This window comes from Ptychodera flava, unplaced genomic scaffold, assembly GCF_041260155.1.
Source record: "Ptychodera flava strain L36383 unplaced genomic scaffold, AS_Pfla_20210202 Scaffold_114__1_contigs__length_228029_pilon, whole genome shotgun sequence".
In the NCBI taxonomy this organism is placed as follows: Eukaryota; Metazoa; Hemichordata; class Enteropneusta; family Ptychoderidae; genus Ptychodera; species Ptychodera flava.
Window position 1 is genome coordinate 139,096 of NW_027248296.1, and position 70,905 is coordinate 210,000.

Here is a 70,905-nt window from a genome sequence, read left to right on the forward strand (position 1 = left end):
AAGAAAAAAGAAAAAAAAAGAAAAAAAACGAGCACTCGCCACAGAAAAAAAACAACAAGCCCGAAATTACAATTATTTTATTCAAAAAACTCATGGTTCACGTTTCCTTCGATCGATGAATCCCCAACAGCGGGGAATCCGATCACCACATACTCCAATGTTTGACGAAATATTAATTGAGCATTTCAGTGATAACGTGACATCTTGAAACCTAGCTCTGTTTGGCTGGGCCCTGCTCTACTTGAAACCATACTTGATGAAATGAAGTGGGCAATATCACCTAAAGAACGTCCAAGTGTATATAGTTCCAGAGAGTCAAGTTAACTGAGCCAATTTCAGGCAGTCCACAGGTCAGATCACGAGCGAGACATACAACCCATGACCCTTCATAGCAACACTGCGAACATATCGATGCCTTAGGCGCGGTATGGCAGGGAGCCCACTGCAGGCCTTCCACCGAGCCGCACTGTCATCGCCGTTTGGCCTACATGATTTCTACACAGTTTTATACGTATGGTTCGATACATCGGGTTCAAATACCATGATAATAAACCACCTCGTTGTTTGCTAATTCCTCGTCTATCCTCAAAGATCACCGAAATCATGATAAAATGAATGGTTTTGAAGAAATCTGCCGCGTGTTGAGAGAACGTCCATCGCTTTCCGTGTTCGACAAGACGAGCGACGCAACTGTAGAAGCCTTACGACTACGAGTATGGCGAGAGTGTCCGGCCTTCGCAACACCAGACACTCTCACTATACTCGCAGGGCTAGACCGGCACATACACGACATGTCGATCCCCATTGCAGAAATCTTTATATCCACACAGTCCAATATATGGAGCTACGATATTTGTGCAGTAGCCTATACATAGCTCTGGGTGGCAGGGCAGGGCTGTGAGTTACCGGCGTTATACGGCCTGGCCGTATAACGCCAGTGTTATACGGCCTGGCCGTATCCGGTAACTCACTGCCCGGCCTTGCTGCGGCTCCCTTTGCTGGTTGTTTTGAGCTACAGTGTACAGAGAAATAGCGGCTGCTTGATCAGTGTTTGTCAAGTCGGGCGCGTTCGCGTTCTACAGTACTAGTGAAAACGTTGCCTCGAATTTAAACGGAGTGTTTCAGCCCGAGTATTTTTGCCTTTGCCACACTCCGTTTAGAGGCTAAACCCACGGGATACGTGTGTGGTTCGATACATAGCGGCCGCTGCTAGCTTTGCATGGCAGGGCTGTGTATGTGTTACCGGCGTTATACGGGAGGCCGTGTCACGCCGGTAACACACAGCCCTGCCGTGCAGAACTAGGCCGCAGCGTGCTGCGTGGTATGCAATTTTACTATGCATACCCACACGGCGGCCGCTGTGTATCGAACCACACGTAACCGTGGGCTAGCGGCAAGCCATCGTTTTGTTGGGGTTTGGGCACAGACTGTCTATGATTTGGGAGAGGCGACCCTACACTTTACAGCGCAGCGAGGGGATCGCTGGTTGCCGGCGTGTAGGCCTACTGTACTAGCGACGGGACCGCCGGCCGCTGGCTTACCACCTCGAGTGTACATTGGAGCGAGGGGACTGCTGGCAGCCGACGAACCACCACGAGTGTTTTGTCCACTTTTAACCAAAACTGGTAACTGTTTAATATAGAATGGGACGTGTCGGTAACTTGGACGTCCATGAGATGATATTGAAGACTAGAAGCCGAGAGTTATCGCTGAAATACCCCAAATATCATGTCCAACATCCGAGTGTGATGATCCAAAACCCTCTGGCATTAAACTGTAACAATCATGACGTTGACAATTATTCAATTTTCATGTTGGGCTTTTTCTGCGGGGTGTCCCACTCTGTTTTCTTTTCTCGAACGGGCCTCTTTTTTTTCTATTGAGTTTTTTTTTTTTGGGTAACCTCGGGGTTTTTTTTTGTAACCTCGCTTTGGTTTTTTTCCCAAGCTGACCTCGTTTTGGTTTCTTTACAGCCTCAACGCCGGCGCGATCTCGGTCGACTTTTCAATTGTGATTCTCTTTCTTTTTTTAGTCAGACCTGATGGTGGTTCGTTTTGTTTTTTGGTAGTAGTGCAAGTACTATTTGTGGTTTTGTTTTTAATCATTTCAATATTTTTTGTGTGTGTGCTTGATTTTTTTTTCTTTTTTCCCTTATAATCAGCATTCATTGCACCTTTATATCAAATACACGTGTATGTGTGCGTCAATAAGTATGGGAGTGTGGTATTCCAAATTTTTGAAAAGTTTATCTTCTCATTACGGTTTAAAGAATATCTTACAATTAAGCATTAAATAACATTCTGCCCTTTAAGTTTGCAATAATACTTTTCTCGTTTATTTTCTTCCGTAATTCCATCGAATTTTATTTCAATCAAGAAAGACGGTTGCACGTCATGTTTATCTGTACAGGCACATTCAAATATTTAATGACACGTATTTTCAAATGAATGCTATTTTTATGAAAAGGTACATTAATAAAATGCAGTGATATGGACAAAAGAACCTTTTTCTTTATTATTCATACACGTTTAAGACTTTTTTAGAAAAAAAATTTGACAGTTTATTTTCACTCTATGACGATAAATATTTTGAAACATTTGGCGCGCCGTACTATGTCTCAGCATAAATGTAATAACGGAAATGCCTTGTGATATGTATGTTGGACTGGCAGGGTTCTAAGGGCATTTTAATATTCTCCCCGAGGCAGTTTACGCCGAGATGATAGAAGCTTAATAAAGTCTCTTACTGCTTAGAAGTGGTCAAAAAAGTCATGATAGAATGGATGTAGTGCTCTGTTGTCTTGTATCAGGAATAAAGTGACCAATATGCTCGGTAGTGTTTGGCAATGCCGACCACTAAAAGCAGCGAGGACTAGAAAGTCGGCCGTTAAATTTAGTGACTCTTAGCGGGCTGCTCGTGACAAGTACCCAATAAAGAGCTGACTATGTTAACTACCTAAAGTACGGCAATTTCAATAGTTATACACAGGCAGAAGACTCCGAGTTTGCCAGTAGAGTACTACCAATCCCTGTCAGAAAAGTAATAAAGACAAAAATGTACAAATTTATTCTGCGTCTACATTTACCGCAGATGGAACAATCTATTTCTTGCAAACATGAATTTAGATTGATTTTCTTTTTTATACAAAATTTACCATTCAATGACTCAGCATGATTGTAATAACGGAAATGTCTTGTGATATGTACGTTGGACTGGCAGGGTTCTAAGGGCATTTTAATATTGTCCCCGAGTCAGTTTACGGCCGAGATGGTAGAAGCTTAATAAAGTCTCTTACTGCTTAGAAGTGGTCAAAAAAAGTCATGATAGAACGGATGTAGTGCTATGTTGTCTTGTATCAGGAATAAAGTGACCAATATGCTCGGTTGTGTTTGGCAATTCCGACCACTAAAAGTGACGAGGACTAGAAAGTCGGCCGTTAAATTTAGTGATTCTTAGCGGGCAGCTCGTGACAAGTGCCCAATAAAGAGCTGATAACATTCCCTAAATAAAGTACGGCAATTTCAATGGTTATACATAGGCAGAAGACTTCGAGTTTGCCAGTAGAGTACTACCCATCGCCTGTGAGAAAGTAAATAGAGACAAAAATGTACAAATTTTATTCTGCGTCTACATTTACCGCAGATGGAACAATCTATTTCTGGCAAACATGAATTTAGATTGATTTTGTTTTTTATACAAAATTTACAATTCAATGACTCAGCATAAATGTAATAACGGAAATGGCTTGTGATATGTACGTTGGACTGGCAGGGTTCTAAGGGCATTTTAATATTCTCCCCGAGGCAGTTTACGGCCGAGATGATAGAAGCTTAATAAAGTCTCTTACTGCTTAGAAGTGGTCAAAAAAGTCATGATAGAACGGATGTAGTCTTGTATCAGGTATAAAGAGACCAATATGCTCGGTTGTGTTTGGCAATTCTGACCACTAAAAGTGGCGAGGACTAGAAAGTCGGCCGTTAAATTTAGTGACTCTTAGCGGGCAGCTTGTGACAGGTGCCCAATTAAGAGCTGACTATATTCCCTACCTAAAGTACGGCAATTTCAATGGTTATAAACATGCAAAAGACTTCGAGTTTGCCAGTAGAGTACTATCCATCGCCTGTCAGACAAGTAAATAAAGACACAAATGTAGAATTTTATTCTGCGTCTACATTTATCATAGATGGAACAATCTATTTCTGGCAAACTTGAATTTAGATTGATTTTCTTTTTTATACAAAATTTACCATTCAATGGCTCAGCGTAAATGTAATAACGGAAATGCCTTGTGATATGTACGTTGGACTGGCAGGGTTCTAAGGGCATTTTAATATTCTCCCCGAGGCAGTTTACGGCCGAGATGATAGATGCTTAATAAAGTCTCTTACTGCTTAGAAGTGGTCAAAAAAGTCATGATAGAACGGATGTAGTGCTATGTTGTCTTGTATCAGGAATAAAGTGACCAATATGCTCGGTTGTGTTGGCAATTCCGACCACTAAAAGTGGCGAGGACTAGAAAGTCGGCCTATAAATTTAGTGACTCTTAGCGGGCAGCTTTTGACAAGTGCCCAATAAAGATATTATATTCCCGACCTAAAGTACGGCAATTTCAATTGTTATACACAGGCAGAAGACCTCAAGTTTGCCAGTAGGGTACTACCGATCGCCTGTCAGAAAAGTAAATAAAAATGTACAAATTTTATTCTGCGTCTACATTCACTGCAGATGGAACAATCTATTTTTTGCACTGCATGAAAACCCAATAATTCAGATAAATTCACATTAATGAGTTGCCTGTATTATAGTTTAATACATGTGAATTCAAATGAATCCACATGAATACAGGCTTGCTGAATACAAAAGAATTGATTCTTGACTGTATTCATCTGTATATGCACTCTTCAGCTAAAATACAGGCAATAATCCATGTTAATACAGTAAGTATTATAGGGTTTTTATGCAGTGTTGCAAACATGAATTTAGATTGATTTTCTTTTTATACAAAATGTACCATTCAATGTCTCAGCATAAATGTAATAACGGAAATGTCTTGTGATATGTACGTTGGACTGGCAGGGTTCTAAGGGCATTTAAATATTGTCCCCGAGTCAGTTTACGGCCGAGATGATAGAAGCTTAATAAAGTCTCTTACTGCTTAGAAGTGGTCAAAAAAAAGTCATGATAGCACGGATGTAGTGCTATGTTGTCTTGTATCAGGAATAAGTGACCAATATGCTCGGTTGTGTTTGGCAATTCCGACCACTAAAAGTGGCGAGGACTAGAAAGTCGGCCGTTAAATTTAGTGACTCTTAGCGGGCAGCTCGTGACAAGTGCCCAATAAAGAGCTGAGTATATTCCCTACCTAAAGTACGGCAATTTAAATGGTTATACACAGGCAGAAGACTTCGAGTTTGCCAGTAGAGTACTACCCATCGCCTGTCAGAAAAGTAAATAAAGACAAAAATGTACAAATTTTATTCTGCGTCTACATTTACAGCAGATGGAACAATCTATTTCTTGCAAACATGAATTTAGATTGATTTTCTTTTTTATACAAAATTTACCATTCAATGTCTCAGCATAAATGTAATAACGGAAATGCCTTGTGATATGTACGTTGGACTGGCAGGGTTCTAAGGGCATTTTAATATTCTCCCCGAGGCAGTTTACGGCCGAGATGATAGAAGCTTAATAAAGTCTCTTACTGCTTAGAAGTGGTCAAAAAAGTCATGATAGAACGGATGTAGTCTTGTATCAGGTATAAAGAGACCAATATGCTCGGTAGTGTTTGGCAATGCCGACCACTAAAAGTGGCGAGGACTAGAAAGTCGGCCGTTAAATTTAGTGACTCTTAGCGGGCAGCTTGTGACAAGTGCCCAATAAAGAGCTGACTATATTCCCTACCTAAAGTACGGCAATTTCAATGGTTATACACAGGCAGAAGACTTCGAGTTTGCCAGTAGAGTACTACCCATCGCCTGACAGAAAAGTAAATAAAGACAAAAATGTACAAATTTTATTCTGCGTCTACATTTACCGCAGATGGAACAATCTAATTCTGGCAAACATGAATTTAGATTGATTTTGTTTTTTATACAAAATTTACAATTCAATGACTCAGCATAAATGTAATAACGGAAATGGCTTGTGATATGTACGTCGGACTTGCAGGGTTCTAAGAGCATTTTAGTATTCTCCCCGAGGCAGTTTACGGCCGAGATGATAGAAGCTTAATAAAGTGTCTTACTGCTTAGAAGTGGTCAAAAAAAGTCATGATAGAACGGATGTAGTGCTATGTTGTCTTGTATCAGGAATAAAGTGACCAATATGCTCGGTAGTGTTTGGCAATGCCGACCACTAAAAGTGGCGAGGACTAGAAAGTCGGCCGTTAAATTTAGTGACTCTTAGCGGGCAGCTTGTGACAAGTGCCCAATTAAGAGCTGACTATATTCCTTACCTAAAGTACGGCAATTTCAATGGTTATAAACATGCAAAGACTTCGAGTTTGCCAGTAGAGTACTATCCATCGCCTGTCAGACAAGTAAATAAGACACAAATGTACAAATTTTATTCTGCGTCTACATTTATCATAGATGGAACAATCTATTTCTGGCAAACTTGAATTTAGATTGATTTTCTTTTTTATACAAAATTTACCATTCAATGGCTCAGCATAAATGTAATAACGGAAATGCCTTGTGATATGTACGTTGGACTGGCAGGGTTCTAAGGGCATTTTAATATTCTCCCCGAGGCAGTTTACGGCCGAGATGATAGAAGCTTAATAAAGTCTCTTACTGCTTAGAAGTGGTCAAAAAAGTCATGATAGAACGGATGTAGTGCTATGTTGTCTTGTATCAGGAATAAAGTGACCAATATGCTCGGTTGTGTTTGGCAATTCCGACCACTAAAAGCGGCGAGGACTAGAAAGTCGGCTATTAAATTTAGTGACTCTCAGCGGGCAGCTTGTGACAAGTGCCCAATAAAGATATTATATTCCCTACCTAAAGTACGGCAATTTCAATGGTTATACACAGGCAGAAGACTTCGAGTTTGCCAGTAGGGTACTACCCATCGCCTGTCAGAAAAGTAAATAAACACAAAAATGTACAAATTTTATTCTGCGTCTACATTTACTACAGATGGAACAATCTATTTTTGCACTGCATGAAAACCCAATAATTCAGATAAATTCACATTAATGAGTTGCCTGTATTATAGTTTAATACATGTGAATTCAAATGAATCCACATGAATACAGGCTTGCTGAATACAAAAGAATTGATTCTTGACTGTATTCATCTGTATATGCACTCTTCAGCTAAAATACAGGCAATAATCCATGTTAATACAGTAAGTATTATAGGGTTTTTATGCAGTGTTGCAAACATGAATTTAGATTGATTTTCTTTTTTATACAAAATGTACCATTCAATGTCTCAGCATAAATGTAATAACGGAAATGTCTTGTGATATGTACGTTGGACTGGCAGGGTTCTAAGGGCATTTAAATATTGTCCCCGAGTCGGTTTACGGCCGAGATGATAGAAGCTTAATAAAGTCTCTTACTGCTTAGAAGTGGTCAAAAAAAAGTCATGATAGCACGGATGTAGTGCTATGTTGTCTTGTATCAGGAATAAAGTGACCAATATGCTCGGTTGTGTTTGGCAATTCCGACCACTAAAAGTGGCGAGGACTAGAAAGTCGGCCGTTAAATTTAGTGACTCTTAGCGGGCAGCTCGTGACAAGTGCCCAATAAAGAGCTGAGTATATTCCCTACCTAAAGTACGGCAATTTAAATGGTTATACACAGGCAGAAGACTTCGATTTTGCCAGTTAAGTACTACCCATCGCCTGTCAGAAAAGTAAATAAAGACAAAATGTACAAATTTTATTCTGCGTCTACATTTACAGCAGATTGAACAATCTATTTCTTGCAAACATGAATTTAGATTGATTTTCTTTTTTATACAAATTTACCATTCAATGTCTCAGCATAAATGTAATCATGGAAATGCCTTGTGATATGTACGTTGGACTGGCAGGGTTCTAAGGGCATTTTAATATTCTCCCCGAGGCAGTTTACGGCCGAGATGATAGAAGCTTAATAAAGTCTCTTACTGCTTAGAAGTGGTCAAAAAAGTCATGATAGAACGGATGTAGTGCTCTGTTGTCTTGTATCAGGAATAAAGTGACCAATATGCTCGGTAGTGTTTGGCAATGCCGACCACTAAATGTGGCGAGGACTAGAAATCGGCCGTAACTTTAGTGACTCTTAGCAGGCAGCTTGTGACAAGTGCCCAATAAAGATATTATATTCCCTACCTAAAGTACGACAATTTAAATGGTTATACACAGGCAGAAGACTTCGATTTTGCCAGTTAAGTACTACCCATCGCCTGTCAGAAAAGTAAATAAAGACAAAAATGTACAAATTTTATTCGGCGTCTACATTTACCCCAGAGGGAACAATCTATTTCTGGCAAACATGAATTTAGATTGATTTTCTTTTTTATACAAAATTTACCATTCAATGACTCAGCATAAATGTAATAACGGAAATGCCATGTGATATGTACGTTGGACTGGCAGGGTTCTAAGGGCATTTTAATATTCTCCCCGAGGCAGTTTACGGCCGAGATGATAGAAGCTTAATAAAGTCTCTTACTGCTTAGAAGTGGTCAAAAAAAGTCATGATAGAATGGATGTAGTGCTATGTTGTCTTGTATCAGGAATAAAGTGACCAATATGCTCGGTAGTGTTTTGCAATGCCGACCACTAAAAGTGGCGAGGACAAGAAAGTCGGCCGTAAAGTTAGTGATTCTTAGCGGGCAGCTCGTGACAAGTGCCCAATTAAGAGCTGATAATATTCACTACATAAAGTACGGCAATTTCAATGGTTATACATAGGCAGAAGACTTCGAGTTTGCCAGTAGAGTACTACCCATCGCCTGTGAGAAAAGTAAATAAAGACAAAAATGTACAAATTTTATTTTGCGTCTACATTTACCGCAGATGGAACAATCTATTTCTGGCAAACATGAATTTAGATTGATTTTGTTTTTTATACAAAATTTACAATTCAATGACTCAGCATAAATGTAATAATGGAAATGGCGTGTGATATGTACGTTGGACTGGCAGGGTTCTAAGGGCATTTTAATAGTCTCCCCGAGGCAGTTTACGGCCGAGATGATAGAAGCTTAATAAAGTCTCTTACTGCTTAGAAGTGGTCAAAAAAGTCATGATAGAACGGATGTAGTGCTATGTTGTCTTGTATCAGGAATAAAGTGACCAATATGCTCGGTAGTGTTTGGCAATTCCGACCACTAAAAGTGGCGAGGACTAGAAAGTCGGCTATTAAATTTAGTGACTCTCAGCGGGCAGCTTGTGACAAGTGCCCAATAAAGATATTATATTCCCTACCTAAAGTACGGCAATTTCAATGGTTATACACAGGCAGAAGACTTCGAGTTTGCCAGTAGGGTACTACCCATCGCCTGTCAGAAAAGTAAATAAAGACAAAAATGTACAAATTTTATTCTGCGTCTACATTTACCGCAGATGGAACAATCTATTTCTGGCAAACATGAATTTAGATTGATTTTCTTTTTAATACAAATTTACAATTCAATGACTCAGCATAAATGTAATAACGGAAATGCCTTGTGATATGTACGTTGGACTGGCAGGGTTCTAAGGGCATTTTAATATTCTCCCCGAGGCAGTTTACAGCCGAGATGACAGAAGCTTAATAAAGTCTCTTACTGCTAAGAAGTGGTCAAAAAAGTTATAATAGAACGGATGTAGTCTGGTATCAGGTATAAAGAGACCAATATGCTCGGTAGTGTTTGGCAATGCCGACCACTAAAAGTGGCGAGGACTAGAAAGTCGGCCGTTAAATTTAGTGACTCTTAGCGGGCAGCTTGTGACAAGTGCCCAATAAAGAGCTGATAATATTCCCTACCTAAAGTACGGCAATTTCAATGGTTATACATAGGCAGAAGACTTCGAGTTTGCCAGTAGAGTACTACCCATTGCCTGTCAGAAAAGTAAATAAAGACAAAAATGTACAAATTTTATTCTGCGTCTACATTTACCGCAGATTGAACAATCTATTTCTGGCAAACATGAATTTAGATTGATTTTCTTTTTAATACAAATTTACAATTCAATGACTCAGCATAAATGTAATAACGGAAATGGCTTGTGATATGTACGTTGGACTGGCAGGGTTCTAAGGGCATTTTAATATTCTCCCCGAGGCAGTTTACGGCCGAGATGATAGAAGCTTAATAAAGTCTCTTACTGCTAAGAAGTGGTCAAAAAAGTCATAATAGAACGGATGTAGTCTGGTATCAGGTATAAAGAGACCAATTTGCTCGGTAGTGTTTGGCAATGCCGACCACTAAAAGTGGCGAGGACTAGAAAGTCGGCCTATAAATTCAGTGACTCTTAGCGGGCAGCTTGTGACAAGTGCCCAATAAAGATATTATATTCCCTACCTAAAGTACGGCAATTTCAATTGTTATACACAGGCAGAAGACTTCGAGTTTGCCAGTAGAGTACTACCCATCGCCTGTCAGAAAAATAAATAAGACAAAAATGTACAAATTTTTTTCTGCGTCTACATTTACCGCAGATGGAACAATCTATTTCTGGCAAACATGAATTTAGATTGATTTTCTTTTTTATACAAAATTTACCATTCAATGACTCAGCATAAATGTAATAACGGAAATGCCTTGTGATATGTACGTTGGACTGGCAGGGTTCTAAGGGCATTTTAATATTCTCCCCGAGGCAGTTTACGGCCGAGATGATAGAAGCTTAATAAAGTCTCTTACTGCTTAGAAGTGGTCAAAAAAGTCATGATAGAACGGATGTAGTGCTATGTTGTCTTGTATCAGGAATAAAGTGACCAATATGCTCGCTTGTGTTTGGCAATTCCGACCACTAAAAGCGGCGAGGACTAGAAAGTCGGCTATTAAATTTAGTGACTCTCAGCGGGCAGCTTGTGACAAGTGCCCAATAAAGATATTATATTCCCTACCTAAAGTACGGCAATTTCAATGGTTATACACAGGCAGAAGACTTCGAGTTTGCCAGTAGAGTACTACCCATCGCCTGTCAGAAAACTAAATAAACACAAAAATGTACAAATTTTATTCTGCGTCTACATTTACTACAGATGGAACAATCTATTTCTTGCAAACATGAATTTAGATTGATTTTCTTTTTTATACAAAATTTACCATTCAATGACTCAGCATAAATGTAATAACGGAAATGCCTTGTGATATGTACGTTGGACTGGCAGGGTTCTAAGGGCATTTTAATATTCTCCCCGAGGCAGTTTACGGCCGAGATGATAGAAGCTTAATAAAGTCTCTTAAAGCTAAGAAGTGGTCAAAATTGTCATGATAGAACGTATGTAGACTTGTATCAGGTATAAAGAGACCAATATGCTCGGTAGTGTTTGGCAATGCCGACCACTAAAAGTGGCGAGGACTAGAAAGTCGGCCGTTAATTTAGTGACTCTTAGCGGCAGCTCGTGACAAGTGCCCAATAAAGAGCTGACGATATTCCCTACCTAAAGTACTTCAATTTGAATGGTTATACACAGGCAGAAGACTTCGAGTTTGCCAGTAAAGTACTACCCATCGCCTGTCAGAAAAGTAAATAAAGACAAAAATGTGCAAATTTTATTCTGCGTCTACATTTACCGCAGATGGAACAATCTATTTCTGGCAAACATGAATTTAGATTGATTTTCTTTTTTATACAAAATTTACCATTCAATGACTCAGCATAAATGTAATAACGGAAATGCCTTGTGATATGTACGTTGGACTGGCAGGGTTCTAAGGGCATTTAATTATTGTCCCCGAGTCAGTTTACGGCCGAGATGATAGAAGCTTAATAAAGTCTCTTACTGCTTAGAAGTGGTCAAAAAAGTCATGATAGAACGGATGTAGTGCTCTGTTGTCTTGTATCAGGAATAAAGTGACCAATATGCTCGGTAGTGTTTGGCAATGCCGACGACTAAAAGTGGCGAGGACTAGAAAGTCGGCCGTTAAAATTTAGTGACTCTTAGCAGGCAGCTTGTGACAAGTGCCCAATAAAGAGCTGATAATATTCTTTACCTAAAGTATGGCAATTTTATTGGTTATACACAGGCAGAAGACTTCGAGTTTGCCAGTAGAGTACTATCCATCGCCTGTAAGAAAAGTAAATAAAGACAAAAATGTACAAATTTTATTCTGCGTCTACATTTACCGCAAATGGAACAATCTATTTCTGGCAAACATGAATTTAGATTGATTTTCTTTTTTATACAAAATTTACCATTCAATGACTCAGCATAAATGTAATAACGGAAATGTCTTGTGATATGTACGTTGGACTGGCAGGGTTCTAAGGGCATTTTAATATTCTCCCCGAGGCAGTTTACGGCCGAGATGATAGAAGCTTAATAAAGTCTCTTACTGCTTAGAAGTGGTCAAAAAAGTCATGATAGAACGGATGTAGTCTTGTATCAGGTATAAAGAGACCAATATGCTCGGTAGTGTTTGGCAATGCCGACCACTAAAAGTGGCGAGGACTAGAAAGTCGGCCGTTAAATTAGTGACTCTTAGCGGGCAGCTTGTGACAAGTGCCCAATAAAGAGCTGACTATATTCCCTACCTAAAGTACGGCAATTTCAATGGTTATAAACATGCAGAAGACTTCGAGTTTGCCAGTAGAGTAGTTCCCGTCGCCTGTCAGAAAAGTAAATAAAGACAAAAATGTACAAATTTTATTCTGCGTCTACATTTATCGCAGATGGAACAATCTATTTCTGGCAAACATGAATTTAGATTGATTTTCTTTTTTATACAAAATTTACCATTCAATGACTCAGCATAAATGTAATAACGGAAATGCCTTGTGATATGTACGTTGGACTGGCAGGGTTCTAAGGGCATTTTAATATTCTTCCCGAGGCAGTTTATGGCCGAGATGATAGAAGCTTAATAAAGTCTCTTACTGCTTAGAAGTGGTCAAAAAAAGTAATGATAGAACGGATGTAGTGCTATGTTGTCTTGTATCAGGAATAAAGTGACCAATATGCTCGGTAGTGTTTGGTAATGCCGACCACTAAAAGTGGCGAGGACTAGAAAGTCGGCCATTAAATTTAGTGACTCTTAGCGGGCAGCTCGTGACAAAGTGCCCAAAAAAGAGGTGACTATATTCCCTTCCTAAAGTACGGCAATTTCAATGGTTATACACAGGCAGAAGACTTCGAGTTTGCCAGTAAGTACTACCCATCGCCTGTCAGAAAAGTAAATAAAGAAAAAAATGTACAAATTTTAATCTGCATCTACATTTACCGCATATTGAACAATCTATTTCTGGCAAACATGAATTTAGATTGATTTTCTGTTTTATACAAAAATTAACATTCAATGACTCAGCATAAATGTAATAACGGAAATGCCTTGAGATATGTACGTTGGACTGGCAGGGTTCTAAGGCATTCTAATATTCTCCCCGAGGCAGTTTACGGCCGAGATGATAGAAGCTTAATAAAGTCTCTGACTGCTTAGAAGTGGTCAAAAAAAGTCATGATAGAACGGATGTAGTGCTATGTAGTCGTGTATCAGGCATAAAGTGACTAATATGCTCGGTAGTGTTTGGCAATGCCGACCACTAAAAGTGGCGAGGACTAGAAAGTGGGCCATTAAATTTAGTGACTCTTAGCGGGCAGCTTGTGACAAGTGCCTAAAAAAGAGCTGACTATATTCCCTACCTAAAGTACGGTAATTTCAATGGTTATACACAGGCAGAAGACTTCGAGTTTGCCAGTAGAGTACTACCCATCGCCTGTCAGAAAAGTAAATAAAGAAAAAAATGTACAAATTTTATTCAGCATCTACATTTACCGCAGATGGAACAATCTATTTCTGGCAAACATGAATATAGATTGATTTTCTTTTTTATAAAAAATTTACCTCTGTACGAAAAGCCAAATTTGTCATATACTTTACCTGGATGGTAACAGTTGATGAAGTACCACCTTTGTAACATATTTGCTGTTTTACCCAGACAAACATGGTAAAATGTGGTACTTCGTCAACTGTTGCCAACCAGGAAATCGTATGACAAATTTGACTTTTTGTACAGTGTACCATTCAATGACTCAGCATAAATCTAATAACGGAAATGCCTTGTGATATGTACGTTGGACTGGCAGGTTCTAAGGGCATTTTAATAGTCTCCCCGAGGCAGTTTACGGCCGAGATGATAGAAGCTTAATAAAGTCTCTTACTGCTTAGAAGTGGTCAAAAAAGTCATGATAGAACGGATGTAGTGCTATGTTGTCTTGTATCAGGAATAAGTGACCAATATGCTCTGTAGTGCTTGGCAATGCCGACCACTAAAAGCGGCGAGGACTAGAAAGTCGGCCGTTAAATTAGGAACTCTTAGCGGGCAGCTTGTGACAAGTGCCCAATAAAGAGCTGACTATATTCCCTACCTAAAGTACGGCAATTTCAATGGTTATACACAGGCAGAAGACTTTGAGTTTGCCAGTAGAGTACTACCCATCGCCTGTCAGAAAAGTAAATAAGACAAAAATGTACATATTTTATTCTGCGTCTACATTTACCGCAGATGGAACAATCTATTTCTGGCAAACATGAATTTAGATAGATTTCTTTTTATACAAAATTTACCATTCAATGAATCAGCATAAATGTAATAAAGTAATGCCTTGTGATATGTACGTTGGACTGGGTGGGTTCTAAGGACATTTTAATATTCTCTCCGAGGCAGTTTACGGCCGAGATGATAGAAGCTTAATAAAGTCTCTTACTGCTTAGAAGTGGTCAATAAAAGTCATGATAGAACGGATGTACTGCTATGTTGTCTTGTATTAGGAATAAATTGACCAATATGCTCGGTAGTGTTAGGCAATGCCGACCATTAAAAGGGGCGTGGACTAGAAAGTCGGCCGTTAAATTTAGTGACTCTTAGCGGGAAGCTTGTGACAAGTGCCCTATTAACAGCTGACTATATTCCCTACCTAAAGTACGGCAATTTTAATGGTTGTACACAAGCAGAAGACTTCGAGTTTGCCAGTAGAGTACTACCCATCGCTTGTCAGAAAAGTAAAAAATAACAAAAATGTACAAATTTTATGCTGCGTCTAAAATTACCGCAGATGGAACAATCTATTTCTGGCAAACACGAATTTAGATTGATTTTCTTTTTTATACAAAATTTACCATTCAATGACTCAGCATAAATGTAATAACGCAAATGCCTTGTGATATGTACGTTGGACTGGCAGGGTTCTAAGGGCATTTTAATATTCTCCCCGAGGCAGTTTACGGCCGAGATGAAAGAAGCTTAATAAAGTCTCTTACTGCTTAGAAGTGGTCAAAAAAAGTCATGATACGACAGATGTAGTGCTATGAAACTTACTATATTCCCTACCTAAAGTACGGCAATTTCAATGGTTATACACAGGCAGAAGACTTCGAGTTTGCCAGTAGAGTACTACCCATTGCCTGTCAGAAAAGTAAATAAAGACAAAAATGTACAAATTTTATTCTGCATCTACATTTACCGCAGATGGAACAATCTATTTCTGGCAAACATGAATTTAGATTGATTTTCTCTTTTACATAAAATTTACCATTCAATGACTCAGCATAAATGTAATAACGGAAATGCCTTGTGATATGTACGTTGGACTAGCAGGGTTCTAAGGGCATTTTAATATTCTCCCCTTGGCAGTTTACGGCCGAGATGATAGAAGCTTAATAAAGTCTCTTACTGCTTAGAAGTGGTCAAAAAGTCATGATAGAACGGATGTAGTGCTATGTTGTCTTGTATCAGGAATAAAGTGACCAATATGCTCGGTAGTGCTTGGCAATGCCGACCACTAACAGCGGCGAGGACTAGAAAGTAGGCCGTTAAATTAGGAACTCTTAGCGGGCAGCTTGTGACAAGTGCCCAATAAAGAGCTGACTGTATTCCCTACCTAAAGTACGGCAATTTCAATGGTTATACACAGGCAGAAGACTTCGAGTTTGCCAGTAGAGTACTACCCATCGCCTGTCAGAAAAGTAAATAAAGACAAAAATGTACATATTTTATTCTGCGTCTACATTTACCGCAGATGGAACAATCTATTTCTGGCAAACATGAATTTAGATTGATTTTCTTTTTTATACAAAATTAACCATTCAATGACTCAGCATAAATGTAATAAAGTAATGCCTTGTGATATGTACGTTGGACTGGCAGGGTTCTAAGGACATTTTAATATTCTCTCCGAGGCAGTTTACGCCGAGATGATAGAAGCTTAATAAAGTCTCTTACTGCTTAGAAGTGGTCAAAAAAAGTCATGATAGAACGGATGTAGTGCTATGTTGTCTTGTATCAGGAATAAATTGACCAATATGCTCGGTAGTGTTAGGCAATGCCGACCATTAAAAGGGGCGAGGACTAGAAAGTCGGCCGTTAAATTTAGTGACTCTTAGCGGGCAGCTCGTGACAAGTGCCCAAAAAAGAGGTGACTATATTCCCTTCCTAAAGTACGGCAATTTCAATGGTTATACACAGGCAGAAGACTTCGAGTTTGCCAGTAGAGTACTACCCATCGCCTGTCAGAAAAGTAAATAAAGACAAAAATGTACAAATTTATGCTGCGTCTAAAATTACCGCAGATGGAACAATCTATTTCTGGCAAACACGAATTTAGATTGATTTTCTTTTTTATAAAAAATTTACCATTCAATGACTCAGCATAAATGTAATAACGCAAATGCCTTCTGATATATACGTTGGACTGGCAGGGTTCTAAGGGCATTTTAATATTCTCCCCGAGGCAGTTTACGGCCGAGATGATAGAAGCTTAATAAAGTCTCTTACTGCTTAGAAGAGGTCAAAAAAGTCATGATAGACCGGATGTAGTGCTATGTTATCTTGTATCAGGAATAAAGTGACCAATATAATCGGTAGAACTTGGCAATGCCGACCACTAAAAGTGGCGAGGACTAGAAAGTCGGCCGTTAAATTTAGTGACTTTTAGCGGGCAGCTTGTGACAAGTGCCCAATAAAGAGCTGACTATATTCCCTACCTAAAGTACGGCAATTTCAATGGTTATACACAGGCAGAAGACTTCGAGTTTGCTAGTAGAGTACTACCCATCGCCTGTCAGAAAAGTAAATAAAGACAAAAATGTACAAATTTTATTCTGCGTCTACATTTACCACAGATGGAACAATCTATTTCTGGCAAACATGAATTTAGATTGATTATCTTTTTTATACAAAATTTACCATTCAATGACTCAGCAAAAATGTAATAACGGAAATGCCTTGTGATATGTACGTTGGACTGGCAGGGTTCTAAGGGCATTTTAATATTCTCCCCGAGGCAGTTTACGGCCGAGATGATAGAAGCTTAATAAAGTCTCTTACTGCTCAGAAGTGGTCAAAAAAAGTCATGATAGAACGGATGTAGTGCTATGTTGTCTTGTATCAAGAATAAAGTGACCAATATGCTCGGTAGTGTTTGGCAATGCCGACCACTAAAAGTGTCGAGGACTAGAAAGTCAGCCGTTAAATTTAGTGACTCTTAGCGGGCAGCTTTTGACAAGTGTCCAATTAAGAGCTGACTGTATTCCCTACCTAAAGTACGGCAATTTCAATGGTTATACACAGGCAGAAGACTTCGAGTTTGCCGGTAGAGTACTACCCATCGCCAAGGTGGTGTGGGTCACGCGCAAAGCAGCATGGGAGTTCCAACATGAGTAACCGTTCATTTGACTTCCGGCTAGCCTTGAGAAAACACGTCTGATGCGCCAGACGATCACCTTCTTTGAAGCATTTACGTAAGACATTTTCGATTTTTTGGGACACCGGACATTTAGTTGTGTACAGGTTAGTACGAAGTTCGTTCTCTGTGATTCTTTTGGCTCGCTTGGTGTTTTTAACCGTCTATTTGAAAGCAATCGTAATTATCGATGTACTGGCAGCGGGCTATGCATACGCCGACGGCGCGTAAGTGCATGATGGCCGCCGAGCGTGAAAAGCCTTACTGTAGGCCAACATACCGTTGCAGCGTTTCGATTCGTCCTACTTACAGCTCAGTTTTCTTCTCAAATATGAACCATTATTTAAAAAAAAACATAACAAACCGCAAATAAACGAAAGCCGAAATATTTTTTATTTTACGTATGCAAAATCACGACTGCAGCGACTGTGACTACAAAGAGAACATTGCAATTTCTCTCATTTCTTTCAATGATTCAGAGCCATGTACTCCCTGTCGATATTTTGATAGTGTACTGCATGATATGTGCTTTATTATAGAAATTCCATTACGATGGGTATAAAAAACCTTTTCAGTCAAACGCATGGAGCTACACGACCAGTTTGGTTGCGAGACTTTGCTGGTGAAACGCTCGCAGTGGATGCTTCTGTCATTTTGCACAAAGGCTGCTGTGGATGTGCCAGGGAAATCGCCATGAATATACCAACGGACAGGTATGTTTACTGTGTTTTTTTGTCATTACTTCCAATCGTTCATTATGTATCAAGATAACATTTTTGGCACTATGCCAACTCACCTTAAATCCGTCTGAATTGAATACTCCGGTTACATACCTGAGATATAATAACTGATTGATCATGCATGTTTTCTTGTTCATAGTCTCACTTCTACCTCCATGTTCATTCCAAGAAATATATCCCCATCATCATTATAATCATTACCATGGTCATCACCATCTTTTTTTCTGCCTGGTTGTGTGAATGATTTTATTTATTGAATATGAACTGTGTATCACAGTTGCCGTATAGCAAGGTGAGTGTATTTGTTATTGGCTATAATTTATATTTTTTTCCTTCAGATATTTGAAGTATTTTATGAAGGTTGTCTTCAACTTGGAAAAATTTGGTGTGAAACCACTGATTGTCTTTGATGGTCAACTGTTTCCAGCCAAATGTGCCGAAAATAAAAAACGTGAACAGTAAGTGTTTTAATTTCAAAGTTGGTGGAGTACAATGCATCATAGCAAATAGGAAAACGTTTTCTTTATTACTCTTTAAAGGGCAATCTATTAATCCAGATTCACAGAATGACAGAATGTAGGACTGACAGTGTTTACATTGGTTTATTCTAGCATAATTGAGAATTGATGTTCTATGACAGTCATTTGTTTATAAAAGAAACATGACATTGTAATTTTGTTCTCTGTAAACTTACCTGTGAATAGTTGAAGACTGGGATCATGCCCAACATTAATTAACATAGCCACTTGTTGGAATAACACATTGGTCACATTTTTCAATCTTTCAACAAGGCAAGGCTAAGACTAACTCTTATCTGACAAAAGCTGGCCAGTGACTTCTTATTAATTTTGACTGAATATCAGAGGAGATACTTTGTGAACATAAACCCTTTTATGTTTTTTTTCTCTAGCCAGCGGTCATCATCAGTGAAGAAGGCTATTGCCTTGTGGAATGAAAAAAGTATATTGATGCGCAACGTCTTTTTTCTACTAGTGTCAGTATTTCAGAAGAGATGGTGCAAACAGTAATAAAGGTAAAAAGTCAATTCTATGTTCAGTTCTTTTATGTAATGTGCCTAAGGATACTGTTGTGACATCTTGCTAGTCCAGTGTGTGACATGGTCTGATCAGCAGAATGCCATGACCTTAAATCAGCCCTAGTTTTCTTGCCATGTTCAAGGAAAACTTCTTTACTTTCAAAGTAGGTTTCTATTGGTGTGGCATCTTCTTATTGTTTACTTTTGTGAATTACTGTGTCATTGTCTTGTTTCAGTCACTTCGTGCACACAATGTTAATTACATTGTTGCCCCATATGAAGCAGATGCTCAAATGGCATACCTGTCAAAATGTGGAGTAGTGCAAGGTGTTATCACTGAAGATTCAGATGTCCTTGTGTATGGTGCATCAAAGGTAGAGTTGCAAGCATTTCTTTTTGGCATAATATTTTAAATTTGCCCTGTAAAGGGTTTGATTTTTCGAAAGCAAATCTACAGCAATAGCAATAGTTTACTTGCTTTATTATAGTGAACTCATCAGCTGGCCTATATATCGATAAATACAATTTCTTGATGTTTAATTTTTAATCTGATTATAATGTTGTCAACAATGAGTGTTAGCTATACATGTGCATGTTTTGTTAACAAATAAATTAGAATGTCGAAGACTCTGTTTTACCACATGGCATGTCCTAATAGTGACTCCTTTATCCAATGTCATTTTCTAGGTGTTCACAAAGATTGATATTGATCATGGTACAGCACAGTTAGTAGAAGCCAATAGGTTAGATGAATGCTTTGATATTGAGAACTGGTCAATGGCAAAGTTTAGACACCTATGTGTCTTGGCAGGATGTGACTATTTGCCTTCAATACCTGGGATTGGAATTATTAGAGCTCGTGAATTTGTCGCAAAGATTAAAGATGCTGATATTTTCAAGGTAAAGTAACAAATAAATTGTGTATTATGAACTTTGAATGAAATTCTATCACTGTTGTTAATTTGTTCTGAAGTGCTGCATGAAGTAAATATGTACTGGCTGTCATAAGGTTGGCTGCCATTGTGTTTTGGAACCACAAACTATTAGGCAAACTGCATTTAACACTTGATATGTATTTGATGAAATGGACTGTAAGGACTTTATTTATTTATTTATTTATTTCAGGCTGTAAGTAGGATGGGACTTTATTTAGGACGATCAATTGAAATCCCACAGGAGTATGTATCAAACTTCAAGAAGGCAGTTGACACTTTTAAGTATCACCTTGTGTTTGATATAGAATCAAGGAAGACAGTGCCAATTAATGATTATGAAGATGGATCATCTCATGTCAACATGCCATTTGCAGGAAAGTATCCTTTATTAGAAGCACTGTAATGCATGAATTACCAGTTAATTATACTTCCCCGACAGAATGTACCTAGTTATGTTATTCTTCCTTAACAAGTAACAGTATGTTAGACAGTGATGTGGCTTTTGACCTGGCCATAGGCAATCGATCAACATCTACCTTGGAAGTGATTAATAACTACACACCACCAGCCCTCTATAACAAGGTATGATTTTTAAAAGGAGTACAAATATATGCCCAGAATAATGCAACATTCAAAACATTGACTTTTCATTGGAAAATACTAAATTTTGAAGTTGGCATCATTAATGTCAGCCTTCAACACTGGCAAACCATGTACTAAATGAATGGCAGCTACATGCCCAATCATGTTTAGGTGTGCGTGGACAGTTAAAACTACATGTACATTTTCAATTATAAAAGCTTTATCAGTGCCAACAAAATTTATCCAGGACAGTATACCCCTTGCTGTAATTTCCAGAAATTGCCATAGGAACTTCTGTGATTTTTGTTGCCTTTGCTGTATTTTGGGTTCTTTGTAACGATAATTTCGTCATTTCAGGTTGCAGCCCCAGAATTAGTGGCAACAATACAAGAAATTGGTGAAAGTTTAAAGTGGACCATTCCGTCATGCCCTGTCATTACACTGAACTTGACGCGGGTCAAGTTCTCAACAGCAAACAATGAGTTGTACCAAGGTTTGGGGAATGGCATGATTCAGACATCAGATCACAGACTTCTATTATCAAGTGATATGCAGATCACATGCAACAAACATTGTAAGATTCAGGTGGATAATAATGAGTATGTTTTACTTTGGAAATGGGACTTCACAGGAGACATTTATGACCTTGATTCTTTTGGAAGTCTCACAGTAAGTGATGAATCAAGCTATGATCCCTCAGAATCATTGTTCAGTGATTATTCACATGAAAATATCTCAGAGGATGAACAAGAGGAAATAATTCACACACTGCCCTTCAAAGTTATGGGATCAGGGTACTCTCAACAGGTGCAGCAGACACTAGAACAGGGTCATGTAAGGTTGAGTTCTGGGGAAACTGTGAATGTAAAGTTGAGACCAGATCCAGACAATGAATTTGACAAAGAGGCAATAGCAGTCGATTTTGATGTAGGCTTCGGTTTTGTGGAAGTTGGTTTTATTCAAAAAGAACTGACGAAGTATATTCACCCTCTTCTGCACTCAAACAAAATAAAGATGTAAAAGTGAACCACATTAAGTTCCGAACTACATTTATGGTGGTTGGGTTTTATGCCAAAATTAGTATCACAAGGGTGGGAAGTGTTTGGGAACCTGAAGTTATCCGGAAAAGTTTGACTGTGAGGTAGTTGCCTACTGTATGAATAAGTGAGTTTTCCTAATTCTGTTTTGCTTGATAGTGTAATAAAATACATAAAATACACAAATAGTGCATTCTGGAGTATTACATATTAGAAAATTCTATTCCAAAGGTATGTACATGTATGGTAGCAGGTACAAACATTATTTTCCAGTACTGTAATTTACTTTAAGAGGAATAACTGCACATCAGCATTCAACATAGTTGCTGCATGATTTTTTACTTATATCTGTAATACTGGTCAGTGAACAGACATATCTCTGGAATAGCTTTAAATATACCCACAAATATACAGACATGCAAATCAGATGCAAATGAACTGATTCAGCTTATACGATAACCTCACATTGGTACACCAAATGTGAGCTAAAAATGAAAATGTTCAAAATTGTCACAGCAATGTTGGAGGTGGTGGGAGGGGTTCTGGCAAATTATGGAATCTAGCTCTCACAGTCAATGAGCCACGCTGAGGTAAGGAGGCCCGATTCGCTTGGAAAACTCCAGGATCAGATCGCCGTTGAATCTTGATCTTATCAAGGCGCTCCACTCCACCTTTCGACGGTTGGTTGAAATTCTGTACAGGCCCAATAGTGTAGCGGTCCTCAGAACCAGTCCAGTAATAAAATGGTAGATCTGGATTAACTCGCTTGGCGAATTCATTGCATATTTTCCTAAATGAAGAAAATACACATGATGAAAATGTACCACTAAACTATGCATTACAAATAAAAGGCATTCCAATGGTAAATAAGCAGTGGAAGTAAATGGTCTTAACCAATTAAAAGTTTTCTATGGCACAGTTTGATTAGTTACAGGGAAATGGAGTGAAAGGGTTTTAAGTGATTGTACCTTTCCATCCCCTCTATTCTCTGCACAGCGTTTTTGCATGTGTTTTGATGGGCTTATTGGGGTCCTTCTAATAGCAACATAAGAAGTCCAAAACCAGTTACAAGTCAAAGAGGTCATCAGCCTTAGTGCCCCAAACTTCAAGAGAACATGTATGATGGTATGTAAAGTCCTACATTATATTTCTAAATTCAGAATTAAGCCAATTTATCTTGGCCTCTTCAAGACTGATTTTACAATTCATGATTTAAAAGGTACCTTTATACCTCCAGTAAGATGAATGCAGGTTCAAATGAACATAGGGTTTAATGTCATTGCCATAGAAAGATGAATACCTTACCTGTAGTTATCTCTGAAGGCTTTGTGATCAAATACTCTGCCCAGGAGGGAGTGCAAGATGGAGAAGAACCCTTCCACATCATCCGTTGTACCAGCCCTGGGATGTTCTGGAGGTAACCCATGTGTTTCACACTCCAACCTTCGTCTTTCAGCACTTTCGATGTTTGCCACAAGCCCTAACACATGCCTCTGATACCCTTAATTGACCTGTAAATATTCACATACACTGGTAAGAGTTCGTTAAGTACCACAGTGAACAAACCACCTATAACAATTATGTCTTGAAATACAGTAAAAATAAAAATTCATTAATTTGACACTGACATCAATATTTGATTCAATACCCGGTCTGTGGAAAAAGTACGTTGTTGCAAATAAACAGTGTGAATTGTGTCTGTTATAAAAACCCCCTTGGAATATAAAAACACCTATCTCAAAGGCGAGTACTTTGTTTAAGTGACCTTTGTTAAGAGTGAGGGCAAATGGAGTCTCAAATAATACAGGAAAGTGTCATTGTACATTTCAATGTCATGAACATCTAGTGCAAACAGAAAATACTGCAAAATGTACCCCAATCATTTAAGTGAAAAAACCTGTTCAAGCAAAGCGTTTTCAATGAGTTTGCATAATTACCTATTCGGATCCATTGTAGAATAATCTTTCAGGTACACATGCCATGGCATCCAATCATCTAGGATATAGTTCAACATATCAGTGTTGTATTTTGATCTTGTTTCTTCTGTCAGTCCTCGGCCATCTGTAGCTTTATGCCAGTTTGACACAAGCCTAACATAGTTGGCCTCTTCGGTGTACCCATTTGCTTGAAAGAAGTCGGCGACAAAAGGTGATAATAATCGTTCCACGTCACAGATACTCTGTTTTCGCTTTCCTGTCAATGCTGTATAAGTTAAGCCTACAAAAATGAAGAAAATCTGGTTGAGGTGAAGCAAACATTTGATCCAAATGGTGCTGATCATAGTGTTTTTTATATAAGTTTGATCTATAAGTTGTTATGCAATAATCATTTACATTTTGTTAAATATGGTGTGTCGTGAAAAAGACTGGAAGACGCCTAATCATTCATTGCGAAATAAATGAACAAAAACCCCTGAGTGCATGCTGTAATCCCTGTTTACACAAAATGCTCATGCTTGGTAAAAGGGTATTCCTCAAGTCAACTTGACTGAACTAAAGAAAATATGACAAAATGTCTCAGAGAGCTCCTTAAGTATTGATACCATTACTGATGCAATAATAATGGTGTCTATCATATTTAAAAAGAGAATGTAAAAGGCATGTGACCTGTGTTTGGATCTTGCAGAGCTTTCACAAAGTTAGCAAGGTTGATATCAGGTACTGATCCAGACCTCGTGCACTGACCAATTCTCTTCAACAAGTGCCCATGATCTTCACGATCTTGGTGGTACTCATGGATATCCTCATCATACTCCGGTACGTACAGATGACTGGTAAAATCCACACCGTGTTGTGTCCACTCTTTCACTTTCCAACGGTATATATAAATAGTCATAAGTGACTTGAGGCAATCATTCCGAGATTCAACTTTACCTGATGGCAATTACAAGAAATATTTCAATCTTTGAATGACATAAATTGTTTTCACATACAGCTTTTGAGAACAATTTTATCATGAATGTATTATCCACTATAAATAATAACATCTACCAGGATAGAAAAAAAAATCGCAGATTTTAGACCAAAAACAGATATTCATCATACCTGGGATCCATGGGTAGGGGTCATAGGCAAACGGAAACAGTTTTCTCTTCAATATGTGGATACTATTTTCAAAACTGACATTGTTTGAGTCCATGAACTCAGCAAGCCATACTACATCTGACAGAGGTATGGAAGGATGTTGTAGAATTGGTGTTGGAGTATCTGTTAACAAGTAGTGAAATAACATATGAGAAATGTTTCATTCCATTATTCTTTCCAAATTACAAAATAAAATTATTCTATCATTTTTTACTGAAGGGTGCAGATTATAATGCACCATGGCATTTAATTTACTCATGGATTTTGTGAGATGTCAGTCTTTTTTTGCTGAATATAACCTCTTTCTGTCCCAGAGACAGAGAACAAATTAATACCCGACAATCCTCTGTAATACTTACTGGTGTCATTTTGAAGTGTTACGTACTGCATAATAGTAGAAACTGGAATTGATCTTGCTTCCAATTTTGCCCCTTTCATTAGTTCGATGACCGACACTGGCCTATCAGATCCTTTTGTGCGCAGTGAGTTAAACTCCCCATCTGTTACAAAACCTGAAATATATCAGGGATTTGATAATTCTATTAACACTTTCAAGTACGGTATGTTTCAAGCAAGTATGATTCCATTACTGTGGAAAATGAAAATCTTCTCTGATCTGTATCAGCATTTTATGTTCATATTCATTCTTACATATATGGTCAAGACTACTTCACTCAACAGTAATAATAAAGAATTGTGTGCAACATACAATGGTTTATTGAATTGACATGGCCGGTGTGACTTTCTGGCCTGGAAACTCTGTGAAGTTCACGTAATGGAGTTGGCAGGATTAACAGAAAAAGTCATCTTACTGAAGTGAACAGACATTTCTTGTTTTCATTACAAAACAGTTCACTCAATGCATAATGACGCAGTTTTTACATACCTACCACTACCATTCCAAGTGTTTTCATGGTATCTCTAATCTGGTCCTTAAGTTCTCGGATGAAATTATCAGTAATGGTGCGGATCGGCAGTGCTCTAACAGGAACAGCATAAGGCTTCATGTTTCGCTGCTCATCTGAAACCATGAAGATAAGCAAATGCGATGCAGCATCTCGTTTTTTCATAAATAACCCTTTGGTGTAACTTCTCAACTTCTTTTTGATTGTTGACAGTTCCTGTGGAACATTCAGGTGAGAAGGCAACCCCTTTAGAGTTTGAATAACTTGCTGCACTGCACTGCATATCTCACGACATGATTGATGAGTTTGTCATAGCCTTCGATATCCCAGGCTAATGCAAACAAACTGTCTTCTGAAGCATTGTGCTGCTGCTGCTTCTTCCTGTACACCATCTTTGCTGACTGCAAACCTGTTGATAGAAATTGTTGATCCACACCAAGCTTTGCTTTCAGACACTCCAAATCTTGCAACGTGTTGCTTCTTCTGTTCCCAACACCGATGCCCTTGGAAAACAGCAATCTACTGTCATAGTCTGCCCTTAAATGTTGTAGATCTCCATTTCCAAGGTCTACATCACCTAAGCAGATAGACAGACAAAACAAAGATAGCAATATTCAGTGCAGACAATTTTCTGTTGTGCAGTTTTATTTTTCTTGGCAAATGAAAAAAATGTATAAACAGAAGACCAGACAAATATGATGACAGGGCTTTTTGGGTTTTGAAATACAGGAGGGGTTTTCAAAGCATACTGGTTTGCTGCACACATAAATGAACTCACCTGTCCATTCACTTCTGACAGATTCCCGTAAACCTGCTCTCATGTCTGTAGCATCCGCCTTGATCCACCATCTCCCATCAGGTATTTTATGTCGCAAATGTCTCAAAACTTCAATCTACAATTAAAATGAAATTTGCAAATGAAAGGACAAATAATAAATTGCACTGATGTACATTTAAATGTAACAATCATTGGTAAATAAAAATTACAGGACTGAGGTTTTATAGCTCAAAACATCAACATGTGATTTGCAGAGAGAACATTCTAGAACAACAAGCTATATGTACTACCAGTACGTAATTTCATTCGGTAGGTTCAATATCCAAATCTTGGGCTGATTTCTTGTAAGACGGGAACACACTCACATAGTAACACAAGCAGTTAGGTTTGGGGTAATAATCACTTTTGCCAGATGTGTGCTTGGAGTAAGGTAAAGGCAATCACTACTCCAATTAGACTATGTTTTTAGCATGGTGTGTAGGTACATGTATACAGAAGCATGCCATTCTTAAGTCATACATTTGTTTTTCAATTTACATAATATTTGTCTTCTTGGTTCCATGGAGAACAACCCACCAAGCAGTTCAGCAATTATGTGAATAGTTTAGATATTTTACTAATAGACCTAGTGAACACGTCACAATATATATGCACTGACCTGGATGCTTGAATCTTTACTGAAACCACTTTTTTCAATTCGACGAGTAATACTTCTCTTTGAAATTCCTGCTATATTTACTTTTGCCTGTAAGAGGTAATGTGAAAGGGAGACAAAAATATTACAATGTATGGCATGCATGTTATTTCATACTTAACATTAGACTTGGTTCAAGTCGGTGAATTTAAAAAAAAATCATTTATAATAGTTTCTCTTGTGTCTCTCCTATTTCGTACAAACCTATCCGGAATTTGGCAGCTCACGCCAGGTTTTCCCAGCGATTGAATGTGTCACGTTTGAGTCTGCGCAGAAGTGAGTTAGTTTCTGCCGGATTCACCGACTTGGACTTCTTGCAAAGTACAGGCGGTGAGACGGACTGTATACACAGTGACGTAGAGCAAATACAAAATGATTGACAGCCCCCGCCGTTATTCTGGCCAATAAGAAGAACGCATTGCTAATAAACCTCTGTATGCATTAAAAAGTTTGTTGTCATCTCCGTACAAAGCTAGACATCGAGTTCGAGTACGTTTTATATCTGGGCGAATAATGGCATCAAGTTCGTACATCAACCGCGTTTTACTACTGATCGATCGACCATCGCTAATCATGCAAGATTTCCATAGAAAGCTTGTTGTTGAGCGTTACACCATGGATTTAAAAAATAGATTTTTTACATCCATGGTTACACTGAGGGAAAAGATGTGTTCGTCTGCGCACCAACCGGCAGCGGAAAATCAGTGACATACGAAGTCGCCCACATTGTTTTGATTTACATCGCTTTGGGCACGCAGGCTACAACTGTAAGGAAGGTGTCTTTTTCCATCCTTGAATAACCGGCGACGATTTTCGCATTTTGCATCATGGGCCCCACAAACAACATAGATATTTTCACGCGTTTTCGGTGATACAACAGAGGTCGTGCTGACTTTTGTGGGAGTGATCTCACTCGACATTTTGTCAACAACGCCATGTGAGTTTTATGCACGTCTCGTTTGGGTCAATTGGTAACTCCTCCTCCCAATGTGTAAAATTTAGTGATGTCATCTTATGAATAATATATGAGTACAGAAAACGTCATCTCATGAATAATTTATAGCAACGCAAACCCTGCAAGAAAACCAAGTCTGTGATTCCGGGTGAAACTCCGCTGTTTTAGCGTTCACCCCACTCATCGCGTTCACCCTACTCATCGCGGCCACTCACGCGCGCGCGTTTCAAATGAAAGCAAAATACAAATCATTGCGTTCTCTCCACTCAAACATTCACAAATCACAGACTTGAACCAAGTCTAACTTAACATTGAATTTCATATTTCAGTAGCAACTTACCTTTAGAGGATCTCTCACACTGCGTTGACCTCTTGATGTCTGAGGGACAATTCCATGAGTTGCAGCCATATCACATACATTCACATTCTCTAACTCTCTTTCTTCAGCTGCTGAAAGTATGCCAAAGAGTGTGTTTAAAGGTGGCTGAAAGTGAGAAACATAATGGAGAAAGTTTAGTTAAAGTAGGAATTAAACACCTATGTAGTGTCAACTTACAGTGTACCATAGATACTTATATTTCAAAGCTGAATCATGCAAATTTCACTTACTGCATGTGCATTGTCTTGCTGTAGTGCACTTGTCTCCTGTACTGTACACTCATGTTCTGTTCTTAAGTTTTCTTCCATAGATTCCCATTCAGGGTTAATTTCCTTGGACTCCTGAATTTCACATTCTCTCAGCACAGTTGCTAGAATATCATTTTCTTCATCCTCTGCATGGTTTTGGGTGTCTGACTGGGTAGAACTATCTTTGACAACATTATAATTCCACATTGGACCACAATGCAGTGATAACCACTTGTTACCGAAATATGTGTACATGGTTTCCATATATTGTTGATAGGCTTCAGGACAGCTGCATTCCTCAGCTTTATCAACTGAGAAAAACTTTAAATTGTATGCCAGCATAGGCCATGGCATTCTGTCTAGTGGCAATCTGTGGCAGTCTTCATTGTCTCTAAGCTGTAAACATTTTGCTAAATGCAAAAATGTGTTTTCTTGTTCATGTATAGACAGCTCTGAAATCCCATTCATTATGAGTGGGATAAAGTTAATGGGCACAAAGCGCTCTGGAATTTCTGGAAAATCAGCCATCAAGCTCACCCGGAAAAGCTGAGACAGCAGGCTGATTCTCTGACGTTGTGTTAATATGTGCAAGTTCTCCAGTACAGTTCCATAAAACTCACCCGGTGTTGATGGCAATGAGGCAGTTTTAGCTGATGGACTGAAATTGGCCATTGGTGAACTTAGTTTAAGTGGGTGATGACTGGCTGATGGCGTGGAAGAAACTGAAGCATTGCTATCGGATACATTGAAGCTGTCATTATAGTTAATATTGTAATGATCTTCAGCTTCTGTGACAGTTGTAAATCTCTGTTTTAGATTTTTTTGTGCATCGAGTTCTGCATGCCTGCCCTGTTAAATAAAACAGATTGAATGTATATCAATACAATCCCCTTGCTTACATTTCAAAATCACATGACACTGAATTATACTAGCATAGATGTCATGATTATCACTTTAATTCGGTTAAAATGGTGGCTATTATAAATATTACAATACACATGTAGTACTATACATATTACAGTATAAAAATGATTTTAAACATCATAAGTAGTTATGCTTGTCTGTGATGTTCAAGTTTGATTAAGTTTGATAATGTAATTGTCCTACATGACAGTGAATAACATGAAAATAAGTTGTACGAAAATGAAACTTACACTCCCTTTTTTCATATTTGTTGTACAGGCTACTGCATCTGCACATTTCATCCAGAAATGCTGATCTTTTGTAGCAGGCCAATTGTTTCTGTCCTCATCTACAGCATGGTATAAAGCAATGAATTGTACCAATGCTGCCTCTTCTACAGAAGTCCATTCTGTAGATTTACCATTGCTTTTCTGCATTGGAAGATAAAGTAGAAAAAAGATGTTTCAACCAGACAAACTCAATGAATTCAAACAAACAGAACCTTTTCATTTTAAGTACAGATTAACTCAGTACTCACAGTTTGTTTTCCGTCGCCAAATAAAACCTTTCGGGAACTATCACCAAGTTTGCCCTCACTATCTTCATCATAGCGGCTGCAACGCCTCTTCTTCAGTTGTCTGGGGGGTCGGCGTATTACTCGCTCTCTGTCTCAACATCCTACATGTACACATGATTAAAAGAAACACATGTATGTTTGTAAATATGCGGTAGTTACGCAAGTCAAACGGCGTGCGTCAGTAAAACCTTAACTACGACTAAATGTGCATGAAAACTGCCACTGGAATGGTTCCGAAACGAGCGGAATGTCGTTTGTCTTTCTCAGAAACGTGTTGACTGTAATATGGTTACTCTAAAATTCAGTATAACAGACGATCGGTAAGTTGCAATCACCATGGCCTTCACATAGGGATAGTGATGTGTTAGGCACCTATGAAATACAGTATAGTGTCTAAATACATTGAAATCGATAAATTAAAAACGGGCGCTGTTGGGCTCCCATGTAATTTCACGCACACAACATACCAGTTTTCTTAAATATACACATAACAAAGCTGTACACTCACTGTTTAGTCTGCCTGCTAACTTCAAACGACGTCGCCCGAGTACGATCGTTGGCAACAGTACGCCATGATGCACGCTGACATACGGAGTTGAAAAAGCAAAAAAAATTCACGATTCGTAGAAAAATTGATGGTACTTACCTCATAGAACGATGTTAACACATGCGAACTTGCAAAATTTGGACGGGTTCTTCGTTCAGACGGATTTTCCTTTCTCTAATCTAAGAAAACGTAAGTCGATCGCGCACAGAAAACTACACATGTGACACGGTGAGATCGGCCATGTTTTTCTCATGAACCGAGGGTTGAACCGGAAGTGACGTCGTGACCCACACCACCTTCCCATCGCCTGTCAGAAAAGTAAATAAAGACAAAAATGTGCAAATTTTATTCTGCGCCTACATTTACCGCATATGGAACAAAGTATTTCTGGCAAACATGAATTTAGATTGATTATCTTTTTTATACAAAATTTACCATTCAATACTCAGCATAAATGTAATAACTGAAATGACTTGTGATATGTGCGTTGGACTGCCAGGGTTCTAAGGGCATTTTAATATTCTCCCCGAGGCAATTTACGGCCGAGATGATATAGGCTTAATAAAGTCTCTTACTGCTTGGAAGTGGTCAAAAAATGTCATGATAGAACGGATGTAGTGCTATGTTTTCTTGTATCAGGAATAAAGTGAGCAATATGCTCGGTAGTGTTGGCAATGCCGACCACTAAAAGTGGCGAGGACTAGAAAGTCGGCCGTTAAATTTAGTGACTCTTAGCGGGCAGCTTGGACAAGTGCCCAATAAAGAGCTGATTATATTCCCTACCTAAAGTACAGCAATTTCAATGGTTATACACAGGCAGAAGACTTCGAGTTACCAGTAGAGTACTACCCATCGCCTGTCAGAAAAGTAAATAAAGTCGAAATGTACAAATTTTATTCTGCGTCTACATTTACCGCAGATGAAACAATCTATTTCTGCAAACATGAATTTAGATTGATTTCTTTTTTTATACAAAATTTACCATTTATTGACTCAGCATAAATGTAATAACTGAAATGCCTTGTGATATGTGCACTGGACTGGCAGGGTTCTAAGGGCATTTTAATATTCTCCCTGAGGCAGTTTACGGCCGAGATGATAGAAGCTTAATAAAGTCTCTTACTGCTTAGAAGTGGTCAAAAAAAGTCATGATAGAACGGATGTAGTGCTATGTTGTCTTGTATCAGGAATAAAGTGACCAATATGCTCGGTAGTGTTTGGCAATGCCGACCACTAAAAGTGGCGAGGACTAGAAAGTCGGCCTTTAAATTTAGTGACTCTTAGCGGGCAGCTTGTGACAAGTGCCCAATAAAGAGCTGACTATATTCCCTACCTAAAGTACAGCAATTTCAATGGTTATACACAGGCAGAAGACTTCGAGTTGCCAGTAGAGTACTACCCATCGCCTGTCAGAAAAGTAAATAAAGTCGAAATGTACAAATTTTATTCTGCGTCTACATTTACTGCAGATGGAACAATCTACTTCTGCCAAACATGCATTTAGATTGATTTTCTTTTTTATACAAATTTACCATTCAATGACTCAGCATAAATGTAATAACGGAAATGACTTGTGATATGTACGTTGGACTGGCAGAGTTATAAGGGCATTTTAATATTCTCCCCGAGGCAGTTTACGGCCGAGATGATAGAAGCTTATAAGTCTCTTACTGCTTAGAAGTGGTCAAAAAAAGTGATGATAGAACGGATGTAGTGGTATGTTGTCTTGTATCAGGAATAAAGTGACAAATATGCTCGGTAGTGTTTGGCAATGCCAAACACTAAAAGTTGCGCTCACTAGAAAGTCAGCCATTATATTCAGTGACTCTTAGCGGGCAGCTTGTGACAAGTGCCCCCCAAAAAACTGAGTATATTCCCTACCTAAAGGACGGCAATTTCAATGGTTATACACAGGCAGAAGACTTCGAGTTTGCCAGTAGAGTACTACCCATCGCCTGTCAGAAAAGTAAATAAAGAAAAAAATGTAAAAATTTTATTCAGCGTCTACATTTACTGCAGATGGAACCATCTATGTCTGGCAAACATGAATTTAGATTGATTATCTTTTTTATACAAAATTTACCATTCAATGACTCAGCATAAATGTAATATCTGAAATGATTTGTGATATGTGCGTTGGAATTGCAGGGTTCTAAGGGCATTTTAATATTCTCCCCGAGGCAGTTTACTGCCGAGATGATAGAAGCTTAATTAAGTCTCTTACTGCTTAGAAGTGGTCAAAATAAGTCATGATAGAACGGATGTAGTGCTATGTTGTCTTGTATCAGGAATAAAGTGACCAATATGCTCGGTAGTGTTTGGCAATACCGACCACTAAAAGTGGGAGGACTAAAAAGTCGGCCGTTAAATTTAGTGACTCTTAGCGGGCAGCTGGTGACAAGTGCCTAATAAAGAGCTGACTATATTCCCAACCTAAAGTACGGCAATTTCAATGGTTATACACAGGCAGAAGACTTCGAGTTTGCAAGTAGAGTACTATCCATGGCCTGTCAGAAAAGTAAATATTGACAAAAATGTACAAATTTTAATCTGCATCTACATTTACCGCACATTGAACAATCTAGTTCTGTCAAACATGAATTTAGATTGATTTTCTTTTTTATACAAAATTTACCATTCAATGACTCAGCATAAATGTTATAACGGAAATGCCTTGTGATATGTACGTTGGACTGGCAGGGTTCTAAGGCCATTTTAATATTCTCCCCGAGGCAGTTTACGGCCGAGATGATAGAAGCTTAATAAAGTCTCTTACTGCTTAGAAGTGGTCAAAATAAGTCATGATAGAACGGATGTAGTGCTATGTTGTCTTGTATCAGGAATAAAGTGACCAATATGCTCGGTAGTGTTTGGCAATACCGACCACTAAAAGTGGCGAGGACTAGAAAGTCGGCCGTTAAATTTAGTGACTCTTAGCGGGCAGCTTGTGACAAGTGCCCAATAAAGAGTTGACTATATTCCCTACCTAAAGTACGGCAATTTCAATGGTTATACACAGGCAGAAGACTTGGAGTTTGCCAGTAGAGTACTACCCATCGCCTGTCAGAAAAGTAAATAAAGACAAAAATGTACAAATTTTATTCTGCGTCTACATTTACCGCAGATGGAACAATCTATTTCTGGCAAACATGAATTTAGATTGATTTTCTTTTTCATACAAAATTTACCATTCAATGACTCAGCATAAATGTAATAAGGAAATGCCTTGTGATACGTACGTTAGACTTGCAGGGTTCTAAGAGCATTTTAATATTCTCCCCGAGGCATTTATGGCCGAGACGATAGAAGCTTATAAAGTCTCTTACTGCTTAGAAGTGGTCAAAAAATGTCATGATAGAACGGATGTAGTGCTATGTTGTCTTGAATCAGGAATAAAGTGACCAATATGCTCGGTTGTGTTTGGTAATGCCAAACAATAATATTGGCGAGGACTAGAAGGTCGGCCATTAAATTTAGTTACTCTTAGCGGGCAGCTTGTGACAAGTGCCCAATAAAGAGCTGACTATATTCGCTACATACAGTACGGCAATTTCAATGGTTATACACAATCAAAAGACTTTGGGTTTGCCAGTAGTGTACTACCCATCGCCTGTCAGAAAAGTAAATAAGACAAAAATGTACACATTTTATCTTCGTCTACATTTACTGCAGATGGAACAATATATTTCTGGCAAACATGAATTTAGATTGATTATCTTTTTTATACAAAATTTACCATTCAATGACTCAGCATAAATGTAATAACTGAAATGCCTTGTGATATGTGCGTTGGACTGGCAGGGTTCTAAGGGCATTTTAATATTCTCCCCGAGGCAGTTTACGGCCGAGATGATAGAAGCTTAATAAAGTCTCTTACTGCTTAGAAGTGGTCAAAACAAGTCATGATAGAACGGATGTAGTGCTATGTTGTCTGGTATCAGGAATAAATTGACCAATATGCTCGGTAGTGTTTGGCAATGCCGACCACTAAAAGTGGCGAGGACTAGAAAGTCGGCCATTAAATTTAGTGACTCTTAGCGGGCAGCTTGTGACAAGTGCCTAATAAAGAGCTGACTATATTCCCAACCAAAGTACGGCAATTTCAATGGTTATACACAGGCAGAAGACTTCGAGTTTGCAAGTAGAGTACTATCCATGGCCTGTCAGAAAAGTAAATATTGACAAAAATGTACAAATTTTATCTGCGTCTACATTTACCGCACATTGAACAATCTAGTTCTGTCAAACATGAATTTAGATTGATTTTCTTTTTTATACAAAATTTACCATTCAATGATCAGCATAATGTTATAACGGAAATGCCTTGTGATATGTACGTTGGACTGGCAGGGTTCTAAGGGCATTTTAATATTCTCCCCGAGGCAGTTTACTGCCGAGATGATAGAAGCTTAATAAAGTCTCTTACTGATTAGAAGTGGTCAAAAAAAGTCATGATAGAACGGATGTAGTGCTATGTTGTCTTGTATCAGGAATAAAGTGACCAATATGCTCGGTAGTGTTTGGCAATGCCGACCACTAAAAGTGGCGAGGACTAGAAAGTCGGCCGTTAAATTTAGTGACTCTTAGCGGGCAGCTTGTGACAAGTGCCCAATAAAGAGCTGACTATATTCCCCAACTAATTTATGGCAATTTCAAAAGTTATACACAGGCAGAAGACTTTGAGTTTGCCAGTAGAGTACTAGTCCAGTCAAAATAGGGTTAGACCCACCACAAATTGCAACAGAATTTTTCTCTTCGGAATGCATTTCAGAGAGGTACCCAGAACAACATATTAAAAGTTTACTCGAATCCACCTTGGGGAAATATGTCTAATTTGCATAAATCAAATATGGCGGCCAACCATCCAACAAAATAACATAATTTGCTATATATCACATGTTAAACAAGTTATTTCAGTGATTTCAAAGTCTGACACTAGTAGTATTCGGCCCAGGGAATTATTTTGGAGGTATAATGTTCCTTATAGGTACTTTATTAATTTGCATAATTCCAATATGGCGGCCAACATTCCTACAAAAGACATTTTCGGTCATATACCATATATTAAACAAACTCATTCAGTGATTTTAAAGTTAAAAGTATATTTTTTTGGCATGGACAAACGATTTTCGAGATGCTATGATTTACATAGGTAATTTGTTAATTTGCATAAATCCAATATGGTGGCCAACATTCCTACAAAGGACATTGTCGGTCATACACCACGCATTAAACAAGCTATTTCTTTGATTTTAAAGTTTTAATATTTTTCTTGGGTATAAAGAAACACTTTTAGTGGCTCAATTTTTACAAAGGCTCTTTAATAATTTGCATAAATTAAATATGGCTGCCATATTAATGCCCCATGGCTTAATAGCTTCTAATATAAATAACGGTTTTGGTATAGTTTTTAGCACTAGGAAACTATCAAGAAGAAACTGTTAAATCCTTGGACATTCATTTTTAAATTTTTTTGATTTTTCTGTATATGACGACTGTTAATGTTAATGAATGTTAGTCTAATGAATGATATATTCTCTTTTTAAATATAACATTGAATTCATCTGTGTGTGGCATTTTCGTAATTTGTAAGGGTGTTTAACACTCTACAGTGTCAAAGCATGTTATCTGTAATGTTTACTGTTAAAAAAAGGGGTGTTCAAAATCTTTAGTTTTTAAATTAGACTGAACCCCCTTCTTATGGATGGGTGCACCTTTATAAGATCCCTTAGATGATAGGCAAGAAGTCATCACACATACCAGCAAAGTACAATAAACACAACAAAGCTAAAAAAAAACAGAAAAAACGATATGACCGAAATAAAAAGTGTCGTAATACACACAAATTGAAACTTAGCACTATTGCAAACAATGTCAGATTCATAAAAACTTTCTGGACACACAAACTCAAAAAATCTGAAAACTGCATGCTTTAGCAAAGACTTACAATTAATCCAAACACAGAATCCAACTATTACACAATACAAAGAAGTACATCTGAGTCAATTTTCCAGTGTAACAGTTGGATTCTGTTGGGCTAATGAGTTGTTTGAATTAATTTTAAGTCTTTGCTAAGCCTGCAATTTTCAATTTTTGTGAGTTTTGTGTGTTGATCAAGTTTTGAAGAGTCTGACATTGTTTGCATCAGCGCTGAATTTTAATTTGTCTGTATTGTGGCATGTGTTATTTTTGGTCACATTATTTTATTTTTTGCGTTGTTATTATCTTTGTTGTGTTTATTGTATTTTTGCTGTTATATGTGATGACTTCTTGCCTATCATCTAGGGGGATGTACCAAAGATGCACTCGTCCATAAGGAAGGGGTTCAGTCTAAATTAGAAACTAAAGCTTTTTGTCCACGACTTTTTAAAACAGTAAACATTAAAGATTACATGTTTTAACACTGTAGAGTATAAAGCACATATAAAAATCACAAATAATGCCGTACACAGATGAATCCAATGTTATATTCAGAAAGAGATTATTATTAGATGACTAACAATCATTAACGGTTGTCATATTTAGAAAAATCACAAATAATTAAAATTGCATGACTTTCTTACAACTCAATAGTAAACGCACATCAACATATACGTATTTTAATCCGTTCGGAAGTCTTATGTGTAAGTCTACCAAATTTGCTTTAACATTCTTTTCAAAATACAATATATTTATAGGGTGTTTTAACGAATTCAGGTATCACAGACACCTATTAAAATAAACTTTTATTTGTAAATGGATCGTTATTGTATGTAAATTTATTGTATATTTTGTACATTTTTAAAAATAAATGTTCAAGGACTTAATGTGGAGCTGGACGTTGCCAACACAGGTTTTTTCGAAGGAATATTTCTCATCTAAGATGACAAGGAAACCCTTACAAACTATTTTGTGAAATGTAATATTTCACTTGAAACAAGAGTATATCCTCATTCTAAAATGGCATGGGCTGAACGACTGACACTAAAAAAAAGCTTAAAATCATGGTTAGCAAAATAAAAATGCCTCTAATTCAAAATGTAAGAATTTTATTGCAAAACAAAATAGTTGTTTTGTTATATAGCATTTAAAACATAATGTGAAAATTTCAGAAAATATGACCCAGCCAGAACAGAGTTATCTTCTTTGGAAATCTTGAAATTCGGATAAAAGGGAAGCAGGAATTCGGGTGATTTGCATACATTTGCATACATTGACCCTTCTATATCATGCAACTTACGACTGCTTGCCAAGCTAAAAGGTGAACCTAACCAATTTTTAATCTCGGGTTAACAAATTAATAAAAATTGGAAGAATATTTGCAAAATACAGTGCGTTGGGTGCAGTGCCCTCATGACAGTTTTTTCTTGATATTCCTATTCCTAAAAACGCTACCATATCTTATTTATATTTGAAGCTATTTTGGCATTAATTTGGCAGCCATATTTAACTTCTGAAAATCATCAAAGTGTCTTTTAAAAACATTAAACCACAAATGGTGTTTCTTCATGCTCAAGAAATATAATTAAACTTCAAAATGGCTGAAATAGATTGTTCAATACATTTTATGACAGAAAATTTCTTTTGTATTGGATTTATGCAAATTAACGAAGTGCCAACGCAAATCATTGCACCTCAAACATCATTTGACCTTGCCAAAGAAATATACTTTTAACTTTGAAATCACAGAAATAGCTTGTTTAACCCTTTGACTGCTGTAAATTTTTTACACCAAAATTTTAATGCGATATTTTACCAATTTCTGTGAACATTTCTGTACATTTTTTCATAATTTTGGACCAAATGGATATCATTTTTCAGCAGCTACAGATTTTAATCAAAATTTTGGCAAAAAGCAGAAAAATTGACTGTGGTACATTTTATAAAGTTGACAAAAATAGACTTTGGCGCCCAAAGGGTTAATACATGGTATATGACAGAAAATGTCTTTTGTAGGTATGTTGGCAACCCTATTGGAGTTATGCAAATTAACGAAGTACCTAAGCAAATCATTGCATCTCGAAAATTGTTTGTCCATGCCAAAGATATACACTTTTAACTTTGAAATCACAGAAATGGCTTGTTTACCCTTTGACTGCTGTAATTTTTTACACCAAAATTTTAATGCAATATTTTACCAATTTCTGTGAACTTTTCTGTACGTTTTTTTCATAATTTTGGACCAAATGGATATCATTTTTCAGCAGCTACATATTTTTATCAAAATTTTGGCAAAAAGCAGAAAAATTGACTGTGGTACATTTTATAAAGTTTACAAAAATAGGCTTTGGCGCCAAAAGGGTTTAATACGTGGTATATGACACAAAATGTCTTTTGTAGGTATGTTGGCCACCATATTGGATTTATGCAAATTAACGAATTACCTATGCAAATCATAGCATCTCGAAAATCGTTTGTCCATGCCTAAGAAATATACTTTTAACTTTAAAATCACTGAAATAGCTTGTTTAGTGCGTGGTATATGACCGAAAATGTCTTTTGTAGGAATGTAGGCCGCCATATTGGAATTATGCAAATTAACGAGGTGCCTATATAAAACATCATACCTCCAAAATGATTCCCTGAGCCAAATAACTAGTGACAGACTTTGAAATAACTGAAATAGCTTGTTTAATATGTGATATATATTAATAATAATAATAATAATAGTTATTCCACTTGCACTGTAGGCCTCCAGCCCTATGTACTGGAATATTCTTATACATTACAGAAAAAGAAGTAGTTACAGAACACAGTGACCTTGAGAATGTAAATGAAATACAGTGAATTTCTTTCAAAAGGGAATAGGAACAGCATTTCCCGATGACAATACAGTAAAAAATAAATCAGTTAACCAACTCTTTTCTTTTCTTAAATGCATAAAATAAGTACAAGCTTAACTTTCTTAGGACATTCGTATTTTGTGTTGACATCAGTTGTATAAATTTATCTATTGAAGGGTGATAAGAAATTGAGCAGGTAAGTATTTTGCCCTGATGGAGTCGTATATCTTACATTGTAATAAAAAATGATATTCGTTTTCGATGCATCCAATGTTACAAATACACAATCTATTTTCACGTGGGGTATTCTTTCGTCGACCTTGTTCGATATGAAGTGAGTGGTTAGATAACCGAAAAGATGTTAACGTGGCTTTGAAAATGGGCTTCAAGGTGGTGAGAAGGTAAGGTTCTATCAGCAGAGCAGTTTTAAAAAGTCTAAAAGATTGTAGCCTGCTGTATGTACTAATTTCCACGTTCCAATCTTGCAGGTCTATATCTAAACATCGCTGCCTAAACTCAGAAAGAAATTTTGTTTCGTTACCAACTCCCTGATTGTACCATGCCTCGGCAAACCCATAATGAAACAGTAGAGATCTCACAGCTTTTGCCCAACACTCACAGTTTCTTTCAACAAGTTTACATTGCTCCTGGTACGCATGAAAAATATATCTGTTAACATCAACAGTTGTTAAACGTAGCCAGAACTTGATTATTTTTGGAAATCTTAACGCTCTCATACTAAATCTTCCCAGCTCTCCTCTCACAGCAATATTAACAACTGAACCATGTTGGCGCAAAAGAAATTTACAAAACTTAAAATGTATTCTTTCTATATCAGGCGCTTGAATATACCCCATACCTCTGAGCAATAATTCAAAATTGGTGATATTTTTGCATCAAAAATCTTCAAGCATGTTCTGATTGGTACATCGCCTATAGCTTTGAGTTGAGAGGTTACAGAGTATAAAGCTTTAGCGGCTTGATCCGCTAACACTTTTTGAGCCTTAGACCACATGCCACTACATGAAAGTACTATACCAAGATACTTGAAATAAGTAACCACTTTGACTGGCTGGCCCCGATAAAACCATTTTTCATAGTTTCGCAAACGTCCACCTCTTCTAAAAACAACAATATTTGTTTTTTCAAGATTCACAGTGAGTTTATGTTTTACACAGTAAGAGTCTAACTCGTTGAGTAATCTCTGCAGTTTGATTCTCGTTTCAGCAATCAGAACCATGTCATCCGCAAAAAGGAGATAGAAAATTTGCACCAATCCCATAGAACAGCCACTCACCCAAGTATTCAAAGTAAATTCTTTATGAAGATCGTTAAGGAAAAAGGAAAAAAGAAAATGGGAAAGTATACAACCCTGTCTGACCCCGTGTGGACAACTTGAAAAACTCAGTAAGCCCTTCCCTTCGAGAACACATGTTTTCACCTCGGAGTAAATGGCGTGCAACATTTTAAGCATTTTCCCCTTAAGTCCTGCTTCTCTTAACTTAAGGAAGAGGGTTGTTCTATGAACTCGGTCAAACGCCTTCTCGAAATCAACAAAGGCGCAATACAATCTACCATGGCTAACACTTAAATATTTTTGAACAAGTGTATGTAAAATAAAAATATTGTCTGCCGTAGTATACCCTTTACGGAAGCCAGCTTGTTCTTCTCTGAACTGTACACAATTGTCTTGCCAAAATTGCAACCTATTATACAAATTCTGGTAAATATTTTGCTAATGACAGGTAAAAGTGTTACCCCTCTATAATTGTTTGGGCTCTGTTTATCGCCCTTCTTAAAGATTGGTATAATAATACCTTCAGCCCAAATCGAGGGAAAATTGCTCGAATTGAAAATAGCATTGAAAAGTTCACGTAACATGGGAATAAGTACAGAACTACATGCCTTAAAAAACATTGGCGGGATTCCGTCTATTCCAGGTGATTTGTCACTTTTTAAACAATTGATACTTGCTACTATTTCTTCAACAGTAATCGGTTGATCTAAAGCGTCAATGACGGTTTCGTTCACCTCCGAGATCTCTACATTCGTAAAAATGTCAATAGACTCATGCAAGTATGTCAGCAGATCTCTATATTGTTCTTGATCCTTGCTGTCCTGAGGGTTGTAAAGATTCTGAAAGTAGTTAAACCATGCCTCATTATTAATGCTTGGTGGTGTGTGAATTTTCCGCTTTTTAAAAAACGACCAAAACTTCTTTGAATCCTTATCCCTTAGTGCTAAATCAATTCTATGGAGTCTATCTATCTTAAACTTGGATTTTTTTTCCTTTATTAAATTGCGATACTCTTTTTTCTTTTGTTTGTACTGCTCCAAATATTCCAGATTCCTGTTCTTCCTGTACATAGTCAAAGACTTGTAAACTGAATTACGAGCTATCTGGCAATCTTCATCGAACCAAGTGTTTGTAATCCATGCCCAACGCTTTGAATCATTCATTTGAGGCTTGGCAGCTTTGTAAAAAAACTGATTAAACTTAGTTGCCAAGCTATTGACATCTCCTTCAGAAGTAAGAAGATCTGTAAATTCTGAGCTAAGAGCTTCGTAAGGACTTTCAGAAAACTTATTAACAAGTCTGCTGTATCAATACGATACTTTATGAATGGTTTTGAAGGTGGTACTTGTTTGGTGTCACTGATACTACGCCCATCACTTGTACACTTTTGTATGTTTTGTATGGGCATTGAAAATGAAAAGAGCAATGGAAAGTGGTCAGACTCAATTCGATTACCAACTCTAAAATACAAAATGCTGGATAGTAGTTCTCTACTGACTAGCAAATAATCGATAGTGCTTCTACCAGTACCACTGATAAATGTATATTCTCCATTGCTGTCATCTCTTGTCCGACCATTTACAATACTGAGAGAAACTGTTTTACACAAATTGATGAGATTTTCCCCATATTTGTTTGTCTCGGAGTCACAATTTTTACGCAACATAATCTGAGTATCTTCCATATAATCTAAGTCGTCAATAGGCAAATGATTTACACTATCGTGTACAATAAAGTCTTCCAGTTGGCTTGTACGAGCATTGAAATCTCCAAAAAGAATTGTCTGGCAATTATGGTATGTGCTACGAAAATCGGCAATTCTTTCCTCAATATAGTCAAAAATACCCTCATTTGCATACTCCGATGATCCTTGTGGGGTGACATACACTAAGCCAAGTAACCATGTAGTACTATCTTTTCCTGGCAGACAAAATTTCAACCAAATGACATCCTCATTATCACTGTGCAAATGTGTTACATATTTACAAAATTCATCTCTGATAAAAATAGCAACGCCACCTGATGGTCTTCCCCTGTTGATTTGGGTGTATGTGATATATAGCCAATTGTGTTATTTTGTTGGATGGTGGCCGCCATATTTGATTTATGCAAATTAGACATATTTCCCCAAGGTGGATTCGAGTAAACTTTTAATATGTTGTTCTGGGTACCCCATTAAAATGCATTCTGAAGAAAAAAATTCTGTTGCAATTTGTGGTGGGTTAGGTGCCAAAATATCGTAGATTGACTGGACTAACTACCCATCGCCTGTCAAAAAAGTAATAAAGACAAAAATGTACAAATTTTATTCTGCGTCTACATTTACTGCAGATGGAACAATCTATTTCTGGCAAACATGAATTTAGATTGATTTTCTTTTTGATACAAAATTTACCATTCAATGACTCAGCATAAATGTAATAACGGAAATGCCAAAGGATATGTACGTTGGACTGACAGGGTTCTAAGGGCATTTTAATATTCTCCCGAGGCAGTTTACGGCCAAGATGATGGAGCTTAATAAACTCTCTTACTGCTTAGAAGTGGTGAAAAAAGTCATGATAGAACGGATGTAGTGCTATGTTGTCTCGTATCAGGATAAAGTGACCAATATGCTCGGTAGTGTTTGTCAATGCTGATTACTAAAAGTGGCGAGGACTAGAAAGTCGGCCGTTAAATTTAGTGACTCTTAGTGGGCAGCTTGTGACAAGTGCCCAATAAAGAGCTGACTATATTCCCTAACTAAAGTACAGCAATTTCAATGGTTATACACAGGCAGAAGACTTCGAGTTACCAGTAGAGTACTACCCATTGCCTGTCAGAAAAGTAAATAAAGTCGAAATGTACAAATTTTATTCTGCGTCTACATTTACTGCAGATGGAACAATCTAGTTCTGGCAAACATGCATTTAGATTGATTTTCTTTTTTATATAAAATTTACCATTCAATGACTCAGCATAAATGTAATAACGGAAATGACTTGTGATATGTACGTTGGACTGGCAGAGTTATAAGGGTATTTTAATATTCTCCCCGAGGCAGTTTACGGCCGAGATGATAGAAGCTTATAAAGTCTCTTACTGCTTAGAAGTGGTCAAAAAAAGTGATGATAGAACGGATGTAGTGGTATGTTGTCTTGTATCAGGAATAAAGTGACAAATATGCTCGGTAGTGTTTGGCAATGCCAAACACTAAAAGTGGCGCGCACTAGAAAGTCAGCCATTATATTCAGTGACTCTTAGCGGGCAGCTTGTGACAAGTGCCCAAAAAGAGCTGAGTATATTCCCTTCCTAAAGGACAGCAATTTCAATGGTTATACACAGGCAGAAGACTTCGAGTTTGCCAGTAGAGTACTACCCATCGCATGTCAGAAAAGTAAATAAAGACAAAAATGTACAAATTTTATTCTGCGTCTACATTTACCGCAGATGGAACAATCTATTTCTGGCAAACATGAATTTAGATTGATTTTCTTTTTTATACAAAATTTACCATTCAATGACTCAGCATAAATGTAATAACGGAAATGCCTTGTGATATGTACGTTGGACTGGCAGGGTTCTAAGGGGATTTTAATATTCTCCCCGAGGCAGTTTACGGTCGTGATGATAGAAGCTTTATAAAGTCTCTTACTTCTTGGAAGTGGTCAAAAAAGTCACGATAGAACGGATGTAGTGCCATGTTGTCTTGTATCAGATATAAAGTGACCAATATGCTCGGTAGTGTTTGGCCGTTAAATTTAGTGACTCTTAGCGGGCAGCTTTTGACAAATGCCCAATAAAGATCTGACTATATTCCCTACCTAAAGTACGGCAATTTCAATGGTTATACACAGGCAGAAGACTTCGAGTTTGCCAGTAGAGTACTACCCATCGCCTGTCAGAAAAGAAAATAAAGACAAAAATGTACAAATTTTATTCTCGTCTACATTTACCGCAGATGGAACAATCTATTTCTGGCAAACATGAATTTAGATTGATTTTCTTTTTTATACAAAATTTACCATTCAATGACTCAGCATAAATGTAATAACGGAAATGCAAGTGATATGTACCTTGGACTGACAGGATTCTAAGGGCATTTTAATATTCTCCCGAGGCAGTTTACGGCCGAGATGATGGAGCTTAATAAACTCTCTTACTGCTTAGAAGTGGTGAAAAAAGTCATGATAGAACGGATGTAGTGCTATGTTGTCTCGTATCAGGAATAAAGTGACCAATATGCTCGGTAGTGTTTGTCAATGCTGATTACTAAAGTGGCGAGGACTAGAAGGTCGGCCGTTAAATTTAGTGACTCTTAGGGGCAGCTTGTGACAAGTGCCAATAAAGAGCTGACTATATTCCCTAACTAAAGTACGGCAATTTCAAGGGTTATACACAGGCAGAAGACTTCGAGTTTGCCAGTAGAGTACTATCCATCGCCTGTCAGAAAAGTAATAAAGACAAAAATGTACAAATTTTATTCTGCGTCTACATTTAGCGCACATGGAACAATCTAGTTCTGTCAAACATGAATTGAGATTGATTTTCTTTTTTATGCAAAATTTACCATTCAATGACTCAGCTTAAATGTAATAACGGAAATGCCTTGTGATATGTACGTTGGACTGGCAGGGTTCTAAGGGCTTTTTAATATTCTCCAAGAGGCAGTTTACTGCCGAGAAGATGGAGCTTAATAAAGTCTCTTACTGCTTAGAAGTGGTCAAAAAAAGTCATGATAGAACGGATGTAGTGCTATGTTGTCTTGTATCAGAAATAAAGTGACCAATATGCTTGGTACACTGTACGAAAAGTCAATTCGTCATACGATTTTCTGGGTGGCAACAGTCGACGAAGTAACACGTTTACCATGTTTGCCTGGGTAACACGGCAAATGCGGTACAAAGGTGGTACTTCGTAAACTTTTACCACCCAGATAAAGCATATGACAAATTTGACTTTTCGTACAGTGGTAGTGTTTGGCAATGCCGACCACTAAAAGTGGCGAGGACTAGAAAGTCGGCCATTAAAATTAGTGACTCTTAGAGGGCAGCTTGTGACAAGTGCTCAATAAAGAGCTGAGTATATTCCCTACCTAAAGTACGGCAATTTCAATGGTTATACACAGGCAGAAGACTTCGAGTTTGCCAGTAGAGTACTATCCATCGCCTGTCAGAAAAGTAAATGGAGACAAAAATGTACAAATTTTATTCTGCTTCTACATTTACCGTACATGGCACAATCTAGTTCTGGCAAACATGAATTTAGATAGATTTTCTTTTTTATACAAAATTTACCATTCACTGACTCAGCATAAATGTAATAACGGCAATGCCTTGTGATATGTACGTTGGACTGACAGGGTTCCAAGGGTATTTTAATATTCTCCAAAGGCAGTTTACGGCCGAGATGATAGAAGCATAATAAAGTCTCTTACTGCTTAGAAGTGGTCAAAAAAGTCATGATAGATTGGATATAGTGCTATGTTGTCTTGTATCAGGAATAAAGTGACCAATATGCTCGGTAGATGTTCGGAAATGCCGACCACTAAAAGTGACGAGGACTAGAAAGTCGGCCGTTAAATTTAGTGACTCTTAGCGGGCAGCTTGTGACAAGTGCCCAATAAAGAGCTGACTATATTCCCTACCTAAAGTACAGCAATTTCAATGGTTATACGAAGGCAGAAGACTTCGAGTTACCAGTAGAGTACTACCCATCGCCTGTCAGAAAAGTAAATAAAGTCGAAATGTACAAATTTTATTCTGCGTCTACATTTACTGCAGATGGAACAATCTAGTTCTGGCAAACATGCATTTAGATTGATTTTCTTTTTTATACAAAATTTGCCATTCAATGACTCAGCATAAATGTAATAACGGAAATGACTTGTGATATGTACGTTGGACTGGCAGAGTTATAAGGGCATTTTAATATTCTCCCGAGGCAGATTACGGCCGAGATGATGGAAGCTTATAAAGTCTCTTACTGCTTAGAAGTGGTCAAAAAAAGTGATGATAGAACGGATGTAGTGGTATGTTGTCTTGTATCAGGAATAAAGTGACAAATATGCTCGGTAGTGTTTGGCAATGCCAAACACTAAAAGTGGCGCGCACTAGAAAGTCAGCCATTATATTTAGTGACTCTTAGCGGGCAGCTTGTGACAAGTGCCCAAAAAGAGCTGAGTATATTCCCTTCCTAAAGGACAGCAATTTCAATGGTTATACACAGGCAGAAGACTTCGAGTTTGCCAGTAGAGTACAACCCATCGCCTGTCAGAAAAGTAAATAAAGAAAAAAATGTAAAAAATTTATTCTGCGTCTACATTTACTGCAGATGGAACCATCTATTTCTGGCAAACATGAATTTAGATTGATTATATTTTTTATACAAAATTTACCATTCAATGACTCAGCATAAATGTAATAACGGAAATGCCTTGTGATATGTACGTTGCAATTGCAGGGTTCTAAGGGCATTTTAATATTCTCCCCGAGGCAGTTTACTGCCGAGATGATAGAAGCTTAATAAAGTCTCTTACTGCTTAGAAGTGGTCAAAAAAAGTCATGATAGAACGGATGTAGTGCTATGTTGTCTTGTATCAGGAATAAAGTGACCAATATGCTCGGTAGTGTTTGGCAATACCGACCACTAAAAGTGGCGAGGACTAGAAAGTCGGCCGTTAAATTTAGTGACTCTTAGCGGGCAGCTTGTGACAAGTGCCCAATAAAGAGCTGACTATATTGCCTTCCTAAAGTACGGCAATTTCAACGGTTATACACAGGCAGAAGACTTCGAGTTTGCCAGTAGAATACTACCCATCGCCTGTCAGAAAAGTAATTAAGAAAAAAATGTACAAATTTTATTCTGAGTCTACATTTACTGCAGATGGAACAATCTAGTTCTGGCAAACATGCATTAGATTGATTTTCTTTTATATACAAAATTTACCATTCAATGACTCAGCATAAATGTAATAACGGAAATGACTTGTGATATGTACGTTGGACTGGCAGAGTTATAAGGGCATTTTAATATTCTCCCCGAGGCAGTTTACGGCCGAGATGATAGAAGCTTATAAAGTCTCTTACTGCTTAGAAGTGGTCAAAAAAAGTCATGATAGAACGGATGTAGTGGTATGTTGTCTTGTATCAGGAATAAAGTGACAAATATGCTCGGTAGTGTTTGGCAATGCCAAACACTAAAAGTGGCGCGCACTAGAAAGTCAGCCATTATATTCAGTGACTCTTAGCGGGCAGCTTGTGACAAGTGCCCAAAAAAGAGCTGAGTATATTCCCTTCCTAAAGGACGGCAATTTCAATGGTTATACACAGGCAGAAGACTTGGAGTTTGCCAGTAGAGTACTAAGCATCGCCTGTCAGAAAAGTAAATAAAGAAAAAAATGTACAAATTTTATTCTGCGTCTACATTTACCGCAGATGGAACAATCTATTTCTGGCAAACATGAATGTAGATTGATTTTCTTTTTTATACAAAATTTACCATTCAATGACTCAGCATAAATGTAATAACGGAAATTCTTGTGATACGTACGTTAGACTTGCAGGGTTCTAAGGGCATTTTGATATTCTCCCCGAGGCAATTTACGGCCGAGACGATAGAAGCTTATAAAGTCTCTTACTGCTTAGAAGTGGTCAAAAAAAGTCATGATAGAACGGATGTAGTGCTATGTTGTCTTGTATCAGGAATAAAGTGACCAATATGCTCGGTAGTGTTTGGTAATGCCAACACTAATATTGGCGAGGACTAGAAAGTCGGCCATTAAATATAGTTACTCTTAGCGGGCAGCTTGTGACAAGTGCCCAATAAAGAGCTGACTATATTCGCTACATACAGTACGGCAATTTCAATGGTTATACACAATCAAAAGACTTTGGGTTTGCCAGTAGTGTACTACCCATCGCCTGTCAGAAAAGTAAATAAAGACAAAAATGTACACATTTTATTCTTCGTCTACATTTAATGCAGATGGAACAATATATTTCTGGCAAACATGAATTTAGATTGATTATTTTTTTTATACAAAATTTACCATTCAATGACTCACCATAAATATAATAACTGAAATGCCTTGTGATATGTGCGTTGGACTGGCAGGGTTCACTGTACGAAAAGTCAAATTCGTCATACAATTTTCCTGGGTGGCAACAGTCGACGAAGTAACACGTTTTACCATGTTTGCCTGGTTAACACCGGCAAATGCGGTACAAAGGTGGTACTTCATAAACTTTTACCACCCAGATAAAGCATATGACAAATTTGACTTTTCGTACAGTGGTTCTAAGGGCATTTAATATTCTCCCCCAGGCAGTTTACGGCCGAGATGATGAAGCTTAATAAAGTCTCTTACTGCTTAGAAGTGGTCAAAAAGTCATGATAGAACGGATGTAGTGCTATGTTGTCTTGTATCAGGAATAAAGTGACCAATATGCTCGGTAGTGTTTGGCAATGCGACCACTAAAGTGGCGAGGACTAGAAAGTCGGCCGTTAAATTTAGTGACTCTTAGCAGGCAGCTTGTGACAAGTGCCCAATAAGAGCTGACTATATTCCCTACCTAAAGTACGGCAATTTCAATGGTTATACACAGGCAGAAGACTTCGAGTTTGCCAGTAGAGTACTAACCATCGCCTGTCAGAAAAGTAAATAAAGACAAAAATGTACAAATTTTATTCTGCGTCTACATTTACCGCAGATGGAACAATCTATTTCTGGCAAACATGAATTTAGATTGATTTTCTTTTTTATACAAAATTTACCATTCAATGACTCAGCATAAATGTAATAACGGAAATGCCTTGTGATATGTACGTTGGACTGGCAGGGTTCTAAGGGCATTTTAATATTCTCCCCGAGGCAGTTTACTGCCGAGATGATAGAAGCTTAATAAAGTCTCTTACTGCTTAGAAGTGGTCAAAAAAGTCATGATAGAACGGATGTAGTGCTATGTTGTCTTGTATCAGAAATAAAGTGACCAATATGCTTGGTAGTGTTTGGCAATGCCGACCACTAAAAGTGGCGAGGACTAGAAAGTCGGCCGTTAAATTTAGTGACTCTTAGCGGGCAGCTTGTGACAAGTGCCCAATAAAGAGCTGACTATATTCCCTACCTAAAGTACGGCAATTTCAATGGTTATACACAGGCAGAAGACTTCGAGTTTGCCAGTAGAGTACTACCCATCGCCTGTCAGAAAAGTAAATAAAGACAAAAATGTACAAATTTTATTCTGCGTCTACATTTACCGCAGATGGCACAATCTATTTCTGGCAAACATGAATTTAGATTGATTTTCTTTTTTATACAAAATTTACCATTCAATGACTCAGCATAAATGTAATAACGGAAATGCCTTGTGATATGTACGTTGGACTGGCAGGGTTCTAAGGGCATTTTAATATTCTCCCCGAGGCAGTTTACGGCCGAGATGATAGAAGCTTAATAAAGTCTCTTACTGCTTAGAAGTGGTCAAAAAGTCATGATAGAACGGATGTAGTGCATGTGTTCTTGTATTAGATATAAAGTGACCAATATGCTCGGTAGTGTTTGGCAATGCCGACCACTAAAAGTGGCGAGGACTAGAAAGTCGGCCGTTAAATTTAGTGACTCTTAGCAGGCAGCTTGTGACAAGTGCCCAATAAAGAGCTGACTATATTCCCTAACTAAAGTACGGCAATTTCAATGGTTATACACAGGCAGAAGACTTCGAGTTTGCCAGTAGAGTACTACCCATCGCCTGTCAGAAAAGTAAATAAAGACAAAAATGTACAAATTTTATTCTGCGTCTACATTTACCGCAGATGGAACAATCTATTTCTGGCAAACATGAATTTAGATTGATTTTCTTTTTTATACAAAATTTACCATTCAATGACTCAGCATAAATGTAATAACGGAAATGCCTTGTGATATGTACGTTGGACTGGCAGGGTTCTAAGGGCATTTTAATATTCTCCCCGAGGCAGTTTACGGCCGAGATGATAGAAGCTTAATAAAGTCTCTTACTGCTTAGAAGTGGTCAAAAAAGTCATGATAGAACGGATTATGTCCTATGTTGTCTTGTATCAGGAATAAAGTGACCAATATGCTCGGTAGTGTTTGGCAATGCCGACCACTAAAAGTGGCGAGGACTAGAAAGTCGGCCGTTAAATTTAGTGACTCTTAGCGGGCAGCTTGTGACAAGTGCCCAATAAAGAGCTGACTATATTCCCTACCTAAAGTACGGCAATTTCAATGGTTATACACAGGCAGAAGACTTCGAGTTTGCCAGTAGAGTACTACCCATCGCCTGTCAGAAAAGTAAATAAAGACAAAAATGTACAAATTTTATTCTGCGTCTACATTCATCGCAGATGGAACAATCTATTTCTGGCAAACATGAATTTAGATTGATTTTCTTTTTTATACAAAATTTACCATTCAATGACTCAGCATAATGTAATAACGGAAATGCCTTGTGATATGTACGTTGGACTGGCAGGGTTCTAAGGGCATTTTAATATTCTCCCCGAGGCAGTTTACGGCCGAGATGATAGAAGCTTAATAAAGTCTCTTACTGCTTAGAAGTGGTCAAAAAAGTCATGATAGAACGGATGTAGTGCTATGTTGTCTTGTATCAGGAATAAAGTGACCAATATGCTCGGTAGTGTTTGGCAATGCCGACCACTAAAAGTGGCGAGGACTAGAAAGTCGGCCGTTAAATTTAGTGACTCTTAGCGGGCAGCTTGTGACAAGTGCCCAATAAAGAGCTGACTATATTCCCTACCTAAAGTACGGCAATTTCAATGTTATACACAGGCAGAAGACTTCGAGTTTGCAGTAGAGTACTATCCATCGCCTGTCAGAAAAGTAAATAAGACAAAAATGTACAAATTTTATTCTGCGTCTACATTTACCGCAGAGGAACAATCTATTTCTGGCAAACATGAATTTAGATTGATTTCTTTTTTATACAAATTTACCATTCAATGACTCAGCATAAATGTAATAACGGAAATGCCTTGTGATATGTACGTTGGACTGGCAGGGTTCTAAGGGCATTTTAATATTCTCCCCGGGCAGTTTACGGCCGAGATGATAGAAACTTAATAAAGTCTCTTACTGCTTAGAAGTGGTCAAAAAAGTCATGATAGAACGGATGTAGTGCTATGTTGTCTTGTATCAGGAATAAAGTGACCAATATGCTCGGTAGTGTTTGGCAATGCCGACCACTAAAAGTGGCGAGGACTAGAAAGTCGGCCGTTAAATTTAGTGACTCTTAGCGGCAGCTTGTGACAAGTGCCCAATAAAGAGCTGACTATATTCCCTACCTAAAGTACGGCAATTTCAATGGTTATACACAGGCAGAAGACTTCGAGTTTGCCAGTAGAGTACTACCCATCGCCTGTCAGAAAAGTAAATAAAGACAAAAAATGTACAAATTTTATTCTGCGTCTACATTTACCGCAGATGGAACAATCTATTTCTGGCAAACATGAATTTAGATTGATTTTCTTTTTTATACAAAATTTACCATTCAATGACTCAGCATAAATGTAATAACGGAAATGCCTTGTGATATGTACGTTGGACTGGCAGGGTTCTAAGGGCATTTTAATATTCTCCCGAGGCAGTTTACGGCCGAGATGATAGAAGCTTAATAAAGTCTCTTACTGCTTAGAAGTGGTCAAAAAAGTCATGATAGAACGGATGTAGTGCTATGTTGTCTTGTATCAGGAATAAAGTGACCAATATGCTCGGTAGTGTTGGCAATGCCGACCACTAAAAGTGGCGAGGACTAGAAAGTCGGCCGTTAAATTAGTGACTCTTAGCGGGCAGCTTGTGACAAGTGCCCAATAAAGAGCTGACTATATTCCCTACCTAAAGTACGGCAATTTCAATGGTTATACACAGGCAGAAGACTTCGAGTTTGCCAGTAGAGTACTACCCATCGCCTGTCAGAAAAGTAAATAAAGACAAAAATGTACAAATTTTATTCTGCGTCTACATTTACCGCAGATGGAACAATCTATTTCTGGCAAACATGAAATTTAGATTGATTTTCTTTTTTATACAAAATTTACCATTCAATGACTCAGCATAAATGTAATAACGGAAATGCCTTGTGATATGTACGTTGGACTGGCAGGGTTCTAAGGGCATTTTAATATTCTCCCAGAGGCAGTTTACGGCCGAGATGATAGAAGCTTAATAAAGTCTCTTACTGCTTAGAAGTGGTCAAAAAAGTCATGATAGAACGGATGTAGTGCTATGTTGTCTTGTATCAGGAATAAAGTGACCAATATGCTCGGTAGTGTTTGGCAATGCCGACCACTAAAAGTGGCGAGGACTAGAAAGTCGGCCGTTAAATTTAGTGACTCTTAGCGGGCAGCTTGTGACAAGTGCCCAATAAAGAGCTGACTATATTCCCTACCTAAAGTACGGCAATTTCAATGGTTATACACAGGCAGAAGACTTCGAGTTTGCCAGTAGAGTACTACCCATCGCCTGTCAGAAAAGTAAATAAAGACAAAAATGTACAAATTTTATTCTGCGTCTACATTTACCGCAGATGGAACAATCTATTCTGGCAAACATGAATTTAGATTGATTTTCTTTTTTATACAAAATTTACCATTCAATGACTCAGCATAAATGTAATAACGGAAATGCCTTGTGATATGTACGTTGGACTGGCAGGGTTCCAAGGGCATTTTAATATTCTCCCAGGAAGTTTACGGCCGAGATGATAGAAGCTTAATAAGTCTCTTACTGCTTAGAAGTGGTCAAAAAAGTCATGATAGAACGGATGTAGTGCTATGTTGTCTTGTATCAGGAATAAAGTGACCAATATGCTCGGTAGTGTTTGGCAATGCCGACCACTAAAAGTGGCGAGGACTAGAAAGTCGGCCGTTAAATTTAGTGACTCTTAGCGGCAGCTTGTGACAAGTGCCCAATAAAGAGCTGACTATATTCCCTACCTAAAGTACGGCAATTTCAATGGTTATACACAGGCAGAAGACTTCGAGTTTGCAAGTAGAGTACTACCCATCGCCTGTCAGAAAAGTAAATAAAGACAAAAATGTACAAATTTTATTCTGCGTCTACATTTACCGCAGATGGAACAATCTATTTCTGGCAAACATGAATTTAGATTGATTTTCTTTTTTATACAAAATTTACCATTCAATGACTCAGCATAAATGTAATAACGGAAATGCCTTGTGATATGTACGTTGGACTGGCAGGGTTCTAAGGCATTTTAATATTCTCCCAGAGGCAGTTTACGGCCGAGATGATAGAAGCTTAATAAAGTCTCTTACTGCTTAGAAGTGGTCAAAAAAGTCATGATAGAACGGATGTAGTGCTATGTTGTCTTGTATCAGGAATAAAGTGACCAATATGCTCGGTAGTGTTTGCAATGCCGACCACTAAAAGTGGCGAGGACTAGAAAGTCGGCCGTTAAATTTAGTGACTCTTAGCGGGCAGCTTGTGACAAGTGCCCAATAAAGAGCTGACTATATTCCCTACCTAAAGTACGGCAATTTCAATGGTTATACACAGGCAGAAGACTTCGAGTTTGCCAGTAGAGTACTACCCATCGCCTGTCAGAAAGTAAAATAAAGACAAAAATGTACAAATTTTATTCTGCGTCTACATTTACCGCAGATGGAACAATCTATTTCTGGCAAACATGAATTTAGATTGATTTTCTTTTTTATACAAAATTTACCATTCAATGACTCAGCATAAATGTAATAACGGAAATGCCTTGTGATATGTACGTTGGACTGGCAGGGTTTTAAGGGCATTTTAATATTCTCCCCGAGGCAGTTTACGGCCGAGATGATAGAAGCTTAATAAAGTCTCTTACTGCTTAGAAGTGGTCAAAAAAGTCATGATAGAACGGATGTAGTGCTATGTTGTCTTGTATCAGGAATAAAGTGACCAATATGCTCGGTAGTGTTTGGCAATGCCGACCACTAAAAGTGGCGAGGACTAGAAAGTCGGCCGTTAAATTTAGTGACTCTTAGCGGGCAGCTTGTGACAAGTGCCCAATAAAGAGCTGACTATATTCCCAACTAAAGTACGGCAATTTCAATGGTTATACACAGGCAGAAGACTTCGAGTTTGCCAGTAGAGTACTACCCATCGCCTGTCAGAAAAGTAAATAAAGACAAAAATGTACAAATTTTATTCTGCGTCTACATTTACCGCAGATGGAACAATCTATTTCTGGCAAACATGAATTTAAATTGATTTTCTTTTTTATACAAAATTTACCATTCAATGACTCAGCATAAATGTAATAACGGAAATGCCTTGTGATATGTACGTTGACTGGCAGGGTTCTAAGGGCATTTTAATATTCTCCCCGAGGCAGTTTACGGCCGAGATGATAGAAGCTTAATAAAGTCTCTTACTGCTTAGAAGTGGTCAAAAAAAGTCATGATAGAACGGATGTAGTGCTATGTTGTCTTGTATCAGGAATAAAGTGACCAATATGCTCGGTAGTGTTTGGCAATGCCGACCACTAAAAGTGGCGAGGACTAGAAAGTCGGCCGTTAAATTTAGTGACTCTTAGCGGGCAGCTTGTGACAAGTGCCCAATAAAGAGCTGACTATATTCCCTACCTAAAGTACGGCAATTTCAATGTTATACACAGGCAGAAGACTTCGAGTTTGCCAGTAGAGTACTACCCATCGCCTGTCAGAAAAGTAAATAAAGACAAAAATTACAAATTTTATTCTGCGTCTACATTTACCGCAGATGGAACAATCTATTCTGGCAAACATGAATTAGATTGATTTTCTTTTTATACAAAATTTACCATTCAATGACTCAGCATAAATGTAATAACGGAAATGCCTTGTGATATGTACGTTGGACTGGCAGGGTTCTAAGGGCATTTTAATATTCTCCCGAGGCAGTTTACGGCCGAGATGATAGAAGCTTAATAAAGTCTCTTACTGCTTAGAAGTGGTCAAAAAAAGTCATGATAGAACGGATGTAGTGCTATGTTGTCTTGTATCAGGAATAAAGTGACCAATATGCTCGGTAGTGTTTGGCAATGCCGACCACTAAAAGTGGCGAGGACTAGAAAGTCGGCCGTTAAATTTAGTGACTCTTAGCGGGCAGCTTGTGACAAGTGCCCAATAAAGAGCTGACTATATTCCCTACCTAAAGTACGGCAATTTCAATGGTTATACACAGGCAGAAGACTTCGAGTTTGCCCAGTAGAGTACTACCCATCGCCTGTCAGAAAAGTAAATAAAGACAAAAATGTACAAATTTTATTCTGCGTCTACATTTACCGCAATGGAACAATCTATTTCTGGCAAACATGAATTTAGATTGATTTTCTTTTTTATACAAAATTTACCATTCAATGACTCAGCATAAATGTAATAACGGAAATGCCTTGTGATATGTACGTTGGACTGGCAGGGTTCTAAGGGCATTTTAATATTCTCCCCGAGGCAGTTTACGGCCGAGATGATAGAAGCTTAATAAAGTCTCTTACTGCTTAGAAGTGGTCAAAAAAGTCATGATAGAACGGATGTAGTGCTATGTTGTCTTGTATAGGAATAAAGTGACCAATATGCTCGGTAGTGTTTGGCAATGCCGACCACTAAAAGTGGCGAGGACTAAAAGCGACTAAAAGTGGCGAGGACTAGAAAGTCGGCCGTTAAATTTAGTGACTCTTAGCGGCAGCTTGTGACAAGTGCCCAATAAAGAGCTGACTATATTCCCAACTAAAGTACGGCAATTTCAAAGTTATACACAGGCAGAAGACTTCGAGTTTGCCAGTAGAGTACTACCCATCGCCTGTCAGAAAAGTAAATAAAGACAAAAATGTACAAATTTTATTCTGCGTCTACATTTACCGCAGATGGAACAATCTATTTCTGGCAAACATGAATTTAGATTGATTTTCTTTTTATAACAAAATTTACCATTCAATGACTCAGCATAAATGTAATAACGGAAATGCCTTGTGATATGTACGTTGGACTGGCAGGGTTCTAAAAGCATTTTAATATTCTCCCCGAGGCAGTTTACGGCCGAGATGATAGAAGCTTAATAAAGTCTCTTACTGCTTAGAAGTGGTCAAAAAAGTCATGATAGAACGGATGTAGTGCTATGTTGTCTTGTATCAGGAATAAAGTGACCAATATGCTCGGTAGTGTTTGGCAATGCCGACCACTAAAAGTGGCGAGGACTAGAAAGTCGGCCGTTAAATTTAGTGACTCTTAGCGGGCAGCTTGTGACAAGTGCCCAAAAAGAGCTGACTATATTCCCTACCTAAGTACGGCAATTTCAATGGTTATACACAGGCAGAAGACTTCGAGTTTGCCAGTAGAGTACTACCCATCGCCTGTCAGAAAAGTAAATAAAGACAAAAATGTACAAATTTTATTCTGCGTCTACATTTACCGCAGATGGAACAATCTATTTCTGGCAAACATGAATTTAGATTGATTTTCTTTTTATACAAAATTTACCATTCAATGACTCAGCATAAATGTAATAACGGAAATGCCTTGTGATATGTACGTTGGACTGGCAGGGTTCTAAGGGCATTTTAATATTCTCCCAGGCAGTTTACGGCGAGATGATAGAAGCTTAATAAAGTCTCTTACTGCTTAGAAGTGGTCAAAAAAGTCATGATAGAACGGATGTAGTGGTATGTTGTCTTGTATCAGAAATAAAGTGACCAATATGCTCGTAGTGTTTGGCAATGCCGACCACTAAAAGTGGCGAGGACTAGAAAGTCGGCCGTTAAATTTAGTGACTCTTAGCGGGCAGCTTGTGACAAGTGCCCAATAAAGAGCTGACTATATTCCCTACCTAAAGTACGGCAATTTCAATGGTTATACACAGGCAGAAGACTTCGAGTTTGCCAGTAGAGTACTACCCATCGCCTGTCAGAAAAGTAAATAAAGACAAAAATGTACAAATTTTATTCTGCGTCTACATTTACCGCAGATGGAACAATCTATTTCTGGCAAACATGAATTTAGATTGATTTTCTTTTTTATACAAAATTTACCATTCAATGACTCAGCATAAATGTAATAACGGAAATGCCTTGTGATATGTACGTTGGACTGGCAGGGTTCTAAGGGCATTTTAATATTCTCCCGAGGCAGTTTACGGCCGAGATGATAGAAGCTTAATAAAGTCTCTTACTGCTTAGAAGTGGTCAAAAAAGTCATGATAGAACGGATGTAGTGCTATGTTGTCTTGTATCAGGAATAAAGTGACCAATATGCTCGGTAGTGTTTGGCAATGCCGACCACTAAAAGTGGCGAGGACTAGAAAGTCGGCCGTTAAATTTAGTGACTCTTAGCGGGCAGCTTGTGACAAGTGCCCAATAAAGAGCTGACTATATTCCCTACCTAAAGTACGGCAATTTCAATGGTTATACACAGGCAGAAGACTTCGAGTTTGCCAGTAGAGTACTACCCATCGCCTGTCAGAAAAGTAAATAAAGACAAAAATGTACAAATTTTATTCTGCGTCTACATTTACCGCAGATGGAACAATCTATTTCTGGCAAACATGAATTTAGATTGATTTTCTTTTTTATACAAAATTTACCATTCAATGACTCAGCATAAATGTAATAACGGAAATGCCTTGTGATATGTACGTTGGACTGGCAGGGTTCTAAGGGCATTTTAATATTCTCCCCGAGGCAGTTTACGGCCGAGATGATAGAAGCTTAATAAAGTCTCTTACTGCTTAGAAGTGGTCAAAAAAGTCTGATAGAACGGATGTAGTGCTATGTTGTCTTGTATCAGGAATAAAGTGACCAATATGCTCGGTAGTGTTTGGCAATGCCGACCACTAAAAGTGGCGAGGACTAGAAAGTCGGCCGTTAAATTTAGTGACTCTTAGCGGGCAGCTTGTGACAAGTGCCCAATAAAGAGCTGACTATATTCCCTACCTAAAGTACGGCAATTTCAATGGTTATACACAGGCAGAAGACTTCGAGTTTGCCAGTAGAGTACTACCCATCGCCTGTCAGAAAAGTAAATAAAGACAAAAATGTACAAATTTTATTCTGCGTCTACATTTACCGCAGATGGAACAATCTATTTCTGGCAAACATGAATTTAGATTGATTTTCTTTTTTATACAAAATTTACCATTCAATGACTCAGCATAAATGTAATAACGGAAATGCCTTGTGATATGTACGTTGGACTGGCAGGGTTCTAAGGGCATTTTAATATTCTCCCCGAGGCAGTTTACGGCCGAGATGATAAAAGCTTAATAAAGTCTCTTACTGCTTAGAAGTGGTCAAAAAGTCATGATAGAACGGATGTAGTGCTATGTTGTCTTGTATCAGAATAAAGTGACCAATATGCTCGGTAGTGTTTGGCAATGCCGACCACTAAAAGTGGCGAGGACTAGAAAGTCGGCCGTTAAATTTAGTGACTCTTAGCGGGCAGCTTGTGACAAGTGCCCAAAAAAGAGCTGACTATATTCCCTACCTAAAGTACGGCAATTTCAATGGTTATACACAGGCAGAAGACTTCGAGTTTGCCAGTAGAGTACTACCCATCGCCTGTCAGAAAAGTAAATAAGAAAAAATGTACAAATTTTATTCTGCGTCTACATTTACCGCAGATGGAACAATCTATTTCTGGCAAACATGAATTTAGATTGATTTTCTTTTTTATACAAAATTTACCATTCAATGACTCAGCATAAATGTAATAACGGAAATGCCTTGTGATATGTACGTTGGACTGGCAGGGTTCTAAGGGCATTTTAATATTCTCCCCGAGGAAGTTTACGGCCGAGATGATAGAAGCTTAATAAAGTCTCTTACTGCTTAGAAGTGGTCAAAAAAGTCATGATAGAACGGATGTAGTGCTATGTTGTCTTGTATCAGGAATAAAGTGACCAATATGCTCGGTAGTGTTTGGCAATGCCGACCACTAAAAGTGGCGAGGACTAGAAAGTCGGCCGTTAAATTTAGTGACTCTTAGCGGGCAGCTTGTGACAAGTGCCCAATAAAGAGCTGACTATATTCCCTACCTAAAGTACGGCAATTTCAATGGTTATACACAGGCAGAAGACTTCGAGTTTGCCAGTAGAGTACTACCCATCGCCTGTCAGAAAAGTAATAAAGACAAAATGTACAAATTTTATTCTGCGTCTACATTTACCGCAGATGGAACAATCTATTTCTGGCAAACATGAATTTAGATTGATTTTCTTTTTTACACAAAATTTACCATTCATGACTCAGCATAAATGTAATAACGGAAATGCCTTGTGATATGTACGTTGGACTGGCAGGGTTCTAAGGGCATTTTAATATTCTCCCCGAGGCAGTTTACGGCCGAGATGATAGAAGCTTAATAAAGTCTCTTACTGCTTAGAAGTGGTCAAAAAAAGTCATGATAGAACGGATGTAGTGCTATGTTGTCTTGTATCAGGAATAAAGTGACCAATATGCTCGGTAGTGTTTTGGCAATGCCGACCACTAAAAGTGGCGAGGACTAGAAAGTCGGCCGTTAAATTTAGTGACTCTTAGCGGGCAGCTTGTGACAAGTGCCCAATAAAGAGCTGACTATATTCCCTACCTAAAGTACGGCAATTTCAATGGTTATACACAGGCAGAAGACTTCGAGTTTGCCAGTAGAGTACTACCCATCGCCTGTCAGAAAAGTAAATAAAGACAAAAATGTACAAATTTTATTCTGCGTCTACATTTACCGCAGATGGAACAATCTAGTTCTGGCAAACATGAATTTAGTTTGATTTTCTTTTTTATACAAAATTTACCATTCAATGACTCAGCATAAATGTAATAACGGAAATGCCTTGTGATATGTACGTTGGACTGGCAGGGTTCTAAGGCATTTTAATATTCTCCCCGAGGCAGTTTACGGCCGAGATGATAGAAGCTTAATAAAGTCTCTTACTGCTTAGAAGTGGTCAAAAAAAGTCATGATAGAACGGATGTAGTGCTATGTTGTCTTGTATCAGGAATAAAGTGACCAATATGCTCGGTAGTGTTTGGCAATGCCGACCACTAAAAGTGGCGAGGACTAGAAAGTCGGCCGTTAAATTTAGTGACTCTTAGCGGGCAGCTTGTGACAAGTGCCCAATAAAGAGCTGACTATATTCCCTACCTAAAGTACGGCAATTTCAATGGTTATACACAGGCAGAAGACTTCGAGTTTGCCAGTAGAGTACTACCCATCGCCTGTCAGAAAGTAAATAAAGACAAAAATGTACAAATTTATTCTGCGTCTACATTTACCGCAGATGGAACAATCTATTTCTGGCAAACATGAATTTAGATTGATTTTCTTTTTTTATAAAAATTTACCATTCAATGACTCAGCATAAAAGTAATAACGGAAATGCCTAGTGATATGTACGTTGGACTGGCAGGGTTCTAAGGGCATTTAATATTCTCCCCGAGGCAGTTTACGGCCGAGATGATAGAAGCTTAATAAAGTCTCTTACTGCTTAGAAGTGGTCAAAAAAGTCATGATAGAACGGATGTAGTGCTATGTTGTCTTGTATCAGGAATAAAGTGACCAATATGCTCGGTAGTGTTTGGCAATGCCGACCACTAAAAGTGGCGAGGACTAGAAAGTCGGCCGTTAAATTTAGTGACTCTTAGCGGGCAGCTTGTGACAAGTGCCCAATAAAGAGCTGACTATATTCCCTACCTAAAGTACGGCAATTTCAATGGTTATACACAGGCAGAAGACTTCGAGTTTGCCAGTAGAGTACTACCCATCGCCTGTCAGAAAAGTAAATAAAGACAAAAATGTACAAATTTTATTCTGCGTCTACATTTACCGCAGATGGAACAATCTATTTCTGGCAAACATGAATTTAGATTGATTTTCTTTTTTATACAAATTTACCATTCAATGACTCAGCATAAATGTAATAACGGAAATGCCTTGTGATATGTACGTTGGACTGGCAGGGTTCTAAGGGCATTTTAATATTCTCCCGAGGCAGTTTACGGCCGAGATGATAGAAGCTTAATAAAGTCTCTTACTGCTTAGAAGTGGTCAAAAAAAGTCATGATAGAACGGATGTAGTGCTATGTTGTCTTGTATCAGAAATAAAGTGACCAATATGCTCGGTAGTGTTTGGCAATGCCGACCACTAAAAGTGGCGAGGACTAGAAAGTCGGCCGTTAAATTTAGTGACTCTTAGCGGGCAGCTTGTGACAAGTGCCCAATAAAGAGCTGACTATATTCCCTACCTAAAGTACGGCAATTTCAATGGTTATACACAGGCAGAAGACTTCGAGTTTGCCAGTAGAGTACTACCATCGCCTGTCAGAAAAGTAAATAAAGACAAAAATGTACAAATTTTATTCTGCGTCTACATTTACCGCAGATGGAACAATCTATTTCTGGCAAACATGAATTTAGATTGATTTTCTTTTTTATACAAAATTTACCATTCAATGACTCAGCATAAATGTAATAACGGAAATGCCTTGTGATATGTACGTTGGACTGGCAGGGTTCTAAGGGCATTTTAATATTCTCCCCGAGGCAGTTTACGCCGAGATGATAGAAGCTTAATAAAGTCTCTTACTGCTTAGAAGTGGTCAAAAAAGTCATGATAGAAAGGATGTAGTGCTATGTTGTCTTGTATCAGGAATAAAGTGACCAATATGCTCGGTAGTGTTTGGCAATGCCGACCACTAAAAGTGGCGAGGACTAGAAAGTCGGCCGTTAAATTTAGTGACTCTTAGCGGGCAGCTTGTGACAAGTGCCAATAAAGAGCTGACTATATTCCCTACCTAAAGTACGGCAATTTCAATGGTTATACACAGGCAGAAGACTTCGAGTTTGCCAGTAGAAGTACTACCCATCGCCTGTCAGAAAAGTAAATAAAGACAAAAATGTACAAATTTTATTCTGCGTCTACATTTCCGCAGATGGAACAATCTATTTCTGGCAAACATGAATTTAGATTGATTTTCTTTTTTATACAAAATTTACCATTCAATGACTCAGCATAAATGTAATAACGGAAATGCCTTGTGATATGTACGTTGGACTGGCAGGGTTCTAAGGGCATTTTAATATTCTCCCCGAGGCAGTTTACGGCCGAGATGATAGAAGCTTAATAAAGTCTCTTACTGCTTAGAAGTGGTCAAAAAAAGTCATGATAGAACGGATGTAGTGCTATGTTGTCTTGTATCAGGAATAAAGTGACCAATATGCTCGGTAGTGTTTGGCAATGCCGACCACTAAAAGTGGCGAGGACTAGAAAGTCGGCCGTTAAATTTAGTGACTCTTAGCGGGCAGCTTGTGACAAGTGCCCAATAAAGAGCTGACTATATTCCCTACCTAAAGTACGGCAATTTCAATGGTTATACACAGGCAGAAGACTTCGAGTTTGCCAGTAGAGTACTAACCATCGCCTGTCAGAAAAGTAAATAAAGACAAAAATGTACAAATTTTATTCTGCATCTACATTTACCGCAGATGGAACAATCTATTTCTGGCAAACATGAATTTAGATTGATTTTCTTTTTTATACAAAATTTACCATTCAATGACTCAGCATAAATGTAATAACGGAAATGCCTTGTGATATGTACGTTGGACTGGCAGGGTTCTAAGGGCATTTTAATATTCTCCCCGAGGCAGTTTACGGCCGAGATGATAGAAGCTTAATAAAGTCTCTTACTGCTTAGAAGTGGTCAAAAAAATCATGATAGAACGGATGTAGTGCTATGTTGTCTTGTATCAGGAATAAAGTGACCAATATGCTCGGTAGTGTTTGGCAATGCCGACCACTAAAAGTGGCGAGGACTAAAAAGTCGGCCGTTAAATTTAGTGACTCTTAGCGGGCAGCTTGTGACAAGTGCCCAATAAAGAGCTGACTATATTCCCTACCTAAAGTACGGCAATTTCAATGGTTATACACAGGCAGAAGACTTCGAGTTTGCCAGTAGAGTACTACCCATCGCCTGTCAGAAAAGTAAACACTACGGCCCAAAGGCGCCCCATTTTGTACGGTAGTAGCGTCCCGAATTTTTGCCACACATACGTGGAGTGCGCGTTCACAGAGTAAATTTCACCTCCCGCGTCATGTTGAAAATTTCGCCGTATTTCCTTGCTGCACAGCTAAATATTAATGAAAGAGTAACAGGTCCTATTTCCCGTATATGCTGCCCTTACAATTATAATATTTTTGGAAGAATTTCACATGGGAATTCCAAAAATACGTAAGCGATAACAGCCATATGCAAAATTACGTAAAAACACAGTCAACAGCAAAACGATCTTCAACTCGTCATTTCATAAAAATAAGAGGGAAACTCAAAAAAATAAAACCATAGAGTTTTAGTTACCCTTCATGATATCTGTCATACCAAATATTATAAAAAATAACAGCGAAATGAAAAAGTTAAACCAACGGTTTTTTTCAGATGTATTTTTCATTTTACGATGTGTCTAATCAGCTCGATTTCCCATAGAAAACAATGGCGTTTAATGTACTGAACAGACCGTACAACTCTCGCTCGTTCAAATTTCTCATTCTGAACCAATGATAGTGAAAATGGCACAGTGTTTCTTTGATTTATATACAAAATTCCTGTGTTTTAGTTTTTTGAATTTCTCGACGAAACATGTTTTAGTTGCATTTTATTTTTTCGATCGCTGAATTTTTGCTCTTGCCCTCAATAAAATGCCGATCTTACGGCGTTTGCATATTCAGAATCAGGATCTTATATTGACGCATTTTAATCGGTTAGCGTCTCTTAAATTGTACAGACCAAATACCTGTCAGGTTGTTGTAATTTATACCAAATTTTGGCGAATATCAACTATGAAAATTCCAGTAAACTGCAAAAATAACACAGAACAGAGGCGAACGGGCGTAGAGTCTCCACTGTAATCGTGCAGTGAACGTTATCGATCGATATTCTTTTGTCCGAAATTGATACATTGTTGTCTCGCTCACTCGCGTGTAGTTCCCCGTTCACAATGGCGCCAAACTACGCCGAAGTGCGCCAAAATGTGCTGAAACGTATGTAAAAGTATCACAAAAACTGAAAAAAGTGTCGTCGATTTAATTTCAGTACAGGAAACCAACGGATACCTTGATGTTAAAGTGTATAAGTCAATATACGGGTTATTGTGGAAATGTTTATGACGTGACCTCAACACACGAGCGCCCGCACGAGCGGCACCCAAACGATTTTTGATCGATAATCTATTGAAAATAAATTGATACAATGTTCGCCGTTGTCAATAGCGACCGTCCGAAAGCGCTGTTCCATAGAAATTATGCTTCGCGGAATACCGTACACTGAGGCATACTTTTGGGCCGTAGTGAAATAAAGACAAAAAATGTACAAATTTTATTCTGCGTCTACATTTACCGCAGTTGGAACAATCTAGTTCTGGCAAACATGAATTTAGATTGATTTTCCTTTTTATACAAAATTTACCATTCAATGACTCAGCATAAATGTAATAACGGAAATGCCTTGTGATATGTACGTTGGACTGACAGGGTTCTAAGGGCATTTTGATATTCTCCGGAGGCAGTTTACGGCCGAGATGATGGAGCTTAATAAACTCTCTTACTGCTTAGAAGTGGTCAAAAAAGTCATGATAGAACGGATGTAGTGCTATGTTGTCTTGTATCAGGAATAAAGTGACCAATATGCTCGGTAGTGTTTGGCAATACCGACCACTAAAAGTGGCGAGGACTAGAAAGTCGGCCGTTAAATTTAGTGACTCTTAGCGGGCAGCTTGTGACAAGTGCCCAATAAAGAGCTGACTATATTCCTACCTAAAGTACGGCAATTTCAATGGTTATACACAGGCAGAAGACTTCGAGTTTGCCAGTAGAGTACTATCCATCGCCTGTCAGAAAAGTAAATAAAGACAAAAATGTACAAATTTTATTCTGCGTCTACATTTACCGCAGATGGAACAATCTAGTTCTGGCAAACATGAATTTAGATTGATTTTCTTTTTATACAAAATTTACCATTCAATGACTCAGCATAAATGTAATAACGGAAATGCCTGTGATATGTACGTTGGACGGACAGGGTTCTAAGGGCATTTTAATATTCTCCCCCAGGCAGTTTACGGCCAAGATGATGGAGCTTAATAAACTCTCTTACTGCTTAGAAGTGGTCAAAAAAGTCATGATAGAACGGATGTAGTGCTATGTTGTCTTGTATTAGGAATAAAGTGACCAATATGCCAGGTAGTGTTTGGCAATGCCGACCATTAAAGTGACGAGGACTAGAAAGTCGGCCATTAAATTTAGTGACTCTTAGCGGGTAGCTTGTGACAAGTGCCCAATAAAGAGCTGACTATATTCCCTAACTAAATTATGGCAATTTCAAAAGTTATACACAGACAGAAGACTTCGAGTTTGCCAGTAGAGTACTAAGCATCGCCTGTCAGAAAAGTAAATAAAGACAAAAATGTACAAATTTTATTCTGCATCTACATTTACCGCAGTGGAACAATCTAGTTCTGGCAAACATGAATTTAGATTGATTTTTTTTTTATACAAAATTTACCATTCAATGACTCAGCATAAATGTAATAGCGGAAATGCCTTGTGATATGTACGTTGGACTGGCAGGGTTCTAAGGGCATTTTAATATTCTCCCCGAGGCAGTTTACGTCCGAGATGAGAGAAACTTAGTTAAGTCTCTTACTGCTTAGAAGTGGTCAAAAAATCATGATAGAACTGATGTAGTGCTATGTTGTCTTGTATCAGGAATAAAGTGACCAATATGCTCGGTAGTGTTTGGCAATGCCGACCACTAAAAGTGGCGAGGACTAGAAAATCGGCCGTTAAATTTAGTGACTCTTAGCGGGCAGCTTGTGACAAGTGCCCAATAAATAGCTGACTATATTCCCTACCTAAAGTACGGCAATTTCAATGGTTATACACAGGCAGAAGACTTCGAGTTTGCCAGTAGAGTACTACCCATCGCATGTCAGAAAAGTAAATAAAGACAAAAATGTACAAATTTTATTCTGCGTCTACATTTACCGCAGATGGAACAATCTATTTCTGGCAAACATGAATTTAGATTAATTTTCCTTTTTATACAAAATTTACCATTCAATGACTCAGCATAAATGTAATAACGGAAATGCCTTGTTATATGTACGTTGGACTGGCAGGGTTCTAAGGGCATTTTGATATTCTCCCCGAGGCAGTTTACGGCCGAGATGATGGAGCTTAATAAACTCTCTTACTGCTTAGAAGTGGTCAAAAATGTTCTGATAGAACGGATGTAGTGCTATGTTGTCTTGTATCAGGAATAAAGTGACCAATATGCTCGGTAGTGTTTGGCAATGCCGACCACTAAAAGTGGCGAGGACTAGAAAGTCGGCCGTTAAATTTAGTGACTCTTAGCGGGCAGCTTGTGACAAGTGCCCAATAAATAGCTGACTATATTCCCTACCTAAAGTACGGCAATTTAAATGGCTATACACAGGCAGAAGACTTCGAGTTTGCCAGTAGAGTACTACCCATCGCCTGTCAGAAAAGTAAATAAAGATAAAAAACGTACAAATTTTATTCTGCGTCTACATTTACCGCAGATGGAACAATCTATTTCTGGCAAACATGAATTTAGATTGATTTTCCTTTTTATACAAAATTTACCATTCAATGACTCAGCATAAATGAATAACGGAAATGCCTAGTGATATGTAAGTTGGACTGACAGGGGTCTAAAGGCATTTTAATATTCTCCCCGAGGCAGTTATGGTCGAGATGATAGAAGCTTAATAAAGTCACTTACTGCTTAGAAGTGGTCAAAAAAGTCATGATAGAACGGATGTAGTGCTATGATGTCTTGTATCAGGAATAAAGTGACCAATATGTTCGGTAGTGTTTGGCAATGCCGACCTTTAAAAGTGGCGAGGACTAGAAATTCGGCTGTTAAATTTAGTGACTCTTAGCGGGCAGCTTGTGACAAGTGCCCAATAAAGAGCTGACTATATTCCCTACCTAAAGTACAGCATTTCAAAAGTTAACACAGGCAGAAGATTCGAGTTTGCCAGTAGAGTACTACCCATCGCCTGTAAGAAAAGTAAAATAAAGACAAAAATGTACAAATTTTATTCTGCGTCTACTTTTACCGCAGTTGAAACAATCTAGTTCTGGCAAACATGAATTTAGATTGATTTTCCTTTTTATACAAAATTTACCATTCAATGACTCAGCATAAATGTAATAACGGAAATGCCTTGTGATATGTACGTTGGACTGGCAGGGTTCTAAGGGCATTTTGATATTCTCCCCGAGGCAGTTTACGGCCGAGATGATGGAGCTTAATAAACTCTCTTACTGCTTAGAAGTGGTCAAAAAAGTTCTGATAGAACGGATGTAGTGCTATGTTGTCTTGTATCAGGAATAAAGTGTCCAATATGCTCGGTAGTGTTTGGCAATGCCGACCACTAAAAGTGGCGAGGACTAGAAAGTCGGCCGTTAAATTTAGTGACTCTTAGCGGGCAGCTTGTGACAAGTGCCCAATAAAGAGCTGACTATATTCCCTACCTAAAGTACGGCAATTTCAATGGTTATACACAGGCAGAAGACTTCGAGTTTGCCAGTAGAGTACTACCAATCGCCTGTCAGAAAAGTAAATAAAGACAAAATGTACAAATTTTATTCTGCGTCTACATTTACCGCATATGGAACAATCTATTTCTGGCAAACATGAATTTAGATTGATTTTCTTTTTTATACAAAATTTACCATTCAATGACTCAGCATAAATGTAATAACGGTAATGCCTTGTGATATGTACGTTGGACTGGCAGGGTTCTATGGGCATTTTAATATTCTCCCCGAGGCAGTTTACGTCCGAGATGAGAGAAACTTAGTAAAGTCTCTTACTGCTTAGAAGTGGTCAAAAAAATCATGATAGAACGGATGTAGTGCTATGTTGTCTTGTATCAAGAATAAAGTGACCAAGGGTTAGGGTTAGGGTTTGGGTTAGGGTTAGGGTTAGGGTTAGGGTTTAGGTTAGGGTTAGGGTTAGGGTTAGGGTTAGGGTTAGGGTTAGGGTTAGGGTTAGGGTTAGGGTTAGGGTTAGGGTTAGGGTTAGGGTTAGGGTTAGGGTTAGGGTTAGGGTTAGGGTTAGGGTTAGGGTTAGGGTTAGGGTTAGGGTTAGGGTTAGGGTTAGGGTTAGGTTAGGGTTAGGGTTAGGGTTAGGGTTAGGGTTAGGGTTAGGGTTAGGGTTAGGGTTAGGGTTAGGGTTAGGGTTAGGGTTAGGGTTAGGGTTAGGGTTAGGGTTAGGGTTAGGGTTAGGGTTAGGGTTAGGGTTAGGGTTAGGGTTAGGGTTAGGGTTAGGGTTAGGGTTAGGGTTAGGGTTAGGGTTAGGGTTAGGGTTAGGGTTAGGGTTAGGGTTAGGGTTAGGGTTAGGGTTTAGGTTAGGGTTAGGGTTAGGGTTAGGGTTAGGGTTAGGGTTAGGGTTAGGGTTAGGGTTAGGGTTAGGGTTAGGGTTAGGGTTAGGGTTAGGGTTAGGGTTAGGGTTAGGGTTAGGGTTAGGGTTAGGTTAGGGTTAGGGTTAGGGTTAGGGTTAGGGTTAGGGTTAGGTTAGGGTTAGGGTTGGGGTAAGTGGGCATTTACGTTACGTCAATTGGGCATTTTGTTACCTGAACTGGGCATTTTGGTTACCTCAACTGGGCATATGTTACCTCAACTGGGCATTTGCGTTACGTCAATTGGGCATATGTGTTACCTCAAATGGGCCTGTGAGACGTCAATTGGGCATATTTTTTTTTTCAATTGGGCATGTGTTACTTATCGAAAATTTTCATTTTGCTATTTCTTTTTTGTTTTTTCTTATTTGGTTATCAAACTTGCAGGCTTTATACAGCTAATCTGTATGTACAACCCTGCGGTTAAAGTTTGCGAACCCTCTTTTGTTAAGTATATTTTTTCAAGGTTTTGCAGAGTCAACTGGGCATATATTTGTTAAGGCGGACGTCGCAATTTTTTGCATTCGGTCTATAGTCGATGAAAATATAGTTCTATTGCAATATATTTTTACAAAAGTCTACAATATTTTATACTATGTATGTCTACTTTGAAAAGATGCAACAAAAGTGTTTGTATCTGCATGTTGTATGTATACATGTATAGAGATGCATTACCTTCTACCCTAACCTTTGACCTTTGAAGTTCTAAATTGGACGAATCTTCTATTCAGAAGCCAAGGAACATATAATTATGTCTAATCTATAATATATTGAAGATTCGAAAGTATATCTGTACAAATAGAGACACTAAGCTGTCACAAAGTTACAAGGTAGTAGTGCATACATTCCAAGAATTTCTAAGTTTTTCCTATTTTATCCTAACTTTGGACATGCAACAGAGGTACTTAACCACGCTTGTTTCTCAAAGTGCAACCTGTTTTAGAAAGAACAATATTTCACCTTTAACATATTGAAGAATTAAAGTCAACGCTGTACAAATAAGCGAACAGCACTTGCACAAGGTAAGCAATGTAAAAGTGATTCTTTCGTTTTTATGCCATGTTAACGTATGGGGGAAAAATGTCGGATTTTTAAGTAAGTTTGCGACCTATATTTGCGTTCGTCAAAAGGTTGGGATTTTTAAAGTGTA

At 38.1% G+C, this 70,905-nt stretch overlaps 2 protein-coding genes across 5 annotated transcripts; one reads left to right on the forward strand and one right to left on the reverse strand.

The window, feature by feature from the left end:
- The first annotated feature begins 17,816 nt into the window (after positions 1-17,816).
- On the forward strand, positions 17,817-22,334 carry LOC139126652 (uncharacterized). Of its 4 annotated transcripts, none has more exons than XM_070692716.1 (9): positions 17,817-17,937; positions 18,370-18,543; positions 18,909-19,028; positions 19,481-19,603; positions 19,843-19,980; positions 20,294-20,506; positions 20,732-20,919; positions 21,021-21,123; positions 21,481-22,322. In XM_070692716.1, the coding sequence occupies exons 4-9, from the start codon at positions 19,583-19,585 to the stop codon at positions 22,141-22,143; spliced, it is 1,326 nt and encodes a 441-aa protein (XP_070548817.1). In that variant the 5' UTR covers positions 17,817-17,937; positions 18,370-18,543; positions 18,909-19,028; positions 19,481-19,582; the 3' UTR covers positions 22,144-22,322. The 4 variants fall into 4 exon arrangements, with proteins under 4 accessions (XP_070548817.1, XP_070548818.1, XP_070548819.1 ...); XM_070692717.1 differs by having other exon boundaries at positions 19,892-19,980; XM_070692718.1 differs by lacking the exon at positions 19,843-19,980 and having other exon boundaries at positions 21,481-22,334.
- Positions 22,335-26,396: 4,062 nt separating this feature from the next.
- Positions 26,397-30,542, reverse strand: LOC139126656 (uncharacterized). Its single transcript, XM_070692721.1, has 6 exons — positions 30,357-30,542; positions 29,185-30,051; positions 28,916-29,059; positions 27,585-27,671; positions 26,927-27,041; positions 26,397-26,725 (listed from the first exon to the last, which is right to left on the reverse strand). Exons 1-6 carry the CDS (start codon positions 30,540-30,542, stop codon positions 26,397-26,399), a joined length of 1,728 nt encoding a protein of 575 aa, XP_070548822.1.
- Positions 30,543-70,905: the final 40,363 nt, after the last annotated feature.

What these genes read in the sequence shown, in the direction of transcription:
- LOC139126656 (XM_070692721.1), bottom strand. Translation starts at nt 30,542, where the DNA reads ATGCAGAAAAGCAATGGTAAATCTACAGAATGGACTTCTGTAGAAGAG. An exon ending in GTAAAGATTCAAGCATCCAG is followed by an intron (nt 27,042 to 27,584) that starts GTCAGTGCATAT and finishes TTTTAATTGTAG; the next exon opens with ATTGAAGTTTTGAGACATTT. An exon ending in TGTCAGAAGTGAATGGACAG is followed by an intron (nt 26,726 to 26,926) that starts GTGAGTTCATTT and finishes CTATCTGCTTAG; the next exon opens with GTGATGTAGACCTTGGAAAT.
- LOC139126652 (XM_070692715.1), top strand. Translation starts at nt 19,741, where the DNA reads ATGTTCAAGGAAAACTTCTTTACTTTCAAAGTAGGTTTCTATTGGTGT. An exon ending in AAGATGCTGATATTTTCAAG is followed by an intron (nt 20,507 to 20,731) that starts GTAAAGTAACAA and finishes TATTTATTTCAG; the next exon opens with GCTGTAAGTAGGATGGGACT. An exon ending in CACCAGCCCTCTATAACAAG is followed by an intron (nt 21,124 to 21,480) that starts GTATGATTTTTA and finishes TCGTCATTTCAG; the next exon opens with GTTGCAGCCCCAGAATTAGT.